The following is a 71,821-nucleotide window of genomic DNA, read 5'->3' on the forward strand; positions in this document are numbered from 1 at the left end:
GTTTTTGATCCACATTTACTCCTTTCTCATCTCTGTGTAGTTTACCAGTGGTGGGCATAGGTGTCAGTTTTGGAGTTGACTTATCCAGACCGAACCTTGAGACGAAATCCTTAGCATATTTTTTTTGAGATAAGTAAATTCCATCCTTATGTTGCTGAATTTGTAATCCTAAAAAGAACTTTAATTCGCCAACATTGCTCATTTCAAATTCTTTGCCAAGAAAGACTTGGAAATCTTTTGCAAGTTTCTCAGAAGTTGAACCATAGATGATATCATCTACATAGACTTGAGAAATGACAATATCTTTCCCACTCCATTTGGTAAACAAGGTTTTATCAGCTCCGCCTCTTGAAAAACCTTTCCCAAGAAGAGAGGTAGTAAGTTTTTCGAACCAGGCACGAGGCGCTTGTTTTAACCCATATAATGCCTTTTTAAGCTTAAAAACATGATCTGGAGAATCAGGGTTTTCAAAACCCTTAGGTTGAGCGACATATACCTCTTCCTTTAAATTTCCGTTTAGGAACGCAGATTTTATGTCCATTTGAAACAGCTTAACCTTAAGAAAACAAGCATGAGCTAACAACAACCGAATGGACTCAAGGCGTGCAACATGAGCAAAAGTTTCGTCAAAGTCGATACCTTCAATCTGTTAATATCCCTGAGCGACAATTTTGGCTTTATTTCTGACAATTGTGCCAAATTCATCAGACTTATTCTTGAATATCCATTTGGTACCAACAATATTGATATTGGAGGGACAAGGTACTAGTTCCCATATGTATTGTATTTGAAATTTATTTAACTCTTCATGCATTGCATTCACCCAAAAGGGATCCCTAAGAGCTTCATCAATATTTCCCGGTTCTACTTCTGAAAGATAACAACCAAAATTGCAAATATTTTGAAGTTGTCCTCTTGTCTTAGAAGTAGAATCTCTACCTACAATAATACTGTTGGTATCATGATTCCTTTGAACCCAGAGGTGTCGAGGAGAGACACGCTCTTGTTCAACATGAGTTGCCTGATCAGTGCTCTTCTCCTCGTCACTAGAAATATCAGGATCAGTAACAGTTGGGATGACTTCAACTGATTCTGGAATTTCTTTGACTTTCTCAATCGTCTCAGTTGGAGGAAATTCAATAGGAGGATTATCATGATGGAACTTACTAATATCATCGATAATAACATTAGCAGACTCCATCATAACTTGGGTTCTGAGATTAAACACTCGAAAACCACGACTATCAGAGGTATAGCCAAGGAAGATACCTTCATCACTTTTAGTATCAAATTTCCCTCTCTGTTCTCGATATTTTAGAATGTACCACTTACTTCCGAACACTCTGAGATAGTGCAAGTTGGGTTTTCTATCGTAACACAACTCATAAGGAGTGTTTAGGGTTCTATACCGTAGGTAGACACAGTTGATCAAATAACATGCTGTGAAGAAAACTTCTCCCCAAAACATTAACGATAAGTTTTTTTTATGGAGCATTACCCTGGCCATTTCCTGAATGTTCCTGTTTTTCTTTCTGCAACTCCATTATCTTGAGGAGTAATAGGTGGTGAATATTGTTGAATAATCCCCAGTTCGTCACAAAATTCAAATACCTTAGTGTCCTTGAATTCAGTTCCACGGTCGCTTCTAATTTTCTTTAGTTTACGACCTTGTCCGTTCTGGATTCTCTTAACAATAATCTTGAATTCATCAAGGGTTTCATTCTTATGATATAGAAATGCAACCCAAGTGAATCTAGTGTAATCATCTACCATAACTAAAGCATACTTCTTACCAACAACCGTGGGTTGTATAATAGGTCCGAAAAGGTCCATATGAATTGAATTAAGTGGAGATTTAGTGAGGATATCTCGAGATGGTTTATGGTGAACTTTCTTTTGTTTACCCTTTTGACAGGCACCACACACACCATCAAATTTTGCATTGATTTTGGGAACGCCTCTAACAAGTTTTTTATTAATGATCTAAGTTAGAAGACGATAATTGATGTGACCAAAACGCTCATGCCAAAGATGTGTACATTCCACCTTAGTCAAATTGCAACAATTACTGAACTGAGTATCCAGAAGATAACACTTGTTTTTACCACGAGTTCCTGAAAAATTACTTTCCAAGTTTTGTCTACAATGTCACATCCATTCGCATTGAAGACAACTCTATGGCCTTTGTCACAAATTTGACTAATAGAAAGAAGGTTTGCAGTCATACCTTTTACGTATACTACATCATGGGTTTCAGGTACGCCGAGAAGTTTGATCGTCCCCTTCTTGCTTATGTAACAACAACTCCCATCTCCATATGTCACAGGACCTCCTTCATAGTCGTTAGAAGAAACAAACCACGTGAGATCACCTGTCATATGTCGGCTACATCCACTATCAAGAAACCATTGAAAGGGCGATGTTGATTTTAAGGTAAAAGCTCCCATACTAACAATACTATCATGTTTAGGATTTCTTATTAGTTTTGTACATCCTTTTAGGGAAGCAAACAATTGTTCATCTTTCTTATGAAGATTACTTGCAACGTTTAGGCTTTTCCGGAAGGGCATACAAGTATGTTGAAAGTGATTGTAAGAGTCACAAAACATACATTGACCAACATCTTTAATCTCGTTTGAGTAGTTCCGAGTCCTATCAGGTTTCACAAAGCCTAGACTTTGTTTATCATCTGACTTATGATCATTCTTTAGAGAAGAAAAATAAACAAGTTATTCAAATCCATTAAAGGAGTTTTGACAGGTTTTAAATCCTTATACAGTGCAATTTCTGCAACTAGATCAGAGTTGATCCAGATTTGTTCATCCAACTTTTTCTGGAGAATAACTAGTTTTTTAGAACTTTCTCTACGATCACAATTTATCCCGGGTGAAGCACTTATAGAGACTTTACTGTCCATAGAGTCATATCCCTACAAACACAGATTTATGAGGTCTTAAACGTGTTTTCCTGCTCTGATACCAATTGAAAAAGTGGGGGTCTAACATCCTCACCCAATAATTCGCTTAGCAATCTGTATGGACTAACTCCAATATACTTTCAAAAGAATCAACTAGACAGTCAGACTCAATCTTAAGAAAAGTATATCAAGGAGTTATATCTCAATTTCTCAATTCAATTCTTACTCAAGCAAATAGCAATCTGCGAGTCTAATTGAATACAAGAGAAATTAACTTGAACGATACCAAAGACCAATGTTCATGTATCAATCAATTTCAATCAACAACCAAAGGTTGGATTTACCAATTGATCGATTCAACGCACAACCTGTGATATTTCAATTATATAACAAATTATAATGCGGAAAAGAAATAACACAGACACCAGAAATTTTGTTAACGAGGAAACTGCAAATGCATAAAAACCCCGAGACCTGGTCCAGATTTGAACACCACACTGTATTAAGTCGCTACAGACTCTAGCGTACTACAAGTTAACTTCGGACTGGAATGTAGTTGATCTCTAACCAATCTCACACTGATTAAGGTACAATCACGTTCCTTACGCCTCTGAATACCAATAGGACTCTACACACTTGATTCCCTTAGCTGATCTCACCCACAATTAAGAGTTGCGACGACCCGAAGTCGAAGACTTTAATAAACAAATCTGTATCACACAGAAAAGTCTACAGGAATAGATAAATCTGTCTCCCACAGAAATACCTATGAGTTTTGTTCCGTCTTTTGATAAATCAAGGTGAATAAGAACCAATTGATAACCCGGACTTATATCCAAAGATGGTTACATTTTCTAAACCCTTTACTTCAATCATTGAAACATTCTTAGAGGATGTTATATAGCGGCTATTCACACTCTATTTTTCATCAAAGCGATTTTCAAAAGATTGAAACAATGAAAATGACTTTCGTCACTTGTAAAGCTGAACTTGGCCAAAGCGAAAGTTTACCAAGACATATTTTGAGAAATAGATAAGCGAGATAAACTCGGCTCGAAATAGAAAATGTGTATAATCGAAGTCTATATGGCAATACGACTTTTGTCTCAAGATATGAGATCAAGTAGATAAATTTTTGAGTGATAGATAAGTTCAAGTCTCCACATACCTTTTAGTCGATGAAGTTCCACCAGTTCCTTGAGTAGTTCTTCGTCTTTGTATGATGAATGCTGAGGAGTCTAGATCTCAACTACATTTTTATCTTAGTCCGAGACTTAGCTATAAGTAGACTAGAAATCAAGAGTTATAGTTTTGGCAACTAAACATGACAAACAAGCTTGAGATAGCAACGCTTGCGAGTTCGACCGAGCAGTGCTCTAACGTAGGTGATGGGGACTTAACTTCAGTGACAGAGAATAAGTGGCCCACAATGCCATGTGAATTGTTGTTGAAAAATTGTTGTACTCCTCATCATCATTAAAGAAGGAGGTTTACGAGCTCCAACAAGTTTAATTTTCTCTCCATGATGTAAGAAGGAGATACTCAATGTAGACAAATTAAATACGATGTCACCTAAATATCTCAGCCAATATGCTCCAAGAACCATATCACAGCCACCCAAAGCAAGTAATATCAAATCCCTCTTGAACTGATAATCCTGCATTGTCCATTGTAAGGATCGATTTACAGAGACCAGAGCTCATTGTATGTTCTCCATTTGCTACTGTAACTAGCAAGTTAGGAGTTGTCAGAATGCAACATCCAAGAGATTTAGCCAAATCTGAGTCAATGAAACTGCGTGTGCTACCATTATCAATGAGAATAGAGATTTGATGTTTGGTAATGAAGCCAGGAATTCGAACTGTATCTCCAATGAAGTTACCTGTAAGAGCATGAAGGGAGATTTCCATATCACTTTCCACTGCTGGAGTGTCTTCAGTGTCAATAACCTCTTCTGCTTGTTCACTAGTTTCTACCTTCGCTTCTGTGGCTACCATCAAGAATAATTGTTGTTTTTTACAAAAGTGTCCTAAACGATGAACTTCATCACAATTGAAACAAAGCCCATGAGTCTTTCTTTTCTGCATTTGTTCAGGTGTTAATCGACGAATGGGGAGTGGAGTGGAAGTAGAAGATGGAGTAGTGTTGGTTGGTAATGGGAGTAAGGGTGGGAGGGATACAAGTTTTGGGAAAAATTTGTTGAGTTTGATGGTCAGAAAAAAACTTGTTTGTGCCCCTCACTGGCCTCTGTTGGGTATTGATGGCCTGTTCTTGCATCCTAGCAAGTGAGAATGCTTGCATTAAGGTGGTAGGATTGAACATACTAACAACATGCTTAATGTCTTCTTTTAATCCACCAATAAAACTCATCACATAATAATGTTCAGAAAGCATAGGAAATTGACGGAACAATAGAGCCTTCAGATTTTCGAATTGCTCAAAATATTCATCTACTCTAGTAATTTGAGATAACTTACTGAATATGCCAAGGATGTTGTCATTTTCAGGATTTTCGAATCGAATACAGGCGTGCTCAGCTAGTTCGAACCATGAAATAATAGATCGAGTTGTCTATAGATTCGTTAACCATCGATCTTCTTTTCCGTCTAAGTGCATAGCTGCCATAGTAACCTTTTGATGTTCATCTCTGATATTGTTGAGTATGAAGTATCGATCTCATTTTTTGATCCAACCCTTAGGGTTCTCTCCGTCAAACCTTGGAAAATCCAATTTAGGCATACGATGAATGTTTTTCAGTTCACGACCCCCTTGATGAAAATTGAACATCGTACCATTTTGGTGGAAAGAATTTGAGTGAGATGTTTCTGTTACTAGGTCTCCTTGCTCCTCAACCCTCTTGCCTGTAAAACTCTCCATATATTTGATGAAATCATCCTTAAATAGCATATATTGCATGGGATTTCTTGATATCTTTATTCTGCGCAGCGAGTTCATGGTATTGTGAAGAGAGATCTTCAATATGTTTACTGAATTTTTATGAAAACCTATGAAGATCTTCATTCATTCCCTTGATGGTGGGATGATTTTCTCCACCCATGGTGAGGATAGAACGATTCTGAGGCCAATTGTTGTGTTTCCACAACAATTAACACACAATAATCGGAGGAAATTAGAGAAATATGGTTCAAAACCATCCTGACAGAGAGAAGAAGAAAAACTAAACTATTATCTCATTCATTTCTTAGACGCCGTAGCTGTTTTCTTACACATTTACTGGTCTCAACCTTAACCAAATCGACTAAATGTAAACAGACGCATGTCAAAATCGCAACGGCTAAACAAACTGCTACTAGTACTCTTACTAGTACACCCGAGTGTAAATATTAACGATAGACTCTAATGTAAAGACATGCAAACACATGACAACATCCTAGCCACAACAAACTCCTTGGTACTTGAAGCTTCATAAGCCAAAAGAACGTATCACATAATCTTCCTTCACCAAGCCAATAATCTTCCCAAAATCTATAGAAGAGAGGGTTTTTTCCCAGTCGTTTTTCTCGCCCAAAAATGGTAAACTTTAACAGAAGTGTAGATCAGGATGGCTTTATGACTCTATCAAGAAGGAGAACAAGGCACATGGAATGCAACTCGGTCAAGACTTCTGAAGAGAATGGCAGGATGAGATCAAATGCCAAGGTGAATAACAGGAAAAACATTAAGGTGGAAAGGAAAATTATTAGTGCTTCCATGGGAAAAAAAGGAAGTAGAGACATCATTCATGTAGTTTCCAATTGATATTAGGGAGAAACTCTAAGTTGTAGGAGAAGAATCTCTATTTTTAGGTTATTCTTCATTCAAAGGGTAGAAGAAATTGATTTGCTTGATTGTTTATCCATTTCAAGTTATCAATTTCAATTTATCTCTATTATAAGCTTCCGCATCTCATCAATTTGCTTAAGTTTTTTTTTTTTTTTTTTTTTTTTTTTTTTTGTTGTTGTTGTTGTGTGTGTGTTTTGATTGATCATCTTTTTCTATTCTTCTTTTGTTGTCGGTAATATGAAATGTAATAAATAAATGAAAACCATGTTACAAAGAGTTGTAACGGATCCGTGGATAATACAACAATAATTCATGTGGATAGAGCCTCCTCATGCATTTGCCCTTTACATAGTCGTTCTCATATTATTGGACAACAAGGTTTTTAATAACGTACCCAGCAACCCTACCATATGACTCTTAAGTTGTAATCTTGGTTAAACTCCTTCAAGTTGAGCATATGTGTTCGACTCAGGAGCCAAAATGAAATCGCAAACACGTGTACGCATACAACGATACTGATTTATGTAAGACATGACAAAAAAGAAATCAGAGGAGAATAAAGATATTCATAAATACACCGTTAAATGGAGGCTGGTCCTTATTGGACCACCTTGATTAAGTTTTACCGGTGGAGAAAGGTGACACCCTGACAAGATGTGTCTGGCGGCAGTTAGGGTTGCCTTCCTGTAGTTGCACGATTTGGCTGAGTTCATTCTTCGCCAAGCCCTGGGGCTAAAATAATTAGAGATCTTCTATGGGAAAAATGAAAAATTAGAACTCTTTCGATAGAGAAAATACAAAAAAAGAAAAATATGCAGCCCGACTGGGGCCTCCGAACCATGTGGAGTGCGCCTTAAGGTTTCTGGCTTTCCTAAAGTATCATTTTTTTCTGAAACGGACAATAATGTTAGGCTGTCTTTTTGGTAGGAAAGCACTATTAATGAGTGCGGACTGTCTCAGTGTTAATGAATGATGCAACATGAAAGAAACATTGCTATGTGATGGCATAATCATGATCTATCTATATATGCAGCAAATTAAGCAGATGCTTTCCTGATCAAGAGAAAAATGTAAATGGTGGTAGAGTACTTCTATATACAGAAAATGGGCTATATAGATTGTGTGTTTCCTGGGACATATGGACTTGTAAGCTTTCAGTCTGGGTCAAATGTTCAAAAGAATCTTTTGTGTGAAATGGACACAACTACCCTGCCACGTCCACCTATACCTCGACACGTTCTTCTTTTTTCTTCAAAAAAACTAAAAAACGCCTTCATCTTCATCTTCTCAAAAATTCCGCCACCCTCTACCAGAAACATCTCGTTCTCCATCTCCGCCATCACCACCGTGGAAAAATCAAAATCTCTCTTCAAAAAGATTTCATCACCACCACCAGCACCACCATCAATTATCTCCAAAACCCTTCTTCAACTGCTCTCCACCGAATCCATTGATTTCTTCCATAAATTTCACTGGTAAGTTTCTCGATCCTGATTTTTTTATGATTTTATTACCAGAACTCATCAATTTCTCGATCCCATTCTCCACCATTTCCATAATCATCCACAGTCAACGTCTCTCACCATCAAAAATAAGAATTTGGGGTCTTCTCAAATCGGGTTCTGTATCTTCTCATACCCACCATCAACGTCTCTCACCATCTACAGTGAAAATCAACACTATCAGAAATCGGTTTCTCCATCTTCTGCTAACCCTAATTGAACAACTCTTTGTTTTCAATCGAATTTGGGGCTTATTCTGAATTATTAAATCTTTGTAATTTAAGGTTTTGGTTTTCAATTTCCTAACTTGGGTTTTCAACAGAGAAACTGTGTATTGAGGTTATTGTAGCTGGAAAGATTTCTTACATCTCTGAGGAGCTGTGTATTGGATGTGGTATCTGTGTCAAGGTACCACCTTTTTTTCCCTTTTTTTTTGTTCCGTTTCTTCCTTTCTTATTCAGTTGTCTAATTGGGGTGTGTTTTGTTTGTTTTGATGTTGGAATAGAAATGTCCATTTGAAGCTATTCAGATTAATTTTGTGATGAAACTAGTTACATCATGTTTTTAAATTGGGTTGTATTTGTTTTCACCCATATTTAAACTTGGATGAAACCAGTTACATCATGTTTTAAAAAATTTTTAATTGGTTTTCACCCATGTTTAAATTAGGCTTGGATGAAACCAGTTACATCCTGTTTTAAATTTGGTTTCATCGATATTTAGGCAGGGATGAAACCAGTTACATCATTTTTTAAATTGGGTTGTATTTGTTTTCACCCATATTAAGGCTGAGATGAAACCAGTTACATCATGTTTTAAATTTTTTTTTAATCGGTTTTCACCCATGTTTAAATTAGGCTTGGATGAAACCAGTTACATCCTGTTTTAAATTTGGTTTCATCGATATTTAGGCAGGGATGAAACCAGTTTCATCATGTTTTAAAAAAATTTGAATTTGTTTTCACCCTTGTTTGAACTAGGATGAAACCAGTTACATCCTGTTTTAAATTTGGTTAAATTTGGTTTCACTGATATTTAGGCTAGTATGAAACCAGTTTCATTATGTTTTGCAATGTGTTGGATTTTGCAATGTGTTAAATTTTGTTTCACTGATAATGCAGTAACAGTATAATCTCTTTTGACAATTACATAAGCCTTACTAATTTTCTTATTTTAAAAAGTATAGTCTCAACTCATGCGAAGAAAAAGAACAGATAGATGGGAAAATACATGCCATCCTGTACTATTTCTTGACGTACACAAGTACATCCTGTGTTGATTAATGAAACTAAAGTTGGAATAATAGTCGCACCGCTGGATATAACCACGTGCGTGATGTATTTATTGCTTAATGTATCTGATTACGTCTTGTGCTGATATTAAGAATGTCGTGCCGAAAACAATTATGCCAGTTGATGAATGGGGAGGAATTGAAAATTGTGAGATTAGTATAGATTGTATTTAAAGGAGTATTCTTTGTTTGGATTAATGAGAGAAATGCAAACTCTGCTAAAGAGTGTTTCACTTATGTTAGAAATGAATACTATACATGCCATCTCTTATTGTGAGTTAGAACAGAAATTTCAGTTGCACTTGCAAAATTAAGCAATTGTTGTTATTGTATCTGTCTAACATTGTTTATTTGAATGATGCAGGTACTGCTATTAGTTGCAGCTGCAGTTGTTGGATCTGGTGGCAGTAATGTAGTTAATGGGTAGTGGTGGTGTTGTTTTGATGATGGAAAAACTGGTTCTAGTGAAGTGTCAGGTGGACTGGTTGGTATTGAAATGGAATGATGTAGGAGATGACATTACAGATGTGCAGGTGATGGCAATTGTGGTTGGCATGAGGCAGAGATGAAGGATCTGCAATGTTTCACGCACTCTGTTTTTTTGCTCTGTTTCACGCACTCTGTTTCACGCACTCTGTTTTTTGTTCTGTTTTAATTCGTAAAACAGAGCAATTAAGTACTCTGTTTTTTTTATTCTGTTTTTATTTGATCTGCAATGAAATACTCTGTTTTTATTTGATTACTTTGTTCTTGATAGGGACATATTTGTCTCTCCAGGTTAATAAATAAAAAAGATTCTGGATCAAATATCCATTTTGGCTAAATGAACAGTATTTTTCTGTTTTTTGGCTATACGAACAGTATCTAAACCTAAGAATATATTTCACTCAGAATTTGTTGCAGTTGGTCTTTTTGACCAATTTTGTGTTCTATATATATCACCGTAGTGCATGCTCCACAAGTATATACAAATAGACATAAAGATTTTGGTTCCTTGAAAAAGAAAAGACTTCTAGCTATATGCAAACCCATTGAACCCAAGATAATTAGATCGTAGCTAGCTGTTTATAATCAATTGAATTTAATGAATACATTTCCCAACCACTAATTTTAACAAAATTAACTTCTTGGCAATAACTCTGCAATTAGAATGAGAGGTACATCAACGATTTACATGCCTATATAACTTCGACCAATCTCTCTATTAACATTACTGCAGAGTGACTGTGCAGTTTTTGTCTACAAACAAGATGGCTTCTTTTTCATCATCAGCAAATATAATTTTCTGTAGTATATTTCTTTGTTTTCTTGTTCAGTTAGCCCGAATAACTGCCATTAAGTTACCACCTAATGTTAGAGTTCCTGCTGTTCTTGTTTTCGGGGACTCCATCGTTGATCCGGGGAATAACAATCACATACATTCAGTTGTTAAGGCTAATTACTCACCTTATGGAAGAGATTTTATGGGTGGAACACCATCCGGAAGGTTTAGCAACGGCTTAATCCCAAGTGACTTGATAGGTAAATGATCACACAATAATACTAATAGGATTCATCTATGCATGAGTAAAACTATACATTTCTCGCTTTCCATGGATTCTTTCTTAGCGTGTGTGCATATCTATGTTATGATTTCGTTCCTACTAAAGCACTAACTTGATTTCATGCATACAGTTCTAAATATGTATTATATATACCTTTCAAAGGAAAATTTTGTCGCAGACAATATTATTTTTTTTTTTTTTGAAAACCATACTTTATGCCCAACACTTTCCACGTTTAATAAATCTTTGAATACTTGATACAGTGATGTATAGACAGAGTCACAGAGTGTGAAGTTAGCTTTTTGTAAGTAGCAGACCTCATGAATAATAATGAACACTACATTGGTTGTATGTAAAATGATATTTTCTTGAGATATCTGGTTATTTCTTAAGTATGTTTTTTTGTTGCTGAAAATATATAGACTATAGAGTTGATCTATCTACAGAATTTATAAATGCAAATCTACCAACATTAAGTTGACAATGATGCATCACGCCAAATTTGTGGTTTTGAATTTGTAAGCGTAATTTAGACTCATTACTTCAATAATTTCATTTTACAGTGAAAGCATTCGGAATTAAAGATGTTTTACCAGCATATCTTGACCCGTCATTGGGACCGAATGATCTCCTTACTGGCGTAAGCTTCGCATCCGGTGGTGCAGGATATGATCCCCTTACAGCTAAAATAGTGGTATATACGCACACATATTTTTTTGTGCAACTATAATTTTTTCATTTTGCACTTTATCTTGGTCTCTGATCTGATCATAATACTAATAATTGTTGCGTTTGTTTTATAAGTCGGTTATTGGGCTGGCGACACAAATGGAGTTATTTAAAGAATACCTAGCTAAAATTAAAGCTGTTGGAGGAGAAGAGAAAACTAAGAGTGTCATATCGGAGAGTGTGTACCTAGTTGTTGCAGGAAGTGATGACCTTGCTAATACATATTTTACTTCACAATTAAGATCCAATTATGATGTCCCTGCCTATACTGATCTTATGGTTCAAGGAGCCACCAATATACTTCAGGTATTTTGATCCATCTTTCCATTCCTTTACTTTTAATTTCATTTGGTTACGTACCCCACCCTAGGGAGGGCGTCCTAAATACATAGGAACTGATCAAAGAGTTTATTGGTCTCGTAGGAACTGTACGATATGGGAGCGAGGAGGTTTGCAGTTTTCAGTGCACCACCAATAGGATGCGTTCCATCACAAAGAACATTAGGAGGAGGGACAGAGAGACATTGTGCGAAGAGTTATAACCAAGCTGCTCAGATGTTCAACTCAAAGCTGTCTTCATCCATTGACAACCTCAATGCTAATAAGTTTGAACATGGTAGGGCTGTATACGTTGATATCTACAATCCTCTCCAAGACGTTATCAACCGTCCTCGCCATTATGGTACGTAAACACTGTCTTTTATGCCTAGTTTTCCTTGTTGCGCATTTTCCTTATCATAAACCATGTTTTGACGACTTTCGGAATTTTTAAATTTAGGTTTCGAGGAGGCATCAAAAGGATGTTGCGGGACAGGATTGATAGAGTCAGTGATTCTATGTAATGACTTAAACCCATATACTTGTGACGATCCCTCCAAATATGTATTTTGGGACAGTTACCACCCCACAGAGAGAGCCTACGAAATACTTTTCGTACCTATCCTCAAGAAATACCTCAATGAATTCTTCTGTAACAGTGGCACCTTGTGCTGATAAGTAGCCTTAGGCCAACATAGTTACCCAAGATAAAAAAGAGAGGTTTTTCACAGAGACGGCCTACGCTGTTGATTTCACTTATCTTATGTATTCCTCCAAAGAAAAATTAATTGTAGAAGCAGATTCATATTTTCTTGTGTATCTAAGATAAAGATCTTTTTTTCACATGATTAAATTAGTTTGGATATTAATAACAAAACTGAAAATGAATTGGCAATGCCGATGAAGTACATTGTGGTGCACCACAGAAAATTTTACTCGCCGTAAATGGTGATTCAACGATAACACACTGCACACCCGAGTTTTAATCCCAGTGTATTCGAAGTACTCTTAGCGCACTTAGACCTTGCTTAGTAGCAAATTCTCTGAAATTGAATGAATATGACATAGATAGTCAACGAATGATAGATAGTCAAAATAAATAAACAAATTGAAAATGTTCCGTAATCTGATATGATAAATGCATGTCGAAGTTAGTTTTCTTTTTGGTATGATACCTATACTAGTTTTCTGCTGCCAGAGTGAACTTTCGGCGTTGTCACGTTGGTACTTAACTAATTAACTGTTGACCTTTGCTGACTGTTTGCTGACGAAATACCATATGATCCTAGGAATAATATATTAGAGAGAGTCTAGTCCAGTTGACTCAGTCATGTGTCTGTTTGGTCTTATTTGGGAAAATATATTATAGTTTGGTCCTAAAAATTATGGTTTGGTCTTAGGGTGATGTCATGGATGATGTAATTTTCATTGTGTGGTGGCAGAAATACCGTTATATTATTGTTTGGTCCTAGAAAATAATGGTTTGGTCATAGGGTGACCACATATATACCAAAATTACTAGAAAATATCTCATTCTCTGATTTACTTTCTCTCTCATCTTCTTTTCTTTTTCAGATCTAATTTTCTCTCTCTCTCTCTCTTTTTTTTCTTGATGATTTGATCAGATTTGATGTTGAAGACGATGATGAACCCGATCTACTTGATGAAGATGACGACGATCTCATGTTGCCGCTGCTGCTTGTGTTGAAGATGAAGATGAACTCTGTTTTTAGGGTTTTTGCTGTCTTGATAAAGAAGAAGATGAAGACGATGATGTTGTTGTTTCTGTTGAAGACGACGATGAAGATGATGTTGAAGACGACGATGAATATGATGTTGTTGAAATCGATGAAGAAGATGAAGATTTGGGTGTTTTTCGTCGTTTTTTGTTGCTGTTGTTGTTGAAGATGAATAACGACGATGAATTTTGATGAAGTTCTTTGCTGCTGCTGCTGGTTGTTGAAGATGAAGATGATGCTGCTGACGTTTTTATATAGATTTCATTCCAGAAATGAAGTCTGGTTTGTATAGGTTTTTATATGGACTTCATTTCTGGAATGAAGTCTGTCTTTTTAGGTTTTTATATGGACTTCATTTCTAGAATGAACTCTGGTTTGTATATGTTTTTATATGGACTTCATTTCTGTTTTTTTAGGTTTTCATATGGAGTTCATTTCTGGAATGAAGTCTGCTTTGTATAGGTTTTTATATGGACTTCATTTCTGGAATGAAGTCTATTTTTTTAGCTTTTTATATGGAGTTCATTCCAGAAATGAAGTCTGTTTTGTATAGGTTTTTATATGGACTTCATTTCTGGAATGAAGTCTGTTTTTTTAGGTTTTTATATGGACTTCATTTCTGGATTGAACTCTGGCCCGCTTGTAACCTTATCTGTGTATCCGCATTCGATCCAACATGGACGCAGATGGATTTTTCCTGTACTTAATATTTAAAATAGATAATAAGACAAAGCTAATAAAGATGACCTAAAAATCGCCATGATTTTAAGTATTAACTCAATATATACGACATTTACTAATATTTCCTTTACGTACTTACAGAGCATATCCCGTCAAATATTTGTACAAAATTCATCAATTTCATTTAACAATAATATTTCTCATTTTATCTAATATAATAATATCAGTGAATTTATATACTAGTACTTCAACTAAACTAATACTCCCTCCGTCCTAGTTTAATTAAAAGTTTACATTAGTCTAAAAAATAAATGAAGGTTTTCATATTTTTCTCCAAGTTTTTTCTGATTTGTTCCTGCATTAATGTCAGACACTCGAAACAAGGAACAACAATTAGAAAATTTAAATATTTTAAAAAATAATATTAAGGGCATACTTGGGAAAAGTTTAGTCTCTCTTCATTTTTCATAATCTGCGTGAAAATACCTAGACCTTGAGACAAACAGGATATCAATATTAGTGAATAAGATAAACATACACAAAAATAATAACTATCAACTTAGCAAATGTGGATATCCATGTCGAGTGAATTTTTAATTCCACACTGCATCTAATCCGTTAGTTTACGGACCAGAAAACCACCCGCAAAAACGACAGATAGGCCGGTTCAAATTATGGATTCAATCACAAATGCTTATAGTTTCTTTCTCTCTCAAATAATGTGGTTAGTAGCCAGTAGGGGTGGATTATATTCAATTAAAATTATCCAAATCTATGGCTCGCCCCATGTCTGACCATAACTCATTATTTTAAGTTGCAATATCGAGGATTGGGGTCCTCCTCCCTGGAGGTTTGAAGGAATACGGCTCCTTAATAGTACTCTTCCTCTTATGGCTGCTTGGTAGGATTCTTTCGAGGTCTCGGGTTCTCCAGGTTTTCAATTGACAAAGAAATTTCAGCTCCTTAAGGCTAAGTTAATAAGGGAGTGAAATAGGGATGTTTTTGGTAATATTAATAGAAGGTTTGAGAATACTCTTCATCAAATACAAATGCTAGACCATTTGGATGATGATGGTCCAATTTTTGAAGAGCAAACTTCCGACTTGAATCTTTTGAAACTCACTTTCGAGGACATTGCTGATATGCAAGAGCTGCACTATAAAGCCAAACCTAGAATACAATGACAGCTGGAAAGAGAACATAACACTAAGTATTACCACAGAATTGCTAAATATAAAAGGATGAGAAACACTTTCTCCCCGCTTCATATTAACGGTAGTTGGGTCGCAGACAAAAATTTAATCAAGGATAATATTGTTTCCCATTTTCATAACAGATTCAAACTAGGTGATGGCATCAATTGTTCTCTTTCCAACCTGGGGCTTAATTCCATATCAGCTGATGATAGAGAGGCGTCGGGAAAAAGTATTAATGAGGAAGAGTTTTTAGCTGCACTGAAGTGTCTTGGACAAGATAAAGCGTCATGTCCAGACGGTTTTCAAGTTAATGTTATTGTTAAATGTTGGTTCATGAAGCCCGACATTATGATGGTTGTAAACTTTTTTCGAGAATTCTGTTACATTGATTGGAGGTCCAAGTATACTTTTATCTTTCTTCTTCAGAAGAAAGCCTTGGTGGGGGAAATCAAGGATTTCATGCCGATTAGTTTGTCTAACACTGTTTTTAAAGCCATATCTAAAGTTCTCGGAAAAACGTCGAAAGTTCTCTTGACTAAGTTGATTTAGATCGCTCAAACTGCCTTTATGAAGGGGCGGTAGATGATGGATAGGATTTTGATTGCTAATGAGTGTTTGGATTCAAGATTAAAAGAGAAAATCCCTGGTTTAGTCTCCAAGATATATCTCGAGAAAGCCTTCGATAATGTTAAATGGTCCTACGTGGAAGAAGTTCTCCCTTGTATATGTTAGAGCATTGCTCGGTCGAACTCGCATGCGTTGCTATCTCAAGCATGTTTGTCAATGTTAGTGATCAAAACTATAAGTCTTGATTTCTAGTCTATTTATAGATGTCTCGGACTAGGATGTAGATAGTGTAGTTGAGCTTAGATCTCTCGGCGTTCATCTCTTGAAGACGAAGAACTACTAAGGGGATCTTGTGGAACTTCTTCGACAAAAGGTATGTGGAGACTTGAACTCATCTATCACTTGTAAAGTCTATTTCTACTATCTCCTAAATTTAGACATAAGCCGTGTTACGATATAGTTTTCTCTATGCACATTTGAGATTTCGAGCTGAGTATATCTCGCTTACATATTTCTCGAAATATGTTTTGGTAAGCTTTCGCTTCGACCAAGTTCATCTTATATCATGAGGAAATTTCTGAGTAACATCTTACATGGTTTGTGTGATACAATCATTTGATGTAGGATTGGAATGTTTCGATTATTTCAATATCTTGAAAATTGCTTAATAGTGTGTAAAAACGGATATTGTCATTATAGAAGAATGCTTCAATGATTGAAATAAAGAGTTGATGATGTAATCATCTTTGGATAGAAGCATATATAGTGTGTTCGCACGTTAGTGTATAAATTCATAAACCGGGAACCAAGAGTATGCATATGTGTATACGAAATTGGTGAAGGACACAAGATAAGTATGCATACCCGTACGCATACTGGCGGAAGTTTTCGAACCGAAAATATCTGCCGATTTTGGGAATTAGAAACTCCTAAACTAGTCACCTTAAGTATGCGTACCCGCACGCATACTGGCGGAAGTTTTCGAACCGAAAATTTCTACTGAGTTTGGAAACTTAACAAACTCAAAATCCGGTTGCTTAAGTACGCATACCCGTACGCATACTTAAGCTGGTTACTTTGTCAAATCGGTCAGTTCATGAACTTAAACATTTAAATCATAAGGAATGCAATCTTTGCAAACCGTGGCTATAATGTTCATGATTGATTCAAGTGAATCAAACCGATTTGGTTTCGACTGTGTTTTCTATATAATTGAACAACTTTTTAACTAGTTTCATTTGAGTCATTTGAACTAGTTATGGTTAAGATGAATAAGGTTGATATGAGAGTAATCATATGGCTAACCTCAGTTAACTATTTGTGAACCAACCTGGTGTACACGTTTAGGTACGGTTACATAAACCTAAATGAGGGTACATTTCATTTGTGTGTAACAAGCTAAGTTCGATCTAACGGTTGAAAGATATTAGCTTGGTTGAATCAGGTTTTTCATCTGACGGTGAATATTGAATGTTTTGTTACCAAGGTAACTTGGATTGAAAACCCTGATTTGAAAACTATATAAAGGAGAACTCTAGCAACTGGGAAAACTAATCCCCACGCCTCATGTGTGTCACTAGTTGCATAACTAGAGTCGATTCTCCTTTAACCTTAGGTTTCTTCTCGAGACCTTGTAGGTTAAAGACTTGAAGACTTCATTGGAAATGTGAAGCCATACCCAAATATTATCTTTGTTGTTTCGCGAACTGATCTTGTTGTTTCTATCGTGTTGAGTGCAATTGGAATAATTGGATCGAGATTTTATATCTCCGATAGGCAAGATAGAAAAGTAATCACAAACAAACTTCGTCTCATCGTTTGTGATTCCACAATAACTTGTTTCGCTAGTCGATTAAGTTTATTGTTAGGTGATTGATAATTCTAGGCTGTTCTTCGGGAATATAAGTCCGGGTTATCAATTGGTTCATGTTCACCTTGATTTATCAAACGACGGAATAAAAAAATCTTGGGTATTTCTGTGGGAGACAGATTTATTCAATCCTATAGACTTTTCTGTGTGAGACAGATTTGTCTATCAAGTCTTCGACTTTGGGTCGTAGCAACTCTTGGTTGTTGGTGCGATCAACTAAGGGAATCAAGTGCATAGTATCCTGCTGGGATCCGAGACGTAAGGAGTGTAACTGTACCTTGAATCAGTATGAGATTGATTAAGGTTCAACTACAGTCCAGTCCGAAGTTAATTGGTAGTAGGCTAGTGTCTGTAGCGGCTTAATACAGTGTGGTGTTCAATCTGGACTAGGTCCCGGGGTTTTTCTACATTTGCGGTTTCCTCGTTAACAAAATTCTGGTGTCTGTGTTATTTCTTTTCCGCATTATATTTTGTTATATAATTGAAATATCACAGGTTGTGCGTTAAGATCAATCAACTAGAATATCCAACCTTGGGTTGTTGATTTACATTGATTGACACTTGAACATTGGTCTTTGGTACCGTTCAAGTTACTCCTCTTATTCAATCGGGATCGCAGGTTTCTATTTGTTGATTGCGGATTGAATTAAGAGTTAGAGATATTAAACTCTTTGATATACTTTATTTTAGATTGAGTCTGACTGTCTAGTAGATTCTCTAGAAAGTGTATTGGAGTAAGTCCTCTCAGATTGCCAAACGAATTGTTGGGCGTGGTTGTTAGACCCCCGCATTTTCAGTATAGGTTTTGGTGTTACTTGGAGGATGTGGATAAACTGCTGCATTCAAAGGATCCGTTTTGCTATTTTGGTTAATGGCAGTTCCTGTGGAAAGTTTGCATGTGCAGAAGTCCTTTTCCAAGGGGATCCGTTATCTCCATTCATATTCTTATTAATTTCCGAGGTGCTAAATATCATGTTATCTAAAGCTTTAGTGGATGGCAAGTTGGGTGGCTTCACAGCTAAGTACGGTGGAACGTCTATCTATTGTATGCAATTTCAAGATGACACATTGGTTTTCCTCGATGCTGATCTTGAGCAAGTTAGGTTCTTGAAGTTTTTACTTTTCTCTTTCGAGTTTGCCTCTGGTCTTTGTACTAACTTTAGTAAGTGCAGCTTATTTGTTGTCGGTGAAGTTGTAAATCTGGATGTTTTGGCTTCTGTTTTGGGATGCTCTTGCGACTCTTTTCCTGGTGTTTATTTGGGTTTACCTCTTGGAGAGCAGATTCTATCTAAGACCAAGCTAGGTTTGCTTGAAACAAAGCAATCAATATCCACTGTTAGATGAACTCCTGATTTAAGATTCAACCTAAGTTTGCTTAAAACTAGAGAAATATCTCTCCACCGCTAGATGGTCTTAGCTTGTTACACACAAATGAAATATACCTTCATTTAGATATGGGTAACCGTATCTAAACGTTATATTGAGTTGGCTCAATAAAAGTTAACCGAAGTTATCCATATGAACACTTTTGTATTAACCACATTCATCTAACACTTTTAGATCACATGGTAATCAAATGAATCTAATTGTGTTACTCATAGAGTTTTCAATTATTTATATTCTCATAGAAGTATACAAGACACAATTGAAGCAAAATCGGATTGATTAAAAAGAATCAGTTCATGAACACTTTAGCCACGGTTTGCAAAGATTGCATTCCTTAATATATAAATATATTTGTTCATGAGTATGAAATCATACTTGACCGATTTTAGAACTTAACCACATAAGTTTGCAAACGGGTACGCAAACTTAAGTTCCGGACTTTGATCTTTTCCGACAGTTCGCAAACGGGTACGCATACTGTCGTTCCAGACCAAATTCAGGTGAAACAATTTGCAAATGGGTACGCAAACTTGGTTCCCGGACTTTGACAGTTAAAACCGTTCTCGTACGGGTATGCATTGCTTCCCAGACCTGAATCATACTTACAACAGTTTGCATACTGGTATGCATACTGTGCTATATCCAGATAATGGTTAATTGTTCTAAACTCCCATTTCAATCATTGAAACATCCTTAGAAGACGACAATAGTTGTCTCACACAAACTATTAGCTTATAAGTAATTTCAAGTGATCGAATAATCAATACGAAATATTCCGAGTCTACATCAAATGATTGTCTCACACAAATCATGTAAGATGTTACAAGGTGATTTTCACATGATCATCTTTTGACTGATTGTTTAGTTTCCAACAAATAAATTGTTTCCAACTAAATTCGTCAAGAATAATGATCATGAACATAGTTAAAGCAAAAAAAATTCCAACATATATTTCGAGAAAGATATAAACGAGTTAAATTCAGCTCGAAATATCAATGTGTTGTCATGTACCTGACTACCCATATCCATCAGAGGGAGCCTTAGCTAGAATAGATAATTAGGGCCTAAGCTTGCATTTAATTTACGTAGAGTTTAAATTAATGTTAAGAGACTTTTAGCATGAAACGGTATAGATCAACCCACGTGTAGGGCTGTGAAACTGTGAATGCTTTAGGGTTTGAGTACTATAAAGACTCGTGATACCCTGTTGTCCTTCTTCAACAATGAATTAATAGAAAAGAGTACTGAGTCCAGTGTGGCTGCAGTGAAGTTATTAATATCTAAGCTCAAGTCCTTCTCAATCTCTATACTTTTACCTGAGTCTGTTACAATTGGTATCACCCAGTGTCCTTCATCTTCATCATGACAGGAGATCATACAGTTAAAGATGTAGATAGTACTACCAGAGAACTCAAAGAATTATTGAAAGCTTTGAATGAAAACCACACACGTGAATCTGCTAGTCGTACTGCTGATGCTACTTCACATGGTGAGAAGTTAGATAATATCTGTTTCAGCCTTCAAAATCTTACCTCCGTAACTACAGCCACATAAACAAAGTTAGATAAACTTATTGAGAATCTGTCTGAAAAACATGACTCCCAACACCACTCTTCTCACATCACACCACCACCACCATGGTTATTCCCATATAAAGCGCCATTCTACTTCCAAAGACACTGTTTCTACAACTCATATTAAACCACTAAATTCAGTGGTGATAATCCCAGAAGTTGGATTCGCAAGTGTGAAAGATATTTCCAGATCCACCTTATTGAGGAATCACAGAAAGTAGGTTTTGCTTCTATGTCCCTTGAAGATAAGGCAGACTCTGGGTTTTTTGATTTTTCAACTGGTAAAACCTTTATACTTTGGCCTGATTTTTGTTGAGAGTCTTTGTGGTAGATTTGAGGATCTTGCAAATGATAACTATGTGTGTTGTTTCAACAAACTCTCATAACTAACCACAATAGATGAATGTTTTGAGCAGTTTGAGTTATTGAAGAGCTTAATGATTAACAAAAACCTATCTCTATCCGAAGAGTATTTTGTTATGAGCTTTATTAGTGGCCTAAAAGAGGAGATTAAAAGCTCTGTCCAAACGCATAAACCCACTACCTTGTCACTAGATTTATACTTAGCCAGATTACAAGAAAATGCCCTTTCATCTCAACACCCAACCTCCAAAAACCCTGTATTTAAGCCACCTACAACATCTTCTTATTTCACTAAATCCTCAAACCCACCTCCTGAAACTCCACCACCATCATTACCTACCACTTCTCAACCCAGATCTACCTCCTTACCTACTACTTCAATTCCCCCAACTCGCTTTGTTATAACTGTGATGAAAAATATGTTACTGGCCATAAATGCAAATCCCAACAACTGTTTATGGTTGTTATGGAAGAAGAATATGCTCACGCTGCTGATCCTCCTCCTCAAGAGACACCTTCTGATCAAGCAGTAGAATCTGAGATGGAAATCTCTCTACACGCCCTCATTGGTCATACAAGTGGTGATACGATCTGTATCCCTGGATTGTTAAAAAAGCATCAAATCACTGTCTTAGTGGATACTGGAAGCACCCACAACTTCATCGATACTGAGTTAGCTACCAAATTGAAGTGTGCAATACACCCCACAGCTCACATGCTAGTCACGGTGGCTAATGGAGATCTAACTACAAGCACATGCCATCAATTTGCAGGAGATTTCCATTTACTTCCTCTTCGAGGGTGTGACATAGTTCTGGGTGCAGATTGGTTGCGTACTCTTGGTGATGTGGTGTTTAACTTAGCAACATTATTCATCTCCTTCCTTCATCAGGGAAATCACATAACTTTGCAAGGTATCTCCTCTACACCGTCCCTCACAATGATGAGTGGTAAAGAAGTCAAAAAAAAAAATTCCGCAAAAATACTCATAGATTATTTGGGAAACTTTTTACCATTTCTGTTCAGCCCATTAATGATCCTATACCACCACCAATTCAGGAGGTGCTCACTCAATATGAAGATGTTTTTCAGAACCATCCACCTTACCACCACCAAGAATCTTAGACCATCAAATACCACTCAAGCCTAATGCTCAGCCAGTCAACTTAAGACCCTATAAATGTCCATCCATTCACAAATCTGTTGTATAATCATTAATTAAAGAAATGCTTCATATACAGGGATTATTCAACCCAGCAATAGCCCATTTGCTTCCCCTATCTTACTTGTCAAAAAGAAAGACAACTCTTGGCGTTTTTGTGTTGATTATAGGAAGTTAAATGACCTAACCATCAAAGACAAATTCCCCATCTGTTAGAGCATAGCTCGGTCAACCTCTCATGCGTTGCTATCTCAAGCATGTTTGTCAATGTTAGTGATCAAAACTATAAGTCTTGATTTCTAGACTACATAGCTAAGTCTCGGACTAGGATAGAAAAGTGTAGTTGAGCTCAAGGACTTCATGGAGATTCATCATACAACGACGAAGATTTATACAAGGAACCATGGAAATTCATCAACAAAAAGGTATGTGGAGACTTGAACTTATCTATCACTCAAAATTCTATCTCTTACTTCTTATGAGACAAAAGTCGTATGCTATATAGACTAGATCATACACATTTGAAATTTTGAGCTGAGCATTCATTGCTTATCTTTTATCTCAAAATCGTGTGTTGGTAAAGCATTTCGCTTTGATCAAGTTTATCTTCACCTAGTGACGAAAGTCATGAAAAGTTTCAATCACTTTGAGAATTGCTCTGACGTGAATCGGTCTGTGAATAACGGTTACATAACGTCCTCTGAGAATGTCTCAATGATTGAAATGAGATTTTAGATTACATAACCATGTATTCCTTGAACCGAAGTTTTCGAACTTTGTTGATCAAGAGAAATCGGGAGGATTGTGGAATTGGCTTGCCAAGTCCGCGAACTGACGGAAGTTCTCGACCGAGAATTTCTGCTGGGATTTTCCAAAACTCGTTTGTGTGCTAAGTCCGCGAACTCAATCCGCAAACCCAGTCTGCGAACCGGCGGAAGTTCTCATCCCGAGAATTTATGCTGAGTTTGGAAAACTCAACCGATTAACTTAAGTCTGCGAACTTGTTTGTGAACTTAAGAGGTTATGATCTAAAGATGTGCTCTGAACATGAAACATTAAATTACTAAGGAATGTTTTATTCAAATCGTGGCTATAATGTTCATGAGACGATTCAATCGGATCGAATCATCTTTGTTTCAATTGTGTCTTGTGTAGTTACATAAGATCTCATAGCAATTGAACAACTCTTTAACTAGTTCATTTGAGTCAATTGAACTAGTTATGGTGAAGAAGAACAAGGTTAATATGAAATGCTCATATGGTTAACCTTTTGGGTTACTATGTTGAACCAACATACACATACACGTTTGGGCATGGTTTTCACGAACCCAGTAAACGTCTACCCAAGTGTGTGTGACAAGCTAAGTTTTCGATCTAACGGTTGAGAAATATTAGCTTGAATCTAAATCAGGTTTTCATCTAACGGTGAATATGGATTGCTTTGTAACTAAGGCAAAACCCTGATTTGAAGGATATATAAAGGAGACATCTAGCATTGTGCAAAACTAATCCCCATACGTCTGTGTGCTACTAGTGCACCCGTTAGAGTCGATCTCCATTAACCTTTGATTTTCTTCTCTAAAATCAGGTTAACGACTTAAAGACTTCATTGGGATTGTGAAGCCAGACCGATACTACTATATCGTAGTTGTGTGATCTGATCTTGCATCTTCTATCGATTGATTGGCTTGAGATCGTGAGAGTTATCCGATAGGAAAGATAAAGAATTCACAAACATCTTCGTCTCACTGTTTGTGATTCCTCGACAATCCGCTTGTGTAGTCAAGAAGATTGTAGAGAGGTGATTGATTAATCTAGGCTGTTCTTCGGGAATATAAGACCGGATTATCAATTGGTTCCTGATACCTTGATTTTATATCTAAAGACGGAACAAAACCTAGAGTTTATCTGTGGGAGACAGATTTATCCTCTTATAGACTTTTCTGTGTGAGACAGATCTGTTTATTATCAATTCCGTGATTTTGGGTTACAACAACTCTTGGTTGTGGGTGAGATCATCTAAGGGAATCAAGTGCGCAGTATCCTGCTGGGATCAGAGGCGTAGGAGTACAACTGTACCTTGGATCGGTGGGAGACTGATTGGGGTTCAACTATAATCCAGTCCGAAGTTAGTTTGTTGTAGGCTAGTGTCTGTAGCGGCTTAATACAGTGTGTATTCAATCTGGACAAGGTCCCGGGGTTTTTCTGCATTTGCGGTTTCCTCGTTAACAAAACTTCTGGTGTCTGTGTTATTTCTTTTCCGCATTACATTTTATATAATTGAATTAATACAGGTTGTGCGTTCGTGATCATCAATTGGAAATCCAACCTTTGGTTGTTGATTGATATTGATTGATCCTTGGACATTGCTCTTTGGTACCGTCCAAGTATTCCTTGTATTTGATAAAGACTCGCTATTGTTTTTATCCTGAGTAAAAATCAAATCAAGAGAGAGATATTAACTCCTTGAGATACTTTTACCTAGATTGAGTCTGAATGTCTAGTTGATTCTCTAGCAAAGTATTTCGGAGTTAGTCCATACAGATTGCTAAGCGAAATATTGGGTGGTGTTGTTAGACCCCCGCTTTTTCACCATCCCTGTGATTGATGAACTTCTAGATGAACTCCATGGTTCTAAATTCTTCACTAAGATTTATTTAAGATCAGGATACCACCAAATCAGATCACATGATCCTGATATCCCAAAAACTTCCTTTAGAACAAACCATGGTCACTATGAATTCAAAGTTATGCCCTTTGGCTTAACTAATGCTCCTGCTACTTTTCAAGCTTTGATGAATTCTGTTTTTGGAGAATATATTAGGAAGTTTGTTTTAGTATTCTTTGATGATATATTGGTGTATAGTGCCACGCTTACTGACCATGTACAATACTTGTCATTGGTTCTCTCCCTGCTGAGGCAACACCAACTATTTGAAAAGTACTCAAAATGCTGCTTTGCTCAATCTTCCTTGGAGTATCTTGGCCACATTATCACAGCTGAAGGTGTAGCTGCTGATCCTTCCAAGATTCAAGCAATGCAAGACTGGCCAGTTCCCACAAATATCAATCAACTTAGAGGGTTCTTGGGGCTTACTGGACATTACAGAAAGTTTGTGAGTGGTTATGGGATTATCAGCAAACCCCTCACTGATTTACTAAAGATAAATGCATTCAACTGGTCTGAGGCAGCATTTCAAGCCTTTACACAACTCAAAGCTGCAATGTGCTCCACACCTGTATTAGCTCTACCTTATTTCTCAAAAACTTTTGTAGTGGAAGCAGATGCATGCTCCACTGTTATTGGTGCAGTCCTTATGCAAGAAGGCAGAGTCATTGCATTTTTCAGCCAACCACTTGGCCTAAAGAACATGGCATTATCTACTTATGAAAAAGAGCTCCTAGCTGTGGTTATGTCTGTCACTAAATGGAGACATTATTTATTGGGGAACAAATTCATCATCCACACTGACCAAGAGAGCATCAAGTATTTCATGAACCAGAAGATTACAACTATTCTTCAACAAAAATGGCTAATGAAATTATTGGGTTTTGATTACATCATAAATTACAAAAAAGGGAAGGACAACACAGCTGCTGATGCTTTATCTAGGATACATTCTTCTCCATATACAAGCTGCAATGCCATGTCTCTCTCTACCCAAACTTGGTCAACTGAAGTTGTTAACAGTTACACCAATGACACTGTTGCCTCCCAGCTCATTCCTAAACTTCTTTTCAATGTTGTTGTTGTCCCAAATTATACTTATCTTGAAGGTGTGTTGAGATACAAAGGCAGAGTCTGTATTGGCACTAACACCAACTTGAGAGAATCCATCTTACAATCTGTGCATGCTTCTGCAATTGGTGGACACTCAGGCACTCAAGGGAGCTATTTGAGAGCTAAAACCTATTTCTACTGGCCAGGTCTAAAGAAGAAGGTATTCTTGATGGTTAGTCATTGTGACACATGCCAAAGAAATAAAGTTGACTTGGCTCATCCAGCTGGATTGTTACAACCATTACCCATTCCATCACAACCTTGGCAGTACATCAGTATGAACTTCATTGAGGGCCTTCCCAAGTCTACCAAGAAAGATGTCATCTTTGTGGTAGTGGATAGGCTCACTAAATTTGCTCACTTCCTCAACATGAGACACCCTTTCACTGCTTCATCTGTTGCTAATGAGTTCATTACTCATGTGTTTAAACTCCATGGTTTGCCTGCAACAATAATTGCAGACAGATACAAGGTCTTCACTAGCCATTTCTGACAAGAGATATTCAAAGCAATGTGTACTAGCCTTCATCTCTCCACAACCTATCATCCTCAAACAGATGGCCAGACTGAGAGAGTCAATTCCTGCTTAGAAGGGTACCTCATATGCATGATTGGGCACAAACCAAGGTACTGGTCTTCATGGTTATCATTGGCGGAGTGGCGGTATAATACCAATTACCACATAATCTTGAAGATGACACCTTTCAAAGCTTTATATGGCTACACACTACCTCACCTTGCATTCCCAAATGAAGTCACCACCTCAGTTGCAGCAGTAGAAGCTTATTTGAAAAACAGAGATGTTTTCTTGGATTTATTAAAGGAATCTCTCACAAAATCTCAAGAGAGAATGAAATGGTTTGCAGACAAGAAGCGCACTGATAGATCTTTTAGTGTTGGGGATCGGGTTTATCTCAAACTTCAGCCATACAGACAATCATACTTACAGGTTCGTCGAAACTTCAAACTTTATGCACGCTACTATGGACCTTATCTCATACTGGAAGGCATTGGGGAAGTGGCTTACAAACTAGACCTACCTTCACGGTGCCGCATACACCCTGTCTTCCACGTCTCTCAGTTGAAGCAAAAGTTGGGAGCAGCTCACACTACAATTCCAACTCTACCACCTGTTGATGACAAATGAGAAATTGTTCTTGTGCCTGTGGCTATTCTAGACTCTCGACAGATCACAAGGCATGGGCATGAAGTACCTCATCTATTGATTCAATAGTCCCATACCTCACCAGATGATGCAACCTGGGAGGATAAGGCTCATGTCCGCCCTCATTTTCCAAAATTTCATCCCTGAGGGCAAGGATGGTCTGAAAATGGGGGTATTGTCATGCACCTGACTAGCCCATATCCATCAGAGGGTGACTTAGCTAGACTAAATAATTAGGGCTTAAGCTTGCATTTAATTTACGTAGATTTTAAATTAATGTTAAGAGACTTTTAGCATGAAACGATATAGATCAACCCACGTGTAGGGCTGTGAAACTGTGAATGATTTAGGGTTTGAGTCTGTACTATAAAGACTCGTGATACCCTGTTGTCCTTCTTCAACAATGAATTAATAGAAAAGAGTACTGAGTCCAGTGTGGCTGCAGTGAAGTTATTAAGATCTAAGCTCAAGTCCTTCTCAATCTCTATACTTGTACCTGAGTCTGTTACATGTGTATAATGTAAAAGTCTATATAGATATACGCCTTAGTCTCAATAGGAGATATAATAGAATAGACTTCTGAGTGATAGATGAGTTTAAGTCTCCACATACCTTTTGTTGATGAAGTTCCTCCAAGCTCTGCTCAGTAGATCTTCGTCTTCAATCGATGAACGCCGTGAAATCTAAAGCTCAACTACACATTCTATCCTATAAGTAGACTATAAATCAAGACTTATAGTTTTGACACCTAAACTTGACAAACAAGCTTGAGATAACAACGCTTGCGAGTTCGACCGAGCAGTGCTCTAACAGCATGCTCGGCCACACGAAGTTGGGTTCTTTTTATGACAGTTAGTTCTAGAGAAACTTCCAACTATTGGCAACCTTATTATAAGAAATATTGCTCTGTCAGCTCATGGTTGAAATCACTATACTCATCTTTGCTTTCTCAGCAACTCGGTGGTCGAATTTGTTTCGCACCTTTTCTAGGATTGCATTTCTTCTAAACAAGTGTGGGTTTAGTTTTTCTCTCAATCTAACATCCCAATGCCTTCTTCTTCTTCTTCTTCTTTGTTGGATTTGTTCAAAAACTGGAGTTCGTAGCTACTTCTAGAGGCAAAGAAGTTTGGCATCATGTCCCAGCTAGCATTTGTTGGAATTTATGGATAGAAAGAAATGGGAGATGCTTCAAGGGTAAAAAGAGATCAACTGATTCTATCATTGTGGAGGTTAGCTCTTTCCATTAGGCTGCTTCTACTTGTCCTTTTTCTTCCATCAATCTTCACGACCTTATTTCCGACTAGAAGTTGGTATTGTTTGAGCTTCCTCAGTATTTCTTTTTCTTTTTGTGAGTGTTCCTTTGATATTTTTTTTCCTCGGCATGGTGGTGCTCTATTTTGACAGATTTGTATTTAGCCTTCCTTCTTAATATATATATTTTTATCGAGCTAAAAAAATTATCCAAAAATTGATTACTGTATTGAAAAACCTTTGTATACGGATTTTTTGCAACACCAAAAGTCTAAACATGTCTCTGCCCATACGTATGTATAGTGGTTACTAAATAGCCAAGCATGTCATAATTTGACCTCCAAACAGGGTAGATGTTGCCAGGGAGAAGGAACTAGTAGAGGCTTGGGCCTAAGGTACTATTATTGTTATTTGCTGAGTTGGGATAGCAAACCTTTTTTTTTGAACGATTTTTTGGGACCATGGTTTTTCTGGGGGGGCCATGGTTTTATTTTGGGTAAATACATTAGAAGTAAATCTAGGTCACCCTTTATCTAGATATTTATATTAATACCTAAATTACCCTCCTGATTAATTTTGGGTGATGATTAGTCAGTCTTAATAATAGTTAGTGTAATGATTAGTGAGATGATTAAGTTAAAGATAATTAGTGAGATTAAAAAATCAGATGGTTTTTTTTTAAAGAAGTAGAATTATTGAGAGAGTAAAGTTAGAGAAGATGAAGAAGGAAAACATGAAAAACGATGGATTTGACCAACCACAACCGGAGGAAGGGTATTTGGGTACCCAGGTGTGCTTCAAACTTAGATAATGTTGGTTGAATTGCTCCAAACTTTCAAAAAAAATGAAATTTTTTATGTAGATTTGGGTCAGTTCGGTTACCATATGTCAAGAACATGTAACCGAACACACCTGAAAGTGTAGTTCGGTTACGTTTTCCAAACACACAGGTTACCGAACTCGCTCGTTAATGGAGGTTTTGGTCGTACAGTGTAATGTTCGGTTACCTAGGATAAAATGGTAGGTAACCGAACTTTGAACTTAACAATTTATTTGGGTATATCTTGTGTGTTCGGTTAGTTCGCAAACTTCAACGCAACTAAGTTCCCAACCGAACTGCAGGTTAAAAGTAACCTAGTGTTAGAAGTTCGGTTGGTTCGCAAACTTCAACATATTTTGCGAATCAACCGAACTAGGCTTATATATGCATATATGCAATTAGGAAAACGTTCGGTTACTACGAAATTTATTTCTTGGCGAATTAGGTAGAGTTCGGTTACGAAGTTTCAAAGGTAGAGTTCGGTTACAAAGAAAACTTAACATTTTTGCGAACGAACCGAACTTGTGGACTTCTCATTATTTTCGTAAACTAAAGTTCGGTAATATCCTTATTTTGCGAAGGAACCGAACTTATGGACTTCTGTTGTTCTAATACAAGGAGTTCGGTTAAAAGTATTTTTTGCGAAAAAACCGAACTCTATTGGCTAAGTTCGGTTATTTTGGAACTCAAGATAGTGGCCACAACAACACAGTTCGATTAGACTGGATTTGTTTTTTTCGGTTCTAAGGGTGGAGTTCGGTTACTTTGTAGTTTTAAAATTTTTTGCGAAACAACCGAACAGAGAGTTCGGTGACTTAGTTTTAAATCCAATAGAACCGAACTGTTCTTCGTGTTCTTCATTTTCAAGAAGTTCGGTTAGCAAACTAGGGTTTTTTGGAAAATCGGCCTAACCGAACATGGCTCTATAACTCCTACTAAAACCCTATTTTGATGATTTCTATTTGATTGAAGCAATCAAAATCAAATTAAAGTGAAGGGTTTGTTGGAAAATACCTCCGGAGTGGTCCCATGGCAGAATCAGGCTGCGGCTGGCGTCTTTTATACTCGATAAAATTATCATGTAACAGAACTTAATTGTGATTGCATTGATGTTGTTACATTTCTTAAATAGGCGGTGGTGGGAGGAGGTGGTGGTGGTAATCGGTGGTTGGTGGTGGTGATAATCGGATGTGGTGGTGGGCGGTGGTGGTGGTAATCGGTGGTTGGTGGTGGTGATAATCAGAAGTGGTGGTGGTGGTAATCGACGGTGGTGGGCGGTGGTGGTGGGAGGAGGTGGTGGTTATATATATAGGTGGTTATTAGGTTGGTTTTAAATTAAATTAGGTTAAGGATAGGTTAGTCATTTCAACGTTTTAGGACACCCCTTATCACTATAGGAAAGGTGGCCTAACAAAATTATGGTCCCTTCAAAAAAACCATGGTCCCTAAAAATTCGTTCTTTTTCTTCTTTTTTTTTTGTCAACTATGTGACTGCAGTCCTATAGCCCTCTGGCCCCTACTCGTGCTGATCACTTGATCATTAGAGCACCGTTGGATTCATGTTAGGGTATGCGATTTCTTCATTTTTAATGTCTGCCAATTCCAAATTTTTTAAAAATAATAATGAATTTTGCAAAATTTTGGCAGTGATGTGAATCACATATATTTTGCAATGAACTGCCTCCAAGTAAGTTTTCAACAACATTTTCCGTACGTCCGTCGTACGTGCATGCATATACGGGCATTTCTCGTTGATATCATAAATGACTTCATATAGCTGTTTCTATTTTTGATATCATTTCATCGGTGTCATGTACTGATGGAACTGAGACAAAATTAATCGAATGTGCCGTACATGAAAGGTCATACATAACAAAATTTCAAAGAGCAATTAAACATTTGCCATAGTTGTTGCTGTGGATACATTGTTTAGAATTCCGTGATTACAGTAAAATCTGAGCCGTACATAATTAAAATGTTTGAAATTTGTTTTCACCAAGTACTCGTATCAATTAAGGGTGTTTTTTGCTTGGATTATATAGTAGCCCAGTAGTAGTGCATCGGTTATGGGATAAAGTCTTTCAAACACTCCCAATCAAAATGGTAGAGAGGCCAGGTGGTTGAGTGAAGTTTTTGCTGTGAGATATAGGGATGAACTCAGTGAAGGTTTCAAACAAAAAATATACTTTGAAGCTAGGTGGAAAAGAGTTTCAAAATAAAATTAAAAAAAGCCCTCTAAAATAATTTTAAAAGTGAAAAAAATTGGTCGGTCGGCGTATTAAGTGCCGTCTAAGTTTTTTTTTTTTTTTAATCAATCAAAGAGGATAGATTAAAAGGCACACAAGTTGCGTGCAGGCGTATACAACTAAAGTGAGCATTAGCCCAAAGGAAAATAAAAAATGCAAATCAAGAACAAAAGAGAAAGAAATTCAAAGTACACAAAGAAGATTAACAAAAAAAGACATATCTTGTTGTACATGAAAATCAAAACGCAAGTTGCAAACTAAAACACATCAATAAAAGGCTCTTCAACATCCCCTATGGTTAAACCAGCATGGCTATTTGCAAGATGCTAACATGTCTTGCTAACATGTCTTGACGATCTCTTTGTAAGAAACCCCAAAGAGAACATAATTCCGTAAGTTTTGTTGGTGATACCTTATCATGAGTTTTGGTTTTCGGAAGTCTTTTTTTTTTTTGAAAAAAATACCGTTGGGGAACATACCTGTTACTTTTGCTTTTAACCTCAATTCATGTCTAGTTCCATAATTTGGTTCGGACGAGATCGGCTTAGTGATGCTTATCTCTGAATCTTCCAAAACTGATTGAGAAGCGACAACCTCCTCCTTTTCTTCGGGGGATTGAATTATGGCTCTCAAAGCCAGGAGGAATGGATGGATCAGTAGATGAGGTGCTTGCTCCTTCCAAGACCGATTGATCAGTTATATCCATCTTAAAATCTTCTTGAATCTCCTCAATGGAAAGAGATATTATTAAGAAGAAAAAATAGAGATTTAAGAAAAATAGAGAAGTATGTTTTTTTTTTCTTCTAAAATTTTATTTACAATGGTTTTCAATATCAGTACAAACGACACATTAATTGTCGTTCGGGACCTGTTTTTTTCATCATCCACATGATTTACTGCATAGTAAAGATTTTCAAACACTCCTTTGATTGGATGAATGGTTCATTGAGTTTAGTATAACAGGGAGTTTTTCTTTACCCGTAATAACATCTAATTCGATAAACTTTTTCATTTTGATTGATACTGGACCTATAGCCCTTGTTTTAAGAGCAAGCACTATGGTTTGCTTAGTTAGCAATATTTGCTAGATTGTGATAGTTAGCTAAGCCATGACTTACCACAATATTTGCTTGGTTCGCATGGCAGAGATTTGGTTACCGCCTATTTTTATGGCGGGAATTATGTTTATGTTTATATTTTCAATACCTTGTTGATGTTTTCTATGTTACATCCTTCCCACACTCGATCTTAGCCATTTATTAAACATTAACGGTTTTATCTTATGAGCTATTGGATTCCAACATATATATATATATATATATATATATATATGTTGGAAAACCGGTCGTTATGGTTTTTCTATATAAAATAAAATCGGGGTTTTCTAACAAAATTTACCCTAATCAATTGAGTTTTTGTTGATTTTTTTTCTTTACGATTTTCAAATTGTATCATTTTAGTTCAATATGGTGAGGAGTTTTTTTCGTTGACTATATTGATCACACGAAATCTTACATTTCCATGGGAAATCAATGACAATTTTTTGGGAACAAACTTATGGAATCTTTATCCTAAATAACAGGAATGAAACACGGAAGAGATACCGAACCATTACAAAATAGATGTTATGCAATTAAAAAAGAAGCAAGGGAGTACGTGAGAATATTCATCGTTATATATACCCCCAAAAGAAGAACGATGCTTATCATGATAACTTGATAAGCTATTCGATTGAATTAATTTTTAATTTAATTAATTTATTGTATAATACACAATTTTCAAACTCGAGAAGTCCGCAAGCAATATCAAAGGGAATCCCAAATACCTTTTAAATATGATCCTTGTTAAGAGCTTCAGATTGACGGTCTTCCCGGATTTGAATACGAAGTCATTATTCCATTAAAGGTGAACTCAAGCGAAAATGAATTTGAACTACTGAAGAGGTTGATGGGATAGAAATACAACTAGATGATCGAATTCGTTGAAAATACAAAGAGATGGCGTGGCATATAGGGGAAAAAAACAGCTAAAAGAGAACTATAAACAAAAGATACATACAATGCAAGAACAAGAATACACAACTATAAACGATAGGAATCTTAGTGAACTCAACCCAGAAGAACAAAATTATTATAAAATAAATCAAAAGAGCATTTTGAAAGGTTGAATATAACATACGTTAATGATTCAAATGAAGATGAAATAATCCAACTTTAATTATAGTTTTTATTTCAGTAGTTTAGTTGTTAGTGTATGTTTACTTTCTTTGAAATTGTGGTTTTGAAGTGGATCAATGTCATATGACATTGGGTAATGTAATTTTAAATTCAAATTGGATGTTTTAAGTGTAATTTGATTTGGTTAAGTAAATCTGATTTGATATTCTTCGATAGATGTTAATTTTAAAATGAGTTAGGGTTCGCTTCAATTGGTGCTAATTTTTAAAATAAGTTTAATTAGTTTGATTTGCTTCAATTGATATTAAATTATGGTTATGTGAAAAAACACCATAGCAAAGAACACATCGTGAAAACTAGGTTGCCTCCAATATTATTAGCCATTTGATGACAACTTCAAAAAAAAAAACCAACGACTATATTTTCAAAATTTTCAAGTGTTTTCTTTCTCTGAATAAGATAACCTCTTACCATCTTTTTCAAATCACCACAATCATTTATTTAACATATTTTTTCTTCTCCTTCTTTTTATTCTCTAGTCAAGATGAGTTTCTTTTTTGTAAAAAAAAGCATAAGAATTATAGTAGTGAAGAATATTTGCATCTTGTTACTGATTTTGTTATGCTAAAGAAGGAAGAAAAATATTTGAATAAGAAAGCATTTTGGCCAGTAGTTTTAGAAAAATTTGTAGATTGTGTCGTGAAAATCCTCATAAGTTGATTGATACCGGAACTCAAAATATAGTCAGTATTATCAGGATAAAATTGATGGATTCGCTAAGTGTCTTTGCTGAGGTTCATTCGATAAATGGAAACTTGGATTATGAGAATCAGGTATTTTATATCTTTGTCATACTTGAATTTAGTCATACTTGTATTTAGTTTTTCTTCACATCAAATTGATTCTGTTTACGAGAAATGAATATTTCAAAATCAACAACAAACCTTTCTAACGCGACTATGAACTTGCACTGCTAAAAGATAATGTTATGGTAACCGATAGTCAAGTTGTTCATAAGGATCAAGTTGTAGATGATATCGAGGAAAAAGATATTGTAACACCAATTGCAAATCAAGTTCATTCCTTTATCCCAACTTTATCTTCAAACAGTAATCCTACAATTGTAGTCGGAAGCCTATTTCGAAACTCTTTTGACAATATTGACGTAATAACAATTGCGACTCAAGTCGTTTCTACAAACTACCAACAACCTAGATCGTTGTTTGAAAATCCTCTTAATATTCCAACTTTATCCCAAGAACACAAGGAAAACCCTAGGAAAAGAAAGAGCAATGCATCAAAGAGAATCGAAGAATAAACCCCACCACCTCCTACATCATCGCACGATTCAATCATGAGTGATGCATCCTCTAAACTCATTGAGTATCTTATAGAATCACAAAGAAACAACTACCAACTTTTATCAAAAATGCTAATTAAACTGACAAAGATAACAAGCTTGCAAACTCAAGAGGCGAGAGATATGAAAACACTGGATAAGGATCTTTCAACTCTAACCCGGATGGTAGAACCTACTATAACATAAAACAACAAGAAGCATCAAAGAGTCAAGCACAAGCACTGGCCCAAACACAAGCACAAAGACAACCACAACCAAGGATAATACATGTATACAAAACCTCAAAGGACCAACATATTACAATCATCCTACAACCAAAACAACCTTCCTTCATATTATTCGCAGACAAATATATGTGTTAAATGACTTAATTATATTATGGATGTATAAATTACTAGCTTGCTTGGTTTTTAAACAGTATTCATTATTTAAATTAGTATTATATGGCAAATCTAATGTAGCGGATGCCAGACTTATAAGTTGATCTAATTAAAAACATCTTATTTTTTTGTTTTTACATTGAAATTTGAAACTAAAACTTGCAATGAAACCACATTTAATTGAACAAATCCTTTAAAAATCTTGTTCTGAAACGACTTTAATCATAATTAAAATTTAAAAGATCAAAATGTTCTCTACATTGTATTTTGAAGAACAATGAGGAAATTAAAGAAGGAGAAATAGCAGTCTTGTTAAGTTCCCATCAGTCAAGGTCAACCTTTGACTTAGACGGAAATTTAGTTTCTAAGGCCATTATTTAGTCTGAAATTAGGTTTCCGCCTTTGGTTAGCCAAGGCCAATAGCGCTTTCCCATCTTTTCTTGCCCTAGTTACATTTCTCAATGTTTCAGCCAAGAAATTGAGTACCATAGTGCTTGCTCTAAGCATTTGGCAAGATATATTAGCCGGATCTTAGCCGTATGATAACTTCACATGTCTATCTACATATCATGTACATGTATGTGTAACTTTCAAAACCTTATTATGGTGATGCAAGATTATCTCGTCGATCCTACTGCATAGGATATTCTTGTCAACATGACAGCCGGACTCTGACAGAAAACTCCTAGCTGGCAATTTATAACAGAGTGTAAAAATGAAGTACAACATACTTGATACTGTATTACTCTTCTCAGTCTTCTGCAAGTAGCAGTACGCTTTAAAGTCAGATCGGCAGTGGAGAAAATAATTAGCGTTTGTAAAGTCGTTACTTAGCTACATGAGAAAATTAGCGTCAAGAATGTAAAATCATGTCGTCGGATGTTGCCTTCTTGTACTTTATTTTTGACGCATCCTCATACGTATGGCCCTTGCAAGAAAGCCTAATATTAGGTGTCGGTACTCGGTACCCTCTAAAGTGTCTCGTCATAGTCGTTCTCATGTCATTCAAAACGGTTCACTACCCTATTTTGGCCGTAGGGTTTTTAATAACGTACCCTACCATATGATTCCAAGATGCTGTCCTTGCTAAACACCTCTAAATTGAGCTCATACGTATGTGTTCAATTCATGAGCACAAACTGAAATTTGAAAAATACGTGTATATGCAAGACAATGCTTGGCTGCCGCAGAAAAGAAATAGAGATACTCATAAATACACAGTTAGGTGGAGGGTGGTCCTTACTCAACTGGACCTCCTTGAATTATGGCTAAGTTTTTCCGGTGGAGAGGTGACACCGGGACAGGATGAGTCTGGTGGCAGTTAGGGTTGCCCCCGGTTGTTGTACGATTTTGTTGGTTGATTCTTTGTCAACCACTTGTCATGCTAAATTATACAAATATCATATACCCATCAATCTTTTGATAAAGAAAATTTAAAATAAGAACAATACCCAATCCGACATATATAATCAATAGTCAATAATCAACAACAAACAGATCCTATCTTATTTTTCTGAACCATCATAATTAATTATTTGGGGCCTCCAAAAGATGTGGAGTGACTTGGAAGGCATCTAGTTTCCGTTGCAAATCTCAAGTCTAGCTCTGTTGTGAAATATTTTACTCTTGAAATTTCATTTTCGTCTCCGTTGTCACTGATATACCAGCGTAGGCGCATAGGTTTGTTTCGTCTCTGTCATTGACTAATTTACCAAAATTCTACAGTAAATCTATCCCAAAATTGACAACCAAATTTAACAGAGACGAAATAACACCTGGTGCTGGGCTAAGTTTTACCTCTTTAGGACAATACAGAAGTTGTTACTGTTTATTTGCTAAATTCAAAGCATACGCCAACCATTCATTCGTATTTCAACTACCAAATGTTATAAAAACCCTAATTTTTAAAATGAATCGAGTAACATTTATGACTCAAAACCATACAACTTGTGTGATAGGTGCAAACATTAAGTTTTGATTGACGCCTATATAACTCTCATCATTTTTTGAATATATCTCACAGTCTTCGCACTCTCTCTAGGTCTTTGGTTCTGTTTTATATGCTTAACACACACACAGTACTACTACAAACAAGATGGTTTCATTTTCTTCCACAAACAGTATTTTCCTTACTGTATTCTCTATCTGCACTCTGGTTCAGCTGATCGAATCAATTCCTGTTATTACTTTACCTCCGAATATTAAAGTTCCAGCAGTTCTTGTGTTCGGAGACTCGATAGTTGATCCAGGGAATAACAATAACTTGGTTACACTCGCAAAGAGTAACTACCCACCTTATGGGAGAGATTTCATGGGTGGAAAAGCAACTGGTAGATTTAGCAATGGAAAAATCCCCAGTGACTTCATAGGTAAGAAGAACATATATACATTCACGTCAAAGTTTCTTAGTACTTCTATTCATGTGTTATATGTCTATCAGTAGCACCTTTTTTGAGTATCCAACATTTTGGAAAATCCTCACAATTTTCACAATGTTTATATGGCCTAGTTGGTTTAAGGCGCCAGATTAAGGTTCTGGCCCGGAAGGGCGTCACTGTCAACATCCTCTTTTTTTATTTTAATAACTAGAGCTTTCATTTCAAGAATGTTTTTTCTTTTCTTTTTTTTTTAAATAAAAACATAAAGAATACAGAAATTTCAAATACGCTCACTCATTCTTGAAGTTATGGGCTATATCTATATACATGGACAATACAGGCAAGTGTGGTTCATTTTTTCAAAAATGTTTGAAGATAAGTTTATAGATGCAGACCTACCAGCGTAATGATTATATATGCTACTAGACGATCATGTATCCATAATGTTAAATTCTAAAGTCAACTCCTTACACAATTTCCATTTTTACAGTTCAAGCGTTGCAAATTAAGGAATATCTACCAGCTTATCTCGACCCTTCTTTGAAACCAGCTGATCTCCTTACTGGTGTAAGCTTTGCATCTGGTGCCGCCGGATATGATCCACTTACCGCTAAACTCGCGGTATATACCTCCACTTTTATGACTTGCTTAAAAATGACTTCAAATTTGTTTATATGTGTATATGCTGCTCATCGACTGTTTTCATTTGGTCAATTACTAAACATAGACGGCTTTAAGCATGGACAAACAAATGGATCTGTTCAAAGAGTACTTAGCTAAAGTTACAGCCGCCGGAGGAGAAGAGAAAGCTAAGAGTATTTTGTCAGAGAGTGTGTACCTAGTTGTTGCAGGAAGTGACGACCTTGCCAATACCTACTACCTTTCAAGATTAAGAAATAATTACGATATCCCAGCCTATACTGATCTTATGGTACAAGGAGCCTCCAGTTTTATTCAGGTATGTCTTCTTCTTCTTCTTCTTCTTCTTCTTCTTCTTCTTTTTACAGTTTGGAAATAGCCTTTAATCGAGCATTATTCTGTAGGGACTGTACGATATGGGAGCAAGGAGAATTGGAGTTTTCAGCGCAGCGCCAATAGGATGCCTGCCATCCCAGAGAACATTAGCGGGAGGCAAAGCGAGAAATTGCGTAGAAAACTATAACGAAGCTGCTCAGCTTTTCAACTCAAAGCTGTCTTCAGAACTTGACAAACTCACTTCTGGGTTTGTACATGGGAGAGCTGTGTATGTTGATATCTATAATCCACTCCAAGAACTGATCGACCATCCTCACAAATACGGTCAGTACGATTTTCATGATTTCTATTTATAAATTTTGTTGTATATCACTGTGGTTTAATTAATTACATTGTACAAAAAATTCTTCTGATTGTGTTGAATGTTGTTTTTAGGGTTTGAGGAGGTAACAAGAGGATGCTGTGGAACAGGAACGATAGAATCGACGGTCCTGTGTAACGAGCTAAACCCATTTACTTGTGACGATGTTTCTAAATATGTATTTTGGGACAGTTACCATCCCACAGAGAGAGCTTACGAAATACTTTTCGGACCCATCGTCGAGAAATACGTGGACAGCTTCGTCTGTGACAACTCCGCATGCTAATTGTAAATGTGACTAATGTCTCCAAATGCATGCCAGATGATCAAGACCAGATGGTCCACGCTAAACAATTTCCAAAAATCAGATGGGATGTGGTTCCATCATTTATTCGTTTGTATCTATTTTACAAGTTCCTCTGTTTGTTTTAATCTCCATACAGGTTTAACTTGACAGACTGGTACTAGAAATTCTATTTTATTACTGATTGGGAAAGAGAACTTTCTTACAGATATTTTGTTGGAGATTAATCACTGTAATATGTGCTATAGTCGAAACCAAAGGGAGAGGTCACCATAAACGAACTGACATTAACAATTTTGAACTAGTCACTCAAAAAAGTATACGCTTAGACTACAGCGTGCAAAAACGACTCTGCTGGGGATCGAACCCAGAGTCTCTGGTTTCGTAGACCAGCGCCTTATCCATTGGGCCACAGAGTCACTCTTGCTAACCGTTTTCTCATATAATTAATTAATTAGTGTTCTCATATAGCTAATTAATGCGTACACTTGCATTTTGATATTAGTCACTGATGATAGATGGGAAAACACTTCGATGATTACAAAAACTACTTTGGAGACACAAACAACTATTGACATGACTTGGGAGATTTTCACTCCAAATCTTACTACAATTATTGTTTCCAGCACATTTGGCAAGTAGATCTACCAGCCATTTCTATGCCCAAAGCACACGAGTACGCAGGGGTGAGCATGGGCCGGTATGAACCGGTTTTCGCCTCATCCGCATCCAATCCATTGCACTGTGGATTTCAATTTTGGCATTCGCATCCAATCCATATCCAACGAATTTGCATTCAATGGATGCTCGGATGGACAAATTGGATGCGGATAAATCCAATGGATTTGTTTTACTAAAAATTTATAGTAAAGAAAATAAACCTAGCTTAATTGGGGGCCATCGGAATTAATTGGGGGCCATACACTAGAGGACAAAAAAGGTCACCAGAACCTAATTTGGGTCACCCCTTATAAAAATACTTTTTAAATGACTAAAATGCCCTTAAATGATTAGAGTTAAAATTTAATTAATTAGTGATAATCTTAACTAATTAGTGATAATCTTACTTAATTAGAGTTTAATTTTTTTTTTCCAGATTTTTTGTCTGCAATTTTTAGTCTAACTTTTTTTTTTTGCCCAGATAGTATGAAAAACCGTCAAGGTATTAAAAAATTTCATTGACGACCCTCAACAGTCGTTAATGTTTAGACTATTCAAGTGACGACTCTAAACTGTCGAAGATTCATTAATGGCGGAAAGGTACCACAGTTTTGGGTCGTCATAAAAATGATCAATTCCCTGACGACCCTTTGGAAGGGTCGTTACTGTTTTGATTACGCATTTGACGACTTAAACAGTCGTTAATGTTTTAGAAATGTCGTTATAGGCTGTCGTTAATCTCTAAAAAGAGTCGTTAGTGTATGACAATTTAGAGTCGTTATTGTTTTGATCATGATGTATATGACGACCCTAAACTGTCGTTAATGTCGGTGAAGGGTCGTTAATGAGGGTCGTTACTTGAAAAAAAAATATTAATCAAGGGTAAAATAGTATATTCATCTTCCGGTTTTTACACCCCTGAAAAATTTGGGGGGCAAACAAAATTCCATGGCCCCCAATTAGAAACCATGGCCCACAATTAAGCTAGGAAAATAAAGCTAACACAAATGACTCCTTATGAAACCTACATATCCTATATATGTATACAAATATAAAAATGCCATGTACAACATCCCAAGCAAACATCTTAAAAATTCCTAAATGATCCATAGTATTTTCTAAAACTATATAAATGTCCTTAATTTAACGGATATGGATGTCCAACGGATTTTCAAGGTTGCATCAGGGCCCGATCCGTTATCCGTTGGATTTCAAAAATTCCATCTGCATCCAACCTGTTAACGAACGGTCTGGACATCCATCCGCAAATGAACGGTTGGTCCGGTCAAATCCGCGGAGGGCCAAATGCTCACCCCTACGAGTACGTTACCTAAACTCTGAACCAAAGACTCACAATCTAAATTAACATTTTGATCCTCCCATTAGGTACACAAGAGAGGCCCAACAATGCTGTCAACCACTTTCTTGTAATCTCGTTCGATGATAACCTCGTGAAATTTGAGTTAAACTATATATCCATTTGAAAGTTGTCAGTATCACCTATACTTCTGGTTGCTCCGCATCTCTAACTCTTTTTTACTAATTTCCTTGTTGTCTCCAAGCTTCCTGAAAATTTTTCTTAAGATTAGAGAAAAAACAACAATATTACTACCAGGAATATAGAAGCATCTATATTGATTTTTTGTGATGTCAAGTACAGGAGGGATCCATATCATGTTATTATAGCTTATCGTATTTCTTCTACTATTATTATTGTTGTCAATCATACAATAATAATCATGTTTTCACTACAGAAATGGTATATTTTATGTTTTAGAGTGTTATGGTTACTTCAAATGTTATCAGAGGTGAGCTCACATCTGAAATTTCATATGAACCTCATGAAAACCATTATAAGATTTAGTTTTTGTGGATAGTTAAACTATATATCATTATTTAGGTTTCTCTAGCTTCTGATCCATTTTTTGACATCTTGCACTTGCCTGATTTAGTACCAAGCTCGTAAGAAATTAAATTCCAAGACTTGTTCAGGAAAATGACACTTAATCAACATATGAGTTATAGTCTCCTCCTCACTATTGCTGAAAAAGAGGGGTATAACAACCACACCCAATAATTCGTCCGACAATCTGTATGGACTACCTCCAATATAATTTCGAGAGCACTAGTTTATAAACCGATCTCAATCAAGAAATATACCAAAGAGTTATATCTTAATTTCTCAATACAATCTGCAATCGAACAGATAGAAATCGGTGAGCCCGATTGATATGAGAAATAACTTGGACGGTACCAAAGACCAATGTCCAAGTGTCAATCAATTTATATCAACAACCAAAGGTTGGATATACCAATTGATTGAACTCATGTGATATTTCAATTATATAAACAAATATAATGCGGAAAAGAAATGACACAGACACCAGAAGTTTTGTTAACGAGGAAACCGCAAATGCAGAAAAACCCAGGGACCTAGTCCATATTTGAACACCACACTGTATTAAGCCTCTACAGACACTAGCCTACTACAAGTTTACTTCGGACTGAAATGTAGTTGATACCTAACCAAGTCTCACACCGATTAAGGTACAGTCGCGTTCCTTACGCCTCTGAATCCTAGTAGGACTCTAAGAACTTGATTCCCTTAGCTGATCTCACCCACAACTAAGAGTTACTACGACCCAAAGTCGAAGACCTATAAACAAATATGTCTCCCACAGATAAGCCTATTCTGATAGATAAATATGTCTCCCACAGAAGTACCTATGAAGTTTTTGTTCCGTCTTTTGATAAATCAAGGTGAACAGGAACTAATCGATAACCCGGTCTTATATTCCCGAAGAACAGCCTAGAAATATCAATCACCTCACAATAACTTAACTATATGATAGTAGAAAAATTTATTGTGGAATCACAAAGAATGAGACGAAGAGCTTTGTGATTACGTTTTATATCTTACCTATCGGAGATCAATCCCGAGATAATCTTAGAGAAGATAGTACTCAATACGATAGTAAGATCAGATCACGCAACTACATAGAAAATAGTTGGGTCTGGATTCACGAATCCCAAATGAAGTCTACAAGTCGTTAACCTATAATGGTTTTGGAAAAACCTAGGTTAAAGGAGAAACAACTCTAGTCGCAACTAGGACACAGGAAATTGTCGGGATTAGGTTTTCCAGTTGCTAGAGTTCTCCCTTATATAGTCTTTCAAATCAGGGTTTGCTTTCAATCAAAGCTAAGATAGCTTAGTAAAAAAAGCATTCAATATTCACCGTTAGATGAAAACCTTATTTAAGATTCAAGCTAAGTCTGCATAAAACCAAAGAAATATCTCTCCACCATTAGATGGTCTTAGCTTTTTACACACAAATGAAATATACTTTCATTTATATATGGTAATCATACCTAAACGTATATATTGAGGTCGCTCAATAATAGTTAACCGAAGTTAGCCATATGAACACTTTTGTCTTAACCACATTCATCTAACACTTCTAGATCAAATATGATGATCAATCAAACATGAAAGATAATCAAATGAATCTAACTGTTTTTCAGATAAAGTTGTTCAATTGTTCACTATTTCACATAAATATATGTGAACCAATTGAATCAAAATCGGATTGATTCATGAACATTAAGCCACGGTTTGCAAAGATTGCATTCCTTAATTCATAAATGTATTTGTTCATAGTATGAAAACATATTTGACCGATTTTAGAACTTTAACCACTCAGTTTGCAAACAGTTACACAAACTATAGCTTCCGGACTTTGGTCTTGTCCAGCAGTTTGCAAACCGGTATGCATACTACTGTCCCGGACCTTAACTCAGGTAGAACCATTCATATACTGGTATGCAAACTTGGTTCCCGGACTTTAACGGTTAAAATTGTTCGCATACTGGTACGCAAACAAGGTTTCCGGACCTGAATCATATCACAACAGTTTGCATACTGGTATGCATACTGTGATGTATCCAGACAAAGGTTAATTTGTTTTAAACTCCCATTTCAATCATTGAAACATCCTTAGAAGACGACAATAATTATCTCACACAAACTATTAGCTTATAAGTAATTTTCAAGTGATTTAATGATCTATACGAAACATTCCGAGTCTACATCAAATGATTGTCTCACATAAATCATGTAAGATTTTTCAAGGCGATTTTCACATGATCATCTTTTGACTTATTATTTAGTTTCCAACAAATAAATTGTTTCCAAAACTCGTCAAGAATATGATGAATGTAGCTAAAGAAAAAAGCTTCAAACACATATTTCGAGAAATAGATAACTGAGTTAAACTCAGCTCAAAATATCAAAATGTATAATATAAAAGTCTATATAGCTATACGACTTAGTCTCATTAGGAGATAAAATAGAATAGACTTCTGAGTGATAAATAAGTTGTAGTCTCCACATACCTTTTGTTGATGAACTTCCTCCAAGCTCTCCTCAGTAGATCTTCATCTTTAATCGATGAACGTCGTGAAGTCTAAAGCTCAACTACACATTCTATCCTAATCCGAGACATAGCTATAAGTAGACTAGAAATCAAGACTTATAATTTTGATCACCTAAACTTGACAAACAAGCTTGAGATAGCAACGCTTGCGAGTTCGACCGAGCAATGCTCTAACAATTGCATCTTCCACAATTTATGTTTTGGATTCTACGATATTTAGTTAATCGTTGATTTGCCAGATTTTGAGTCAAAGGTTTGGTTCTGTTGGAGTTAATGCATTTTCTAGGTAAATCTGGATTGTAAAATAGTTAAAGAAGTTAATAGAATTTTCTATGTTAATATCGGTTAAATTGGATTAGTCATAAGTTTATATGTTGTTCAAAGAAAAATCTAGAGAATATCTATCTATAATTGTGAGCCGGTCTGAATATATTGTGTTAAGAAAAGTATAGAATGAGAAAAGACTAGAAGTTGTAACTACTATAAGGTCGGATGATGTAAAATATAAATAGGCATGTAAGGTTTCATTTTGAGTATGAATCAAAAATAAGAAAAATGAATTTGATAGAGAGTGAGAGACCAAACACTTAGTTTATGAAAGTCCTTTCTAATAACTATCAGACTCACAAGTTCAGACATCAACAAATAAGCTCCTCAAATTACTAACAGTGATATAAGAGCTTAGTCGATTGATTTGGGTGTTAACTTCCGCTTGTTATCATATCGACTAGTAACAGTTCAAATCAAGCAATTAATATACCAATATTTTTCGCAGAGAATTACGATTCTTGTGCATCAAAATGAAGACATACTTCATATCTCAAGACCTCATGCAGAGTCGTTGGTAGTGGTGTAACCATGACGGAAACAACAATTATGACTCAAGAACAACAAAAATAGTTGAAAATTTTGAAACTGAAAGATCACAAAGATTCATACACTATCTAGATGGCAATGGATGATACAATTTTTCTCGAATTATGGAGCTATAACCGCAAAAGAGGGGTGGGTGACGCTAAAGGAGGAGTTTCAAGGAAATAAAAAGCTATTAATGGTTAAGAGACCGCACTTAGTTTCTAAGAGTCATTTTTAACAACTATCAACCTCACAAGTTCAGACAACAATAAATAAGCTCCTCAAATTACTAAAAAAATTCTTGTACCAGCTGGTTGTAATGAATATTGTTTGTATTTCAGAATAACTTTATATATTGAGTTGGATTTAAAACTACCATAAATAGTAAGAGATCATCTGATTTTGTCTTCATGATTGATGGTGGGTCTAATGTTAAGGATATTTTATTTATGACCTTGATTGAAGATGATCTGAATCGTGCTTCCGTTCCAGTTGTTGGTGTGAGAGTCAATTAGTCCTTCCATTTTCATATTATGTTATTATTGGAGTTTGTTCCCAGTCTTATATCTTCAGGAGTTGTATCCTCAATTCATCTTGTCTTTAAAATCTTCAACAGTTTTGCCATTTCTAATTTGTCAAACATAGAAACTTTTAACCCATTCCAGATCACATCATGATCCCAATGCTTTTATTGCTGATTTCACCATATAGAGGATTACAATATTTTTAGTATCTTGCTTTTAGAACTTGAACCATACTTTCCTTCTCATTGATCAATCTGCATGCAAGCTTGGTTAACATGGCTTCATTGAGGACTTTAATATTGTGAGCCCCAAGCCTCCCCGTTTTTTAATAAGGATATAGTATAAGCCTTTAATTGATTTTTTATTCCACCAGTAGTTTCTTTGGAGAGCTTCCATCTTGTTAATTTTTCTTAAGGCATTTTAAAACGTCTCATTTGGAGTTGAGTGATTCGACCAAGAGCTGCTTGAATTTGAGTACTCTTATATCATTGTTAGTAATTTGAGGAGCTTAAGGGAAATTCCTATGGTATGGATGTATAAACATCCACATCTCAAGGATAATCCATATAAATAGGGTTGATCAGAATCTTGTAAAAAAATTTTCTACTATGGAAAATCTAGATAGATATCCACAAATGTGGACCTACATTATCTTTTTTATTTTAGATATATTAGAAAAAATAAAAAAAATTAACATCCAGTCAAAATATAGCCGGATTTGTTTTCAAATAATAAAAAGATTTAAAAAGTTGTTATATCCAGTCATTGAGTGACCTTACAAAGAAAAAAACAAATTAAAAAATTCCACCTGGACATTGGATGATCTTGTATCTTATCCGATCATTCAATGTCCAGATGGATACTTTATTTTCTATAGTGGAAATTTTGGTCTATAACTTGTGGACCATGACCATCATAGACTTGTGGATGAAATTTTTACCGATTAAAATTGCTTTAATAAGTTTACCTTGCTATTGCTAGAGTATGTTTTAAATTTGCTGAAAACATTTTCTCTTGCGTTTTCCAATGAAAATTTGAGTGCCAAGGTAAAAATATGTTAAGATATTTTTTATCAAAGAGGTATCAGTGCTAGCAGAGCTGACTATTGGACCATTGGGTTGGTGTCCTCCATCCATGTAAGATTAGATTTCACCATGGAATTTCCTCCCTTGTAAAAATGATTTTTATCAAGAAAAAAGATAAGTACATTTCTGACCTTTTTATCATAAGTCAAATAAAGTCAAATCAATTTTAGCTTTAAGCTTTTCCTATAACAGAGATGGTTGTAGTTCATTTCCCACCTTCATTTAAGGCTGAGTGCAGTAGACAAAAAGAAGAGAATCAAAACGACGTCCTGGCGTGGCTAAAAGCCTAATCCAAAGTCGCTCCCTTTCTCTCTTCTCGAAAACAGGGAAGGTTAATGGGAATTTCAGTATAGGCGAGGATTGAATCCTCGCCAGAAAAAGAGAAAAACGAGGATTAAATCCTCGCTTACTCTTTAATTATAATAAAAAATTTAATAAAATATATTAATATCAAAATTTGGGTCCACATTAAGAATTTTAGATAAATAAAACACTCTTAGTCGAGGAAGCAATCCTCGCACAAATCTAAATTCCCTCCCCCACCGCTACACTCAGGCTTGTCTTCAGCGTGACGTGGCGTCACTGTTGAACCCCATCCTTTCCTCTTCCGCTGCACTCAGCCTAAATGCTTGATCTCTGTTTCACGTAGTTGTTAATGTTTAGTTGCTAAACTGATTGCGTACGCTCGCCTACCATTCAATTGTATTTCAACTACCAAATACTTATCTCCTATTTAGTTAATCTTCTTGTCTATTAATACTTGTCATTTTGACAATTTTCTGCAAAATTTCCAAGTAATACAATTTCTTCTATTTCATTTTTGACTTACATTTTGTGTCAAAAAGAATTCTTGAAAATTGAGGTACTAAACTTTCTAAGTATATATATCATATCAAGGAAGTGTACATGCTTCTTTTAACAATCCTTGCAGACTATGAAGCAGTTACAAACTTGTTATCATCCAATAAAATCCAATGCAAACATAATGGAAGAACATTTATCTAATCTCTGGACACACCCTATTCGTTTCAGCATGCTTTGCTAAACAATCCTTACATTTATTATCTTTCGAAATAATTTGAGTTCAATTTTTGAAAGAAACACAAATTTCATTTAGTTAATATAAATGACTTTTCTTATTAACGACAGTATGGAAAAAAATTTGACAAAAAATACCATTTCGTATGTGTAAATTTTGCAAAAATGACACGTGAAAGAGAAGGCAGTTAGTAGTACAAACTCTACCTTTATAAATAGATCGAGCAACATTCATTACTCAAAACCATAACATTGTCTTATAGGTGCATACATTAATGTTTGACGCCTATATAATCTGATCACCTTTCCATACTTTTCTGCTGCACTCTCTCTAGCTCTTTGGTTCTGTTTCCATTTAAATGCTCAACACACAGTACAACTATAAACAAGATGGTTTCATTTGCTTCAACATCTAGTATTCTTCTTACTATATTTTCTATCTGCACTCTAGTTCAGCTGATCGAATCCATTCCAGTTATTAAGTTACCTCCGAATATTAAAATTCCAGCAATTCTTGTGTTCGGAGACTCGATAGTTGATCCGGGGAATAACAACAACATGCTTACGCTCGCTAAGAGTAACTACCTACCTTATGGAAGAGATTTCCAGGGTGGGAACCCAAGTGGAAGATTTAGCAATGGCAAAATCCCTACTGACTTGATAGGTACATTACGTTAAAGTTTCTATAGTTCTATGTATGTATTGCACACAGATGATAAATACAGGTGAACATTTCTGCAACGTAATTCAATCGAACTGTCAGGATTAGATATTTTGTTTCAACCGCACCTATCAGGATAAGTTTTTACTGGTTTGATTTTTTAACCGTGACAATGTTGAGGTTTGTTCCGAAAGGGCTTAGGCTAAATCGCACTGTCAACATGATTTTTTTTTTATTTTTTTTTCACAGTAACTGATTTACGCAATAAGGCATTCCTTTGCTCTGAATGTATGTGCATTTTCACCAACCATGCTTTAGGATTTTACCTGCTCATTTAAGTTATGAGCTATATATATCTACAAATAGACCATACAGTGGTATTTTCCTTCTGTGGGGGACCCTAAATCTTAAAAATCTATCATTAGAGTAATATCTAAACAAGTATGGTTCATTTGTACTATATGTTAGACAATCATGGATCCACATCCATTTATAATTCTAAAGTCTAAACTAATTATCATTATTTTTTACAGTTGAAGCATTGGGAATTAAGGAACTTTTACCAGCTTATAACGACCCTTCTTTGGGACCAAATGATCTCCTTACGGGTGTAAGCTTTGCGTCCGGTGCAGCCGGATATGATCCACTTACCTCTAAACTCGCGGTATATATCTCCACTTTTATGGTTTGGTTCAACAAGGACTCGAAATGATTTATTTGTGTATATGCTCTCATTGATTGTGTTTATCTGTTCAATTACTGAACATAGACGGCTATAAGCATGGACAAACAAATGGATATGTTCAAAGCATACTTAGCTAAAGTCACAGCCATTGGAGGAGAAGAGAAAGCTAAGAGTATTTTATCAGAGAGTGTGTACCTAATTGTTGCAGGAAGTGATGACCTTGCCAATACTTATTTTGGTTCAAAATTAAGAAATAATTACGATATCCCGGCCTATACTGATTTTATGGTAGAAGGAGCCTCCAATTTTATTCAGGTATTTTATCTTCTTTTTGAACTATATTTATTTATTCTGAATAATAGCCTCAAACAAAACATGCGTCTTCATGCCAGATATCCGGTAGAAATGAAACTGAAATGACCGGTTTCTGTAGGAATTGTACGATTTGGGAGCAAGGAGAATTGGAGTACTTGGCACACCGCCAATAGGATGCCTGCCATCCCAGAGAACATTAGCGGGAGGCAAAGCGAGAAATTGCGTAGAAAACTATAACGAAGCTGCTCAGCTTTTCAACTCAAAGCTGATTTCAGCACTTGACAAACTCACGTCTAAGTTTGTACATGGGAGAGCTATATATGTGGATATCTATAATCCTCTCCAATATATTGTCGAACATCCTGAAAAATATGGTAAGTACCCTTGTGAGTCTCTTACACTCAATATAATCGCTTGTCTTGGGCGGGCTTAATAAACACAAAATTGGTTAAAAAGACCAAAATCAACAATTCCTGGGTGAATTGGACAGTTAGATTTTGATACTGTTTAAATGGACAAAAATGTAAAAATAGGCAGGATGTAACCAGTTTCATCGTGACCATTTTCAAATATTTTTTCTTATTTTTAATTTACACAGGATGTATCCAGTTTCATCCTTACTATTTTTTAAATTTAAGTTATGATGAAACCAGTTTCATCTTTACTATTTTTTTTGGCCATTTCACCCAAACTATTTTTTACTCGTCCATTTGAACCGTGATTTAAAAATATTTGGACAAATGACCCATTTTCCGCTTAATAAATCTGTACTTTTGACTTGCCACAATGCAGAAAATTCTTCATGATTTGTGTTCAATGTTGTAATTAATTAGGTTTTGAAGAGGTAACGAGAGGATGCTGTGGAACAGGAACGATAGAATCGACGTTCTTATGTAATGAGCTGAACCCATTTACTTGTGAAGATGTCTCCAAATATGTATTTTGGGACAGTTACCATCCCACACAGAAAGCCTACGAACTACTTTTCGGACCCATCATCAAGAAATACCTCAACAGCTTCCTATGTGACAACGGCTTATGCTGATGACTAATTCTACTACTTAATCCATTGTTCCAAAAATCAGATGGGTATATGTGGTTCCATCATAGTTCCTCAGTTTGTCTTAATCTTCATTTATGTTGTGATTTGACTGTTCGGCACTACAATTATTATTAATTTTATTACTCATTCTAAGTAATAAATGATTGAGAAAGAGAAATTGTTGAATGGGCTTGCATTTTTGTTCATTAAAGGCCTATAAGGACTGCAAACCCATCTTCTTCTCTTCATTGAAGATTCTAGAGATTTCAGACATTTTGTTCATGATACAGTATTGGACGAAGGGCCAAACTATAAATTCCAATGCACTCCAATGAAGTGCAGTGTTTACTTATGAGGTGAAAGGCCGATTGCAAAACATTCCTCATGTCTGAATTTACACACTGTAAAGACAATCACACGACGACACTTGTTGGTACGTGTAAAAATCGGTGGGAGAAAATGAGGATAGTAAGTGGTTTCGCTATTGCGGTTGCAAGTCAGAAAGGGTTTCTGCGTGTGTTTATAGACCAAAGTATACCAGAGGGAAACATGAATGTTCTCTGTTCCAGAGGGTTTGCAATCCTCTTTCCATTATTTGCATTAACCAGAGCATCTGCTATGTTATACAAGTGGGTTTTCCCTAGAAGAGGCAACTGCCAATTATAGGTGCATACATTGATCATGGACACCTGTATGACTTAATTTTATTAACTTATTATTTCTACATTTCGGTTATCTCTCACTCTCTATGTCTGTAGCTGTACTTCCATATGTTTAATAACACACCACAATAGGAAAAACAAGCAACATGGCTTCATGTTATTCAACAACAAACAGTATTTCTATACATATACGGAATGTGCACAGATATAAATGATAAATGCAGTCCATTAATTGTGCAACTAGATATGCAATGTAAAGGATAAGATATTTGTTTTCGACAAGTTGTGTGTTTGCATCTATTAGTGTAAAAAAACTACTTTTCTATTGAATTGTTTATTTGTCACCGTGTTGAGATGGCCGAGTTTGGTTAAGGTGCCGGATTAAGTTTCTGGTCCGAAAGGCTTGGTTTCGAATCCCCAATGTCAACATTTTATTATAATTTTAGTGTTTTCCGTTCATGCCATCTTTATATTCCAACCCCATTTACTTGTCACAAACGACGACAATGTTGTCAGGAAATTTTATAGGAACCCATGCACACCATTCTTTTAGAATTCTAACAAACGTGGAATAAACAGGATCTTGGAATATTATGATGAAAGTTCAAACAATAACAAAGCTAAGCCACCAGACAAAAGGGAAAAAAACAAAGGAGAAATAAAGAAAAACCTGAAGCCCAAAAAACCTCACAAGAAACTGAGGAGGTTTAAACAGAAACGTTCTCAAGCACAACAATAACGTACTCAAATATGTTGTTCTAATGTTGTTCTGTCTACCGAATTACATTTGTTTCCCAAATTCCTCTGCGTATTGCATAATTTATACTCTACAACATATATCTATAATACAAAACATAAGTGATTTTTGAGCTTGGACGGATGGATAACATTTTACGAGACAAACATTGCATCCGACCATCCTAGTTTCATCCCAGCTAAAGACATCCGACAGATATAAAAGTGGATCAGTCGCGTCGGCTAAACCCCTAACAGCCCCAGTCGCGTCGGTTAAATCTCCGACAGCCTCAATCGCGTCGGCTAAACCTCAGACAGCTTCAGCCGCGTCAGCCAAACCTCATATGCCCTCATCCGAACTGAGCCATCTCATCTGAAGAGTTTTATACAAGAATATAACTCAGGCACAAGCCTCACCGAGGACCCAAGCCTATTTCTCAGCGTCTCAAACACACTCACAGCTAGTAAATTAGGCCTGAACTGTACATGTCTATACAAAAACATGGATAAGCTCCCTTGAACTCTGCATTCTCAACAAAGGGACCCATAAGCAATAGTACGGTTTCCATGTGGCAGATGTTACCGACCATTGAGAATCAGAGCTCAACCTCAGCTCCTCTCACACTCTACACACGATTTTTGAGGCATTCCATGCCTTTTCACGTGACTCATCCTAGTCATTCTCACGAATCATAGAATATCTCTTTATCTTGTCCAACTCGGCTAAAAAGGATATTTCTCTCTCTCGACATATCATCACAAAGGCTGACTCAGCTTCCCACAAATGGGGGGATATCAATTAGGGATTTGGTATGGAGGTCTACGACACGTGTGAGAAATACCCGACCCATTTCTTACGACAGAAGAGAGTAAAGGCGGTGGAATAATGAGATAAACTCAATCTAGTTTATCTCTATATATTACTGAAGAGACGGGAGAAGTGATCCGCACGGAAAGCAATCCCTATCTTCACCGACCTGAGATGAGATAATTCATCTATAAATAGGTCATTTATTTCTCCAAGCTGACAGAGAACATTCTCATAATCTCTCAGAGCAATTATTCTTCAAACTCTAGAATTCTCTGATCTCTCTCTTCATCTGTTTGCCTCCCTAAGACCAGCCCTAACCTCTTCACTATGACTGAAAACAACCTTTAAATGGCTATTGTGCACGATTTAGGCAGAGATTGTTCGTGCTCAACCTCCTGTAACTCACTTTCAGAAACCCTAGAATCCAACTTTAGCCTTTCACCGATTTTAGGTAACTACATTATGGCGACCAAAGTGGGAGGTTGTTCACGCAACTAAGATCTCAATCATGGTCGTTATTGGTAAGGAAGTCGATTCCACCAATCCGGAAACAAAAACGTTCCATTGATTCAGTCTCTATAAATCCATTACATATTTAACCGAGAGTTATCCCTACCAACAGTTTTCTCTCTCAGACGAGTGTTTGACCTTAGTGAATAGGTTAGTGCTTCCTTGATCAACTGGATCTCTCCATGAAACGCGCCATTAAACTATTTCCATGAAAATCTACTACTAATCCTTGAAAACGTCGGTAAGAACGAAGGAAAGCTCCTGGAGACTCAACAAAATCTTGCAAAATCTCAGATTGATATCCAGACTTATCTTAAAATGCCTTTAGAGTTACCAGTGGGGATAGATCATACAAATCTAGATCGAGTACATGTTTATTAAAGAAGGAGTACTAAAACTGCTGAGAATAGCACGGACAAGATCCAGTCTGTCTGCAATCGACCTTACCGGAGAAGATGAAGTTTGTTACGATCGTGACAGAGAAAATGAGCAACCATCCAGTCGACTTATCGCTCTCAAGTACTAGACGACGCTCTAAACTTGGAGATTCTGATGAATATTTTCTCCAAAATTCGTTTAGGCCAAGGGCCCTCAAGCTGATCACAGGGTGATCGAATTTTATATAGTGGTAAATAGAGTTGTCGTTCACTCGGACTTGATGAGATTGATCTTAAGAATTAATAAACTAAAATAAAAGAAAAATATATATACAAATTATTGCCACGGGATGAAGAGACACTAGGACGCAGGATTTCACTACTTTTCATATTCTTGTGGTTCAGTCATTAACTCTAGACAATATAGCTCAAACAAAAGAAGTTGTGACTCTAATTCTTTGTTAAAAATAGATTTCATAAAACATTATGTGTAAGTCGTAAGCATGACGCATCAAAAGTAATTTAAACTAAGCATGAGACATCAGACAAAATAACAAATAATTAATAGAAATCATAAAACAATTAAATCTATGCAAAAAGTCATATAAAGAATTAATTAATTTACCAAAATCATGAAAAGTTGCTTCCTCCGTTGTCCCAGGGATAGGTTCTAGCTCCACATAGTGAAAACACACTCAAAAAGGTAATTCATAGCTCAAATGGTGTTTTTATTTGAGAAATAAGATAAAACAGAGATTTGAAATGGTCCACGGGTGTTACAAATGTTGCAAAGAAGATGTTACAAAATTATAGCACAAAACAGTCGCAGAAGCAACAATCTTTTTCTGGAAGAAAACGAATTGGTTTTAAGACACTAAAAACGACTGCTTATTACAGTCTATTGTTCTTCGTGTTCTTCTCTAATGGCAGCAGCAACAACTTTCTGCAACTCTAATTTCTACACTCTGTTCTCACCCCTAACTCTCCATCCCTCTCTATGACATCCGAGTAACTCTTTTATACTCGACAGGATCAAGAAATTTCGCCCATTCACTCCCAATAATCCTCCATAACTCTGCCATTAAAGAGGATATTTTCTTTCCTTTCTTTTCCTTGCAGTTTTCAATCACGGGCTTACTTTCCTTCTATTGAGTTCTTCATGCTTTAACTAGAATCCCCAACTCAGCAAACATGTGTGGTACGTCCCAGACAGAAAAATGTTTGATGTTATGTCGTGAAAATTACCAAATATCTCGTGAATATCTCTTCCACCCTGTCAACTTCCAGTCCACATATACGGCCCTATTTGATCGAAACAAAAAGGCCTACCATCCCTGTTTTGTCGTAACATGTTGGTGTCAATCCAAATCCGGAAAGAAATCCGACAGAATCTCAACTGAAATCAAGTTCGAAAATTCTTGCAACGAAACAACCTCTGATATATCCAAAGTGGACACTAAATCCATATTTATCTGAAACCAAGTCAACTACCTTTCGTGTTTCAACCAAACAGTCCCAAACCAAACAATATCCACGAAAGGATTGCATAAATTGACGTCCCAAATCGGTCCTGAAAGTCTGCAGCTACAAACTCCATTTTCCCGCCAAAACCAGGATTCAAAAGGTAGGGGATGACCTCACCCTAACAGAGAAGGGGGTGCGAATAGCAGCTGCACTCTGGGGTGCCCCTTAGTAAATGAGGTTCCCCTTAACCAAAAGTGAGAGTCCGAATAACACGTTCATCCGGGTGCTTTAGAAAACTTTTCGAGCCTATTTTTACACAAATCTTTATTTCCAAAAATACCCAAAAATACATAAAAACACAATATTAGTACAAAAATCGAGTTCTAACAGTACAGAGATCGAGGACAAATCAGATACAAAAATGTGTCTATCACAGGGGACTCGGGAAGTTTACTTCACTTTACTATTTTACTTATAAGTCTTTCATTTTGTATTCGATTGACCTAGTTCTTTTTCCATCGGATTTGTATTTTCATCGTCTGCATGATAAACTTAGCGAAAACTTGGAAAGGATCCAAAAAGCTTGTGACCTAGTCAAAAGTGTTGCAGAGCTGCATAGGATCATAAACCGCCAGCCAAGATATATCTTGTCGTTCTTTCTACTTTATAGGATCATGACCATAACGCGACAAAGTATAAGACGATACTAGCTTCCAAGACGATGCTCGGCCAAAGCCTATACCTATCCTATTATGAAAATTCATTGGTTGATATGCTATCTCAACACCCGTCCTGCAGAAAGAAGAGGATCCCTAGCAATTGTACGACCAAGTCCCGATGAGTTTCCAAATCAGCTACACCAACGACTATACAGTTTTATTTACCAATGGGATTTCAGTTTACCAAGAAGGATAAGGAGAATATCTTCACACCCGAACCTATTATTGGAAAATAAATTCGCAGTGATACTCGTGAGGCCAACAATTCAGATAAAAATACATTATTTAACATACAACCACAACCAACTACTATCACTGAAGTAAACAAGGAAAGGTTCTGAGACCATTGCTCCAGGCCACATGCTACTCATCCTGACGTCCACTAGCGGTTCCCTTGGCCAAAGCCTCTTCTATCGAAAAAAACCGGCTCAACAAGCTGCCACATGTGTCAGACGTGATGATATAAGGACAAGATACATCTTCTCGGTCCTATAAGGGTCTGTTATTCTGAAGTTTGGTTGACCATCTCCCAAAAGAATAGATCTCAGCTGAGAATTTGTAACGGAAGTTTACATGGATCCTTGTCGAGATACATGGCAGAGACAGAACTGCGATTTTGTCTCAAAACTCAATCTTGAGAAATACAGAGGTCTTTCTCGAACGATCAAGCATCACTAGTCGATAAATATTCTTATTCATATAACAAACTGGGGACTGACGAAGAACTGTGTATCGTACATCTGTAATTCTGTATGACTAACATGAGACGGCCCAAACATCCAACTCCTAGGTGACAATATCACTTATGCCTTCGATATGAAGAATCTGGAACACGTAAAAAATTAGTAGAATTTAGAATGTCCCAAGTCAGATACTTCTCACTTAAGCTACATGAGGAAGAATCATATCTCTAGATCGAACCTCGAACACAATATCCTTCTTCTATGACAACGTGATACAACCCTTGCGACCATATTAAGACTTGCAAGATGCTATCCTCTGTTGACTGGTAATCAATCCCACGATATAGAGTCCAAAATACTTCCACAAGACTAATATGAGATGATTCAAAATCAGGTTTCGTCGCATTCAGAGAAGAACTCACCCATCACGCCAAATTTAGGTTTTCTGTCATGATCAAGAAAGCTGGGCTTTTTCAAACCCTTTCTAAAGGTTTTCACAAACAGATGGATGTACCAAAGAAAATACGTGTTTTAATCCTCCCTATGCTCTGGATCCATGCATGAGACAAATTAAGGTTTGCAATCGATTTGAAGAAGAGTTTATAGTTTCTACTTTATTCAGACATGAATCACACTTCATCCATCTAACCCGACGAGCTGGAAAAATTGGTAGCGAATTTTACAGTTCCCACAACGAAAAATGCACGTTTATGTCCCTGCTACTGCATGTCAAAAGGTCAGACATTCCAAAATACAATCTAAGAGATATGATCAAAACACTAGAACGTATTGCTGCTGAAAAGCCCTATGATTCTAAGTTGAACTTCACGTGGACTTATCACCTGGAAAAAAAAACCTATAGATATTAATTTTTCACTAATAGATGAAAGACATGTCTTTTATGTTCAATAGTTGGGGTCAACCACTGAAATCGTACATCAAACGAAGTTTCTACAACCTCCAGAGTGAAGATCGCGCAAGGAAGGACTTCCTTACGAATTTTACTTAGGGTTTTCACCTACTCGCATACCCGACTGAGCAATCTAGGTTTTGCATCAAGTGCGAACTCATGAGGGTCTTCTTCCTTTACCAGATGCACACGAGAAAGGTCTAGAGAGGGAAAATATCAACCTTGAAGAAAATCATATAGCAAAGGCCCTTAGAGAAAATTTCTTGCATCATGTTAAGCTGCTTCAGTCCGGCCTCTGCATTTCGAGCCGCCTGCTTAGCATGTTCCAGCTCTTCATCTACCATAAGGTCCTCCATATTAAGAACCTATCTGAACTCAATTCACCCCAATGGATCCTGATAGAATACATCCACTCTCGCGGTCGCCTCACATTGAAACGAAGATTCTCATCACGTGTGGTCGTCAGGTTTTCCATATTTATGAGACCATCAGAAGCAAGACCGTTTGGAGTTATTCTCCTCATGTCACCAAATCCGCCTCGAGTATCTCATCCGAAATTAGAAGTGTAATATGGCTAATAAAGTCAACACCAATAGTAGGATAACCGGAGATACGCTCTTCCTCACTTCTTTTGGATTCTCAAACACCAGAGTTACTGATAATTGGGGACTATTGCACACTTGATCCTCTGAAAAAGATAAGGTCATCCACTCTATTATCAACATGATTTTCTTGAATAGTATTCATAACTGGATCCTACAAACAAGGAAAGAGTTAGACAAAGTATAAGAGTTGAAGACGTATATGAAGCATGGCTCGGGTTTTGCTCGACAAGAATGCGTCAAGTCTCACGAAAATAGAAGCATGTCCTCAGGACTAGATCCCGACCCTTATTTCAATAAACCTAATCCACATCCTCAAGGATATTCGCGAGTTTACATGGTTTTATATTTCCATGAAGAATCAATAGAAGAAATGCTTTCTTCGTAACTAAGGGTAAAAACGTATAAGGATCGCCACATACGCGTTTTAGCTCAAGGGGATCAAACTCACGACCTATGAAAAGCTCAGGAAGTTTAATTAGGTCATAACACTCCAAGGGGTCATTTCCTAAGAGTCTCAATACATCAAGAGTTTAAACGCAACAAGGACTCCTTTCAAAAACAGACATTCGCACATTCCATCGCGAAGACTTGAAAACTGATGACAATCCATAAGGAATGTCGAGTTACTTTCTGAAGCAAATATGTGATCCTATGTCTTCCCAACAACATGTCAAAAGGGCGCCTTAAACGGGAAAACGATCTAGGAGATATGGCCTCGACACCAAAGTAAGTGCAATCTGAAAACTCCTAAAATTTTATACGTGATTTCTGAAGTCAAAAGTATACACGGATTTGATTGGCCAAACGAACTCGGAATCAAGTCATTTTTTTTGAATTAGAAATACTATCCTATTTTCTTTCAAAGTTGGGGGACTCGAATCGGAGTCTGTATGAAGATTTTACATCCATTCTCCCTAAGTGTCTCAAGTCTGAAGTTTTATGACAAACACCTAAACGAAGAGAATCCTTGACAAATACGACTACTTCTATTCATTTAATGGTTGAAGAAATATGCATTATAGATCATTAAAGAGAGATAAAGTTCAAGACTTAACGAGGATTCCTCAATAAAGAACGAACGATGGGTATCTACATCATCAAACTCAAGATCATTAACTATTAGCTTCTACATCATCAATTTAAAGAAGATTAACATCGTTTTGAAAGACGAACAAAGCTATCATCTTAGCAAGAGGAAGATATTCAGCACATTCATGCCACGATTATAATTCATGGGTCAAGAATGAAATTTCAAACATTAAGTATACTAAAATGGTTACCTGCAATACCAGTTATACTTCGAATAAAAATATAAATTCAGCTCAAACAATAAATTCCAGTGCAAATAGAATTCGTGGGGTAGGGTGGACCGGTTTCTAAACCTATCACATGTCAAAAATAATTCTCTTTTCGGTTTTGTTTCAAAAAGGAAGATCTCAAAGCAAAAGAAAAAGGAATTAGAGCTTAAAGAGGAAATTAAAGGAATTTAACTCAAGTAAGGAAATCTAGGCTTTCCGTTCTTCCAAAATCTCTATGAACGTGTCCAAGCCTCTCCCATGCGTATGAATGATCTCTTAGGTCAGTGGAACGTCACTTATTCTCTCCGAATTTTCCCAGAGGCACCAAAGTCGAAGAGAATTAGGATTTTGACGACAATAACCCTAATTTCAAGAGTTTGACGAAAAGAGGGATTTCTCATAAAAGGGAGGGGGACGAGCGTCTTCCCATTCATTGGGCCGGTTATCTACACCTCTATCAACCCTTTTGTATCTCATCACTCCTCAGTAAAAACAAGCTCATAAAGGATTTTGACCAAAATACCCTTATTTCACAATTTGAATATTTTCAAAGAAGAAGCCCTAATACAGCCAGAGACCGACCAAGCCCTAGTATACTCATTACCAAGGCCTCATACACGTGAACATTAAGTTCTCTAAGTTAAAATAAAAACAAGATTGAAATGGAATCCAGAAAGGCATAATTTCAAAGAAAATAAGGAGAATTTGGCTAAAACGGAAAATTTGAGTTCATGATTTCCAAAACAGGATCGGAAATGTGCCGCTCTCTTTTTCAAGTCGTGGTTATGCCCATAGATGCTCGCGACATCTTTCATGCCAGAAAAAAATCAAGCTCAGAAGTGTTTTTGATGAAAATACCCTTAGTTTCAAAGTAAGTATTTTCTTCAGAAGAGATGTATATGATTGGTACAAGGAGTTAAACAAGCCCTCATCACATAAGGTACTAACCCCTCAAGACATACACACGCCTACCAAGCCTCGTTAAGTCTCTCCAGAGTATCTGAAGGAGTTATGTTAGAGCATGGACCGGTTGAACCCACCAAGCGTTGGTATGTCAAGTTTGATTGTCATATTTTAGTGAATCAAAACTCATGTTAAGAGTCGCTTGATTATGTACTAGAGTCAACTTCGTATAGGTTAGCTTGAAAGTATTAGGATATGAGACATTACAAGTATTGCGAAGTCTTGACGATGTGAAGAAGCAAGGATCTACAACGACAACAATCATCCTTCCACTTGAGGTTAGTGATATTTGACTTGAAGTGTTTCATTTCCTAACGTATCTTTCAAGTCGTGCATATTGAAAACATAATTGCGAAGCATATTTGAACTCTAGATAGACATAGTATTAAGGAATACAATACGAGGTTTATTGCTCAACCATTAAACTTTGTAGATAAGACATCGACATAATCGGTTGAATGCTATTTTGATTATGTATGAGTATAAGGTGAGAATTTCATCCTAGGAAGTAAGTTCATAAACTTGTTTATGAATCGAAAAAGAAATCGCCAGGCGTTATTGGGATTGTTATTCATTGCATATCTTGTGAACATCCAATATGTGTGATTTAGTATAACCGCTCACGACTTGTTTGTGTTCTGGGTAAAACTATTCACAAAGGCCTGACTTATGTATTGGTATGACTTTTATTAGTGAAATAGATCTTAAGTAATCACCTGAGATGGTATGATCGAGTTTATGATTTGTGTATGGCCGACTCTGGGTAAAGGGGAACCGATCCTAGTAAGAGGTGCTACACATCACAAAGGGGAATCAATCCTTGTATGAGGTGCAACAAAAGGGAACCGATCCTATGAACATGTGCAACACGTTTTTAGTCAAAGGGGAACCGATCCTATGGACATCTGCAACAAGGGGGAACCGATCCTTTGAACATGTGGAGTCGGCCACAAAAAGTCTCAATCAAATCCGAGCACGTTTTGTGTTTTTAACACAAAAATTATCCAAAAATATCTTTTCGAATTTTCTATTATTTTAGAAATATTAGAGATACCGAAAATATATTTGGTTAATGTGTAAGGATGTCTACATACTTTGAACACGTGCTATGAATGTTTATTTCTTTAATTGTTCAAAGATATTCCTTAACGGCTAAGGGAAGAGAATCCCATGATCGAAACATAAGTAAGTTAAGAATCTTTTAATTAAGGTTGTTAATTTCATTTTGTAGGGAAATTCCAGAATTAGTAATGTGCATTTACTAATTATATTTTCCGAGAGATTTCGATCATTATTTTTGGGCAGAGCATTTCCAGGAATTATGAAAACCGAATTTGTTCTTTAATGAATATCTTGAGAATATTTTCGATTTTGGAAATTCCTTGGTGTCCAAACTTCCTTGCCTATAAATACTTGAAGTTTTCCTTTCTAGCAAACTAATCATTCGTAACAACATACTTCCTCTTTTGTTGTTGTTACTGGTATAGGCGCCTATTCGGAGAGGAGAGTAACCTAATTAGGCAAAATCTCTTACGGCCGCTCAGTTTAAAGTCTTCTTTGGGATTGAGAAGCTCTAGCGTGTACCGTTGGTGGGAAACTAGATAATTGCGGTTTATCTTTTGTTTTCGATTGATTTGATTGACTAACGGTGGTTGAAATCTAATTGCACCTAGTTTGTTTATTCTTGAGAATCTTCTCTTCTGATATAAGACTCACTCAAACTAGTTCAGAGTTTCGACAGGGATCTTTAGACTTTTGTGAGTTCTAAAGACAATCTTGTGATAATTCATTGTTAACAGACTCCGTTCTGTGCGTGATCGATCACAAGAGATTCAAGTGATTGTATGCAGGTTTTATAATCTTTGGTGTGCACAATACTTGTTTTGGTAAAAGAGGATCCAATTAATAATCGGTTTATCCTTGTGGTAGATTGTATTGATTAATTGAGTAGATCGGCATCAACACAATTTTTTGGATTAAGAGTGTTGTTGGCTTAATCTTAAACGATTACTTCGGTAATTGAACATAAGATAGATCTAAGGACCTGACGAAAGAGTTTATGTTAAGATAAACGGAAGAGCCTTTGTTTGACTCATATCACTTGGTTGAATAAAGTTGATACCAAACAGATTTGTTGTTCCTTTACTGTTTGGAATACGAACCAAAGGAATTGTTCCAAGTACGTGACTTATTTATAAGTTGGAGGCGTAGGAATACAGACGGAACTAGGTGAACTATAGGTTTAGTTTCTTGGTCTCAACTATACGAAGTTGGTGTAATTTTGTGTAGCGGCTTAATCTTGAGAGTATTCAATTCTGGACAAGGTCCCAGGATTTTTCTGCATTTGCGGTTTCCTTGTTAACAAAATCTTGTTGTGTCATTCTTTATATTTTCGCATTATAATTGTCTTATTATAATTAAAGTAAATTACACAAACGTTAATTCCTATTTACTTGATAAGTGAATCCTATTGTGTTTGGTTAAGTCTGAACCTTTTTATCAAGTAACATACTTCGATATTGTATTGTCCCGATCTCGTATCCATAGACGATCACATGAAGTGTGAATCGATTAGTTGTATTGTCTCGACTCTGTCCATAGACAATCACTTTCGAAGAAAGGACTTATAGGTAGGAAAAATTTTAGCTTGAGGTATATTTAGGTACCCTCGCCTTTTCAAGTTAGACACAAGCAAAATAAGAATTAGGGTTTTTGTGTAATACAAGCCTAAACTCAGAATTTGTGTGGGATAAGGACTCTACAGTTCAGAAAGGAGTATCTCTATTCTCTCATGGATCTTCACGCCCAAAACTCTCTCATCCCCACATACTCACATGTACAAACTCGGAAGCTCCAAGATGCACAAAAAGAGAAATTTAGGGTTTTGGCCAAGTAAAGCGTAATTAACAATTTCATTCGATCAAGACGGGAATTTTGTCTCATCAAGACTCCATTATCATGACATTAACGTCTCCCAACACAGAATCCCAGAAGGTTCCCAAGTCCATAGTCGATTCCAAAATCAGAGTCATAATAATCGAAGTTTAAAAATAAATCCAGAGACTCTGCAAGTTTAAAAGAATGAGTGGATCGTAATTTCATATCTGAATGATTTGTCACCATCTATATACTCATCATAGAAAAATCAAGGTTCTAGTCTGAGTAGGGGACTTAATGTAGATCGTGAAATTTGGATAAGGGAAAAAAGTGTCATTTCAAGACCATGGACAAAACTCTACTCTCACGGGAGAGATTAAGCCCTTCGTCCTCAAGGAACCCATATCCAAGATTTCTAGTATACGTCCCCGCGAGACACTGCTGTTCGTGATGCCGTAATTCCTAGCACACAATATCACCGCGAGATACTGCTGGTCACGTAGGTTTTGTAGAGCGTAAAACGTCTCTGACATACTTATGAACCGGAACATTCACAATTCCAGCATGTCTTCGCAAGATGCAGCTGATTGTGATGCCATCATTCCTAGTATACATCCCCGCGAGATACTACTGGTCATGTAAGCTCTGTAGATGCTTAAAAACGTCCCCGATGGACTTATGATCCAAAGCGGAGACACTACATGTCTCCTGTAAGCACGATTTACCCTATTTGAGATCAAGAACTGATTCCTAGTATATTATCGCGAAATACACTGCTCATGTCTACTCTAGGCTCTGACTCGACTGACTGAGGCTTCCGAATATTTCTTAGGACATCCCCACGAGATACGCTGGTTATTCTTCCTTTAGGACATTTTGAAAAACTCCCAAAACATCCTTTAGAGATACACTGGTCATGGAGGCCCCATTATATAGACACAATTGACTCCTAATACATCTCTGCAAGATACGCTGGTCAAAGATAAGTGAGCCGAAGTCTCGCGAAGACATTATTATTAGGGGTACAAACCTTCCTTTCTCTCCTGAACATGTCCCAACTGACTCCGGAGAGATCCATCCACATTGGAAAAATATCAGACGACCTCAGTCGTGTCGGCTAAATCTCTGACAGCCTCTGTCGCGTCGGCTTAATCTCTGACAGCCTCAGTCGCGTTGGCTAAACCTCAGACAGCTTCATTCGCGTTATCCAAACCTCAGATGACCTCATCTGAACTGATTCATCGCATCTGAAGAGTTTTATACAGGTATATAACTCAGGCACAAGCCTCACCTAGGGCCCAAGCCTAGTTCCCGGTGTCTCAAACACACTCACAGCTAGTAAATTGTCATGAATTGTACATGTTTATCCAAAAACGTGGATAAGATCCCTTGAGCTCTGCATGCTCAACAAATGGACCCAGAAGCAATAATACGGTTTCCATGTGACATATGTGACTGGCCATTGAGAGTCAGAGCTCAACCCCAGCTCCTCTCACGCTCTACACACGATTTCTAAGGCATTCCATGCCTTTTCACGTGACTTATCCTATTCATTCTCACAAATCAGAGAATATCTCTTTAACTTGGCCAACTCGAATAAAGAGAATATTTCTCTCACTTGACACATATCACAAAGGTTGACTCAGCTTCACACAGATGGGGGGATATCAATTAGGGTTTCGGTCTGGCGGTCTACGAAACATGTGAGAAATACCCAGCCAATTTCTCTCCACAGAAGAGAGAAAAGGCGGTTGAATAATGAGATAAACTCAATCTAGTTTATCTCTATCTATTCCTGAAGAAACGGGAGAACTGCTCCGCACGACAAGCAATCCTTATCTTCACCGACGTGAGATTAGAGAATTTAGCTATAAATAGGTCTTTATTTCTCTAAGATGACCGAGAACTTTCTCATAACCTCTCAGAGCAATTCTTCTTCAAACTCTAGAATTCTCTGATTTCTCTCTTCACCTGCTTCCCTCCCTAAGACCAACCCTTACCTCTTCCCTGTAACTGAAGCAGTCTTTGAATGGTCATTGTGCGTGGTTTAGGCAGAGATTGTTCGTGCTCAACCTCCCGTAACTCACTTTCAGAAACCCTGAAATTCAACTTTAGTCTTTCACCGATTTTAGGTAATTACAGGGAGCAAAAAAAGATTATTCATTTGACGAAATTATTTATTTATGGAACATTCAATTATTGAGGTTAGACCTGATGTAAACCAGCATAGATGAATTTCACGGTTTATCGAAAATGAATGACTTGGGTTATTTGTTTGTTTGTATGTACGAGACATGTTGTCCTTTTTGGAATTAATCAACCCTAACCGTCTGATATGAGACCCAAATCCTTGGCCAGTTGGACACTATGAGTAGCAACTGTTAACACGCATTGGTTTAAACGGATGATTATGATGGGGGCTAAGATCGGATTTGAGAAAATGAGGGCTCAATTTTTCAAAATGATGGAGCATGCACCATTTTGTTTACAAATGCACATGCACATCATTATCAGATAACCATTATAGAGCAATACTTTATGTGTGGTACTTAATTTGTTCAATGCTAGACTCCCAAATCAAAGTAGTTACAGTAATATAGAAGTTGTGATATGACAAGACACGGTAGTGCTGATAGACACTCATCAATCGACAACACACAGTCGTTCTGGTAGATCGGGTCTCGGAATTCAGTTTCCAATAGAGATACATTTTGGAACTTTACGACCGACAAGACAAATTTTACAGTTGAGGTATATAATGTACAAAGAAGGGATAATAGTACGGACTACAAAGAGCCTGTTGCGAAATGAAAATCTCAAATCTTAGGACACTTTAGTTTCATTATAATTTGCTTGGTTCTTCAATCAGCAATGTCCATATTTTATTCAGTTTCTAGAAAGGAAAACGTATGTAAATAATTTTGTTGTGAGACCTTTAGTGGTTGTCTACAACCAACCATCTAATATGCGTTCTTTTTTTCTTCATAAATAATATTGTTGGCGGGAGAAAAGTTTAAGGCATTATTGATTTAATTAAGTCAACATTTAACTAGTTGTATAAAATAGATTTAAGTCACATGCGTTCACTAGTACTCAATAAATCACATGTATTGTTTGTAGTCACTTCTATGTATCTTATCTTGTCCTTAGTACCATACTGCTATATCTCTCAATCACTCTCCCTAGGTCTTTAAGCTTAGTTTGTTTTCTTTTGCTAAACAGAAGATGGCTACATTTTCTTGTGCGTCTTCAACAAACACTACATCTCTTGCCATATTTTCTCTCTGTTTCTTAGTTCATCAGTTGATCCAGTTAAGTGTAGCAATTACTTTACCTCCAAATGTTAATGTTCCGGCGCTTCTTATTTTCGGAGACTCGATAGTTGATCCGGGGAATAACAATAACTTGCCTACGATCGCTAAGTGCAACTTCCTACCTTACGGGCAAGATTTCATGGGTGGAAAACCAACCGGAAGGTTTAGCAATGGCAAAGTCCCCGGTGACTTGATAGGTATAGAAAACAATGCTAATTCACTGACATTTTAATTACTAAAGATGTCGTTAACTTTATGTCTATTAATATTTAGTTGCCTGGCTCGCCACAAAGTTGATATGGCCGAGTTGGTCTAAGGCGCCAGATTAAGGTTCTGGCCTGAAAGGGCGAATCCCACTGTCGACACATTTGTTTTTTTGAAAATTTTCATATCCAAGCATTTTTCCTCCTAATAACAAATCATTTTTGCAGCTGAAGCACTGGGAATTAAGGATATTTTACCGGCTTATCTCGATCCATTCTTGGACCCAAATGATCTCCTGACTGGCGTAAGTTTTGCGTCTGGAGCCGCCGGATATGATCCACTTACGTCTAAACTCGCGGTATGAGTCTCCATGGTTATGATTTGCTATTACTAATAGCAGCAGGAGAGCCAACTTGTTTAAGAGTCTTTTAACCTACATTCATTGGGTTTTCATTTTTATTTATGGGGTAGATGGCTATAAGCTTGGAGAAACAAGTAGAGTTGTTCAAGGAGTACCTGGCTAAAGTCGCAGCCATCGCAGGAGAAGAGAAAGCTAAGAGCATACTGTCAGACAGTTTATACCTAGTTGTTATTGGAAGTAATGACCTTGGCAATACGTATTTTGGTTCACAACTCAGATCCAATTACGATATCCCTGCCTATGCTGATCTTATGGTTGAAGGGGCTATTAGTTTTATTCAGGTACATTTGTTCCCATTTTACACTCTGATTATGGTACTCTAAAAAGTGTCATGAAGATCTCTAATTAAGTCAAGCGACGAGCCAAGTATCCTAACCAAGCTGAAACAACTAACCACTTTCTGCAGGATCTGTACAATGTGGGTGCAAGGAGAATTGGAGTATTCGGTGTACCACCCATAGGATGCCTGCCATCTCAGAGAACATTAGCGGGAGGGAAAGCGAGAAATTGTGCAGAGAACTATAACCAAGCTGCTCAGATTTTTAACTTGAAACTGTCACCAGCACTAGCCAAACTCACTGCTAAGTTTGCGCATGGAAGGGCTGTGTATGCTGATATCTACTATCCTATCCTAGAGATTATCGACAATCCTCACAATTACGGTAAGTGCATTATCCTAGAATTAGTCTCTTGCATTCATATAATCATTGTGCTCGAGGGAATGCATCTGACTTGAACAAACTGGTTGAATTGAATTTTGTTTGTAGGTTTTGAAGAGGCAACAAAAGGATGCTGTGGTACAGGAAAGATAGAATCAATAATTCTATGTAACCAGCTGAACCCATTTACCTGTGACGATGTCTCCAAATATATATTTTGGGACAGTTACCATCCCACAGAGAGAGCCTACCGAATATTTTTAGGCCCCTTCCTCGAGAAAAACCTAAACAGATTCCTCTGTGACGATGCCATATGCTAATCTTGCTTGTGTCTGCATAGATTCCCCAGTTCACACACTACTCAATCCATTGTTCCAAAAATCAGATGGATGTGTTTCTATCATTTACTTGTTTATAATCTATTAACACGTTCGCCTGTTTGTTTTAGATCAATTGATACTATATAACTGTTCTTATTAGTGGTACTATGTAAACCCCAGATGGATTGAATGGAAGAAGTTTTATGGAATGGCTTGCGTTTTTATTAGTTTAATCGCAGTGCACTCTCAAGCGCAATTACATTTTATGCGAAAGGACGACTGCAAAACAATCTGCAAGTCTGAATTTCTACACTGCAGAAGTTTTTATGGTTTTCGAGCAGGACCAAAGGGCTTGCCAGATCCAAAAGTGGGAGATGCCCTCTGGTGCTTATACGAAAATGGATTTAACAAAAAAGGACCTAAACAGATACTCGATGGAAAATAAAGAAAGACAAATGCATTGAATAACAAATGTGGAAGTGTTATCAACACGAAACAAGTTGGAAGACAGCGTTCATGAATACAACTATTCGCGACATCAAGTAAACTCAAACACATACATATAAACAAATCTGCAAACTCAAAAATTCTTCAATTCTTACAAACAAACAGATAATAAATAAGTCTCAGCTATAAAGGCATCAACCCTCAAAAAGAAAGAAAGAAAAAGGTTCTTTTCTATGCTAAAACTACAAAGCCTGAATACATAAGCAGAGTGAAAAAGAAAACAGTGGATAGAAATTCTCGTTCGGCAAAGAAGTAGTACACGAACGTTTGTTCCTTTAAGCGGATCACATCAATCCTTTCATAAAACTGTGTTGTTATCTAAATCTAAATTCGAAAGAATAGGTAATCTAGTAAGGGTTAGAATGATCAATACAAGCTAAACCCTAAGAACTGGCTGACCAATATGGCAAGTCCAAGAGCAATCGCAACAAGGGAAGAAGCCCAAGTCAGTATCTCAGTAATCCTAGGTACCCTTTCTTTCAATGCCTCAGTACATGAACCAATAAACACAGTATAACTTCCCATGGCAAAAACTGTTCCTAGCAAAAACATACCTAAAAAGGCAGCCCCCGCTAATCGTGAAGGAAGAGCAAGTGCAGGCAACACCATCAGTAGGGCATCTGGTTGCAGTCCATGAACAATTCCAGTGGCAAAAGTTGCAAGGCCGATCTTCTTCTTAGCTTTAGGGGCCTCTAGAGATTCAAGGGCACTTACATCACACTCTCCGTTCTCTAAAGTAACGCACGGGACAGGGGCAGGGACTTCCGATGCCTCCTTAATTCCCGTAGCACCTATAAAAAGTAGCGTAAGGCCAACTATCCTAGTTCCCCATGTCTGAAGTATCTCAATGTGGAGTCGATCTTTCAGTAATAAAAACAACAACCCAAAGATAACTTGGCCTGCATCATGGCCAAATCCCCAAAGGGCTCCAACTGCAGCACTTTCCATCCGAGTACGTCCAATGGAGAGTGGAGCCAAGGCAGCAAGGTGATCTGGTCCTGATAGAGTGTGCAAACAACCAGCAAAGAACCCCGTCCAAGCACTACTTAGTAAAAGCTTACCCCCTACAGTAGCAGCGACGGAGCCTTCAGATTGAATTGCAGTAGCATAGGCTGGGGGAGAAAGAATTGAGTTGATGGATATCAGGATAAGTGCAGATAACAATATAACTGCTGCTGCAGGAACTGCCTGAAACATCGTAAAATAGGGAGATTGTGTTAGCATATAATGCAGAGAGCCATGTGGTCTGGTCATAGTATTGATTCACAAATCTCCACTACATATTCATGTAACAGATGCACCAAGCTACCTGTGCAGTAGTAAAACATCGAATGAACTTGAGCACTAAACAGATGGAATTCGTCTTGAAATTTAGAATTATGAACCCATCTTATGAGTAGTTCTCTGCTAAAACAACTAGTATTAATATCATTGAGAAGAAAGCCTAGTTGATAGACTAAACAAATTCTTCAATCCAAGATATTACCCCACACTGAGTCACCTTCTACCATTGCAGAAGATGCCTAACCCATTAAGAACCTTTGTGCCTCTATTATGTTTCAATCTCCAAATATCACGGTTCCAAACAAAGAAATTTAGTGCATTTCCATTAATGTCTAGAAACACACAGGGTGCACCCCTATCAAAATTAAACATTTCCTTTTCATCCCTTCATTCCAATATATACACAAAAGCAATAGCCCAATCCTTCGCTCAGGGTACTGAATCATGTAGTTTTTCAGCATATGTTTGCAGATCACTTAGAGCAGCACCAGACATTGGTCAAGCATACCACAGTGCTAGGAAATCCACATATCTAGTATGATAATTCACCACATACACTTGCTCATGAACACCTGACACATCCTTGGCATAAGACATTTTCTTCCTAGTTACTCTAATTTTTTATTCGCATTCATATTACTTTAGTTAGTTGAGATTAACTAAACACCTACAACCGCAATTGGTACAACCCCACACAAGAACTAGAATGCCCCTTTTGAAAAACAGCCAGCAATTGGCTAACCTAATAAATTAATCAGCTGAACTTTACAAGAATCAAGCTTCACAAGCATAAAAGGAACAGAACGAGCAAAACCCAAAAGGTATTTCATCCAAATTTATACAAAACATTAGAACCAACAGCTATAACATCAAAGAGATTTCCATTTGAAAGATGTCCACACGGAAAGGGCATAAAAACCGTACCTTTACTTGTTTAGAAGCTCCAACAACTATTTCCTTAAGAAATTGAAATCTGGGTGTTGACCCTTTCCCTGAATTGACCGTTGAAGATGAAAAATCATCCTTTGTTGAACATCTAATAGAAGATGATTTTACAGACATTAACGGAGAAAAAGAAGAAGAATGAAGTTGAATTCTGTTGAATTTGGTTTGTGAGAAACCAAGTTTACTAACAGCACGATCGATTCGATAAGGAAGGAATTGAGAGGTGGGTTTTAGGTAGGTTTTTGTGGACAGAGAAGACGACGACGACGAGTGGATAAGCCTTTCCATGGCTTCTGCTCTCTCTGTTTCCCCTGGAGAAAGAAATTTTCCTCTCTTCTAAAAAAGAGAGGTTTTTTTTTGGTTGCAGAGAGAAGGGGGTTTAGGATAAAGTGGCGACACTTACTATACAAGAAGTTAAAAGTTTGCCGATCGA

The 71,821-nt window shown here is 36.7% G+C and overlaps 6 protein-coding genes and 1 non-coding gene across 7 annotated transcripts in view; 5 read left to right on the forward strand and 2 right to left on the reverse strand.

The window, feature by feature from the left end:
• Positions 1-10,683: 10,683 nt before the first annotated feature.
• On the forward strand, positions 10,684-12,929 carry LOC113291069 (GDSL esterase/lipase EXL3-like). The gene is made up of 5 exons (XM_026540647.1): positions 10,684-11,014; positions 11,601-11,731; positions 11,842-12,072; positions 12,190-12,448; positions 12,545-12,929. Exons 1-5 carry the CDS (start codon positions 10,744-10,746, stop codon positions 12,757-12,759), a joined length of 1,107 nt encoding a protein of 368 aa, XP_026396432.1. The 5' UTR covers positions 10,684-10,743; the 3' UTR covers positions 12,760-12,929.
• Positions 12,930-18,959: 6,030 nt separating this feature from the next.
• Positions 18,960-21,077, forward strand: LOC113336620. The gene is made up of 2 exons (XM_026582289.1): positions 18,960-19,440; positions 20,869-21,077. The coding sequence occupies exons 1-2, from the start codon at positions 18,960-18,962 to the stop codon at positions 21,075-21,077; spliced, it is 690 nt and encodes a 229-aa protein (XP_026438074.1).
• A 16,649-nt stretch (positions 21,078-37,726) lies between these two features.
• LOC113291078 (GDSL esterase/lipase EXL3-like) lies at positions 37,727-40,031 on the forward strand. The gene is made up of 5 exons (XM_026540656.1): positions 37,727-38,171; positions 38,671-38,801; positions 38,908-39,138; positions 39,224-39,479; positions 39,591-40,031. Exons 1-5 carry the CDS (start codon positions 37,898-37,900, stop codon positions 39,800-39,802), a joined length of 1,104 nt encoding a protein of 367 aa, XP_026396441.1. The 5' UTR covers positions 37,727-37,897; the 3' UTR covers positions 39,803-40,031.
• A 135-nt stretch (positions 40,032-40,166) lies between these two features.
• Positions 40,167-40,239, reverse strand: TRNAR-ACG. Its single transcript has one exon. It is a non-coding gene; the product is annotated as a tRNA-Arg (tRNA).
• An 8,444-nt stretch (positions 40,240-48,683) lies between these two features.
• Positions 48,684-51,628, forward strand: LOC113291093 (GDSL esterase/lipase EXL3-like). Its single transcript, XM_026540667.1, has 5 exons — positions 48,684-49,081; positions 49,612-49,742; positions 49,848-50,078; positions 50,197-50,452; positions 50,912-51,628. Exons 1-5 carry the CDS (start codon positions 48,808-48,810, stop codon positions 51,121-51,123), a joined length of 1,104 nt encoding a protein of 367 aa, XP_026396452.1. The 5' UTR covers positions 48,684-48,807; the 3' UTR covers positions 51,124-51,628.
• A 15,248-nt stretch (positions 51,629-66,876) lies between these two features.
• On the forward strand, positions 66,877-68,885 carry LOC113291086 (GDSL esterase/lipase EXL3-like). The gene is made up of 5 exons (XM_026540662.1): positions 66,877-67,245; positions 67,480-67,610; positions 67,724-67,954; positions 68,080-68,335; positions 68,441-68,885. Exons 1-5 carry the CDS (start codon positions 66,960-66,962, stop codon positions 68,650-68,652), a joined length of 1,116 nt encoding a protein of 371 aa, XP_026396447.1. The 5' UTR covers positions 66,877-66,959; the 3' UTR covers positions 68,653-68,885.
• A 305-nt stretch (positions 68,886-69,190) lies between these two features.
• Positions 69,191-71,821, reverse strand: part of LOC113291099 — a 2,837-nt gene continuing 206 nt past the window's right edge. Inside the window, exons 1-2 of the mRNA XM_026540674.1 lie at positions 71,368-71,821; positions 69,191-70,347 (exon numbers count right to left, since the gene is read on the reverse strand). The exon at positions 71,368-71,821 is cut by the window's right edge and continues 206 nt beyond it. Of these exons, the coding sequence (XP_026396459.1) occupies positions 69,526-70,347; positions 71,368-71,676 (1,131 nt within the window). The 5' untranslated portion in view covers positions 71,677-71,821 and the 3' untranslated portion in view covers positions 69,191-69,525. The remainder of the gene's footprint in view (positions 70,348-71,367) is intronic.

This window comes from Papaver somniferum, chromosome 1, assembly GCF_003573695.1.
Source record: "Papaver somniferum cultivar HN1 chromosome 1, ASM357369v1, whole genome shotgun sequence".
In the NCBI taxonomy this organism is placed as follows: Eukaryota; Viridiplantae; Streptophyta; class Magnoliopsida; order Ranunculales; family Papaveraceae; genus Papaver; species Papaver somniferum.

Bases quoted from the DNA above. Each gene is read 5' to 3' on its own strand.
- LOC113291069 (XM_026540647.1), top strand. From the start codon at position 10,744: ATGGCTTCTTTTTCATCATCAGCAAATATAATTTTCTGTAGTATATTT. The intron at 12,073-12,189 runs GTATTTTGATCC...TTGGTCTCGTAG, and splicing joins GAGCCACCAATATACTTCAG to GAACTGTACGATATGGGAGC. The intron at 12,449-12,544 runs GTACGTAAACAC...TTTTAAATTTAG, and splicing joins CAACCGTCCTCGCCATTATG to GTTTCGAGGAGGCATCAAAA.
- LOC113336620 (XM_026582289.1), top strand. From the start codon at position 18,960: ATGTGGATAAACTGCTGCATTCAAAGGATCCGTTTTGCTATTTTGGTT. The intron at 19,441-20,868 runs GTTTGCTTGAAA...GGTATCACCCAG, and splicing joins TCTATCTAAGACCAAGCTAG to TGTCCTTCATCTTCATCATG.
- LOC113291078 (XM_026540656.1), top strand. From the start codon at position 37,898: ATGGTTTCATTTTCTTCCACAAACAGTATTTTCCTTACTGTATTCTCT. The intron at 38,172-38,670 runs GTAAGAAGAACA...CCATTTTTACAG, and splicing joins AATCCCCAGTGACTTCATAG to TTCAAGCGTTGCAAATTAAG. The intron at 38,802-38,907 runs GTATATACCTCC...TACTAAACATAG, and splicing joins CACTTACCGCTAAACTCGCG to ACGGCTTTAAGCATGGACAA.
- LOC113291093 (XM_026540667.1), top strand. From the start codon at position 48,808: ATGGTTTCATTTGCTTCAACATCTAGTATTCTTCTTACTATATTTTCT. The intron at 49,082-49,611 runs GTACATTACGTT...TATTTTTTACAG, and splicing joins AATCCCTACTGACTTGATAG to TTGAAGCATTGGGAATTAAG. The intron at 50,453-50,911 runs GTAAGTACCCTT...GTAATTAATTAG, and splicing joins CGAACATCCTGAAAAATATG to GTTTTGAAGAGGTAACGAGA.
- LOC113291086 (XM_026540662.1), top strand. From the start codon at position 66,960: ATGGCTACATTTTCTTGTGCGTCTTCAACAAACACTACATCTCTTGCC. The intron at 67,246-67,479 runs GTATAGAAAACA...TCATTTTTGCAG, and splicing joins AGTCCCCGGTGACTTGATAG to CTGAAGCACTGGGAATTAAG. The intron at 67,611-67,723 runs GTATGAGTCTCC...TTTATGGGGTAG, and splicing joins CACTTACGTCTAAACTCGCG to ATGGCTATAAGCTTGGAGAA.